Raw genomic sequence first — 72,089 nt, 5'->3', positions numbered from 1 at the left:
CATATTAACCAACACCTCGTTTCAAATTTTCACAACACTGACAACAGAATGTGAGGCATGAAGACCTCATAACTATTTACTTGACTTAACGAGTCACATTTAACGCCACCCGGGTACTCACCTCGTAGGCTAAAACTCAATAATTACAGCACAATTATAGCACAAAAACACATAAAAGAATTATCACATAAGCCTATCAGGCATAACTCCCTATTAGTACTATAGTACAAATTAAACTTCACAAAGGGAGAATTTAAAACTCATAAATATTTCACCACAAGGACTTCGTCCTTATATAACTTCCACTGTGGCTTATAGCTCGGTTTAAATATTTCACATCATATAAAAAATGCGAGAATCTCGTCCTCAACTTCGAATCACAAGTATTTTGCACAGTGCCACCTGAAATTTCAATTTCCTTTCTTTCTTCTTTTCAATAAATTTCGTAAATAGTTTTCATAACACACAATGAACCCTCGTACCGGTAGGGCATATAATTCATAAAATTGGAATCAATTATTTCGAAACACATCAAACCCAATGTAATGAATAATAAAAGTTACTTTTGGACTTATAGCCCTCAATGGTGCCCAAAAATTAAAATGACAGACACGGGCTCACATCTTCAAATCTCCCAACAGAGATAAACATATAAGTGGGTCACAAAATTACGAAGCTCACCCATAAGCGGAGCATAATAGGAGGACTCACCTCAATATTCAGATCCGAATCAAATTAAGCGAAAATATTATTTTTTAACAATTCGGGATCCTACCTGTAACGACACCATCTGGTGTATCGGCCTCAGCCAAATCATAGAGATTATATCAACGGGTCGGTCCTCCACCTCTTAGGTGCCCTCTACCCGCCTGTCCTCCACCCCTAACTGGCTGTGCACGTGGAGTATTAACTGGAATAAAGCTTGTAGCTTGAGTGCTCTGATGAAATCCACCCCTCCCAAGTTTGGGACAATCTCTCATGATGTGCCTAGTATCACCACACTCATAATAACCCCTCTGAGGTCGCGGTTACTCGTACTGAGTCTGTGCCGGATAACTAGAATAATCATTATAGGATTCTCGTGCCGGTGGTGCATTGTAAGAACTTACTGGAGCACTCCGAGTAATCTGATGTGCGGACTAAGCTGGCCGACTACTCGAGCCTCCGCTATAATGGGTCCTAGCTGAAGAATAAAATCCACTGAACTCTCCAGATCTTTGAGACTTTTTGGCATCCTTAGACTCCCTTTCCTCGCCTAAAACACCCTCAATCTTCCTTGCAATCTCCACTACTTGTTGAAATGGTGTATCAGTTTGCAACTCTCGAGCCATGTATATTTTAATATTATAATCGAGCCCCTCAATGAATCTGCGGACTCGTTCTCTGAGTGTAGGAACCAAGATAGGTGCATGACGGGCTAACTCATTGAACCTGCTAGCATATTCTGACACTGTCATAGTGCCCTGACGCAACCGTTCAAACTCTATGCGCCACGCATCTCGGAGAGTCTGGGGAACAAACTCTTTCAAGAATACTTCTGAAAATTGAGCCCAAGTTGGTGGTGTTGCATTGGCTGGTCTACCTTCTTCATAGATTTGCTACCACTGATATGCTATGCCTGACATTTGAAATGTAGTAAAGGTAACTCCGCTCACTTCCACAATACCCATGGTGCGGAGAATACGGTGACAATTTTCTAGAAATCCTTGGGCATCCTCTGTAGTTGTGCCACTGAAAGTAGGTGGACTATAACTCTTAAACCTCTCAAGTCTCTTTTGTTCTACTTCTGATTCCCCTGGCATGACCTCAGGCTGAACCGGAATAACAGGTTGTACCGGTACTACACCCGGAACGTAACCAACGTGAACCTGCTGCTCTGGAGTTGTGGTAGGAGTCTGAGCTACTCCCCCAATCTGTGAAATATTTGGTGCAACAAAGATCAATCCCGCCTGAGTTAATGTACCAAACATACTCAGGAACTGTGCTAAAGTCTCCTGAAGTCCGGGGGTAACAAAAGGTGCGTCTGGTACCTATCCCCCGGAGCTACTGGCGGCTCCTCAATTGCTGCTCTGACAGGTGCTCCAGTCACGGCACGTGCCCTTCCTCGACCTCTACCTCAGCCTCTACCTTGGCCCCGGCCTCTTGCGGCCCTAGCAGTATGTGCGGATGTCTGCTCAGCTAACCCGGTAGCACATGTCCTCACCATCTGTGAGAGAATAGAGATACAAAGGCTCAAATTCCTCAATCAACAAATCCGCACGACAGGAATGAAAGAAGTGGAAATTTCCTAATAGTTCTGTAGCCTCTCGAAGATAAGTACAGACGTCTCCGTACCGATCTGCAAGATTCTACTAGACTCGTTCGTGACTCGTAGAACCTATGAACCTAGAGCTTTGATACCAACTTGTCACGACTCAAAATCCCACCACAGGCGTCGTGATGGCACCTAGTCTCTAAGACTAGGTAAGCCGATTTCCATTACATTTTGAAGCCATTTTTTTAATGAATTAAATAGGTAATCAAAACCGACAGCGAAATAAATATGAATATAACAACCTCCCAAGACTGGTAGTACTGAGTCAGAACTCTAACTGAATACATGAAATGATCTCAAGGATCGAATACTCAATACTGTTTGAATAATAAATAATAGTGCAATAAAATGGAAAGACTCCAAGGAACACCAAGCAGCTCTACCTTGAATCCTTGCGATCCCACTCTAACTCTGTCCGAGTCCGATATCTCCAATACCTGGCTCTGCACAAAAATGTGCAGAAGTGTAGTATGAGTAAACCATGGTCGGAACCCAGTAAGTATCAAGACTAACCTCAGTGGAGTAGAGACGAGGTACAATAAAGACACTCACTAGTGTAATAACCTGTGCAATAAGATATATAAAAATAATAGGAAACAAATAACTATAAAGGCAACACAAATCGACAATTAATATTGCTCAACAAATGATAAATACAAGTACACCCAATTAAATCAAGTCCTTCAAATATAAATCTTTCGCCTATATGCTTCTCAAATAATACTCTTCAGGATATAATACTTTTCAATAAATATATTTTGAATATACTCCCTTCAAATAAATATCTTTCAAATATAGTTCTTTCAAATAAATCTTTTCCGAATATAATTCCTTCAATAAATATCTTTCAATTATAATTCTTCAAGTAAACCTTTTTCAAATATAATTCCTTCAAATAAGTATCTTTCGAATAAAAGTCACCATGTGACTCCTCATTTCAAAATCATAAAGTACGGGTCTCAACCCAATTTCATATTTTTACGGCACCTCGTGCCAATTTCTTTATCACAACCGCACGGACAACTCACGTGCCAATATCATCATCATTTAACCACGGCACCTCGTGCCCATATTTCATATCACAACTGCACGGACAATTTACATACCAATATCATCATTATTATTTTATTCCCGGCACCTCGTACCAATATTTTATTTCATAATCCGCATGGCAATAGCCACAGACTCTCAATTTCAACATAAATCAGATTCTTATCAATTTATCAAAATTGCACAAGATATAAAAATAAACACAAGGAATTCCCCAACATCACATGAAAATTACCAACACAATAACTCCACATCATCACATTTCATTCCTGACAATAGCCACCCTTATCTCTCCTATAGCCACCCTTATCACTCCTATAATAGCCTCTCTTATTCCTCCGCCCTGACAATATCAATAGCCGCTTTTATCGCTCCTATAGCCACCCTTATCTCTCCTATATCTACCCTTATCGCTCCGCCCAGACAATATCCCAACACACATAACAACAGTAAAATGCGTTCCTTGTGCCCACATAATATCCTCAAAATAACAACTCACACAACACAACAATTTACACGGAAAATTATCACGATAACATAACAAAATCAATTCATATCACAATTTGTCCAATGGCTACAACCAATTCCAAAGATACAACCAAATCAATTAATTTCACAATAAATAAGCAAATGCCCCACTCAATGTGTATCAAAAACAATCAACAGAGATAGAAATTACTCAACATAGAGCAACGCTTTCATTATTCCAAATTCTCAATAATTATATAAACACCTCTTCTTAAGCTCATTTAATTAATTATTTGCAGAGGAAAAATTCATAATGAAATTAAATTCCCAGAAATATCAAACCAACAAACTCACGGAATTACATAAATATTCAAGTAACAATCACATCAAATTGTTATATAAAACAAATTCAACAACAAGTATTTAGGCATGGCAAATAGATGATTTAATAAATACCAACAATTATCCAATTTACTACACAATAATTCCTTAAGACTTTAACCCAATAAAATTTGCACATATAAGCCCAAGTACGTTCTCGTCATCTCGCTTACACGGCTTTTCACATTTCATAAATGGCACATAAGACTCGATGCCTAAGGGGTAATTCCCCCACTCGAGGTTAGGCAACACACTTACCTTTTTGAAGTTATGCCGATATTCCAAATATCGCCTTCTTGCTTGAATTGACCTCCGGACAGCTCAAATCTATCCAAACTAATTGTACAACTTCATTAAAATTCATTAAAAATAATTCCGGATAATAAAATATCGACTTAAAAATTTATTTCAAAAAGTCAACAAAAGTCAACGCGGGGCTCGGCCCTAGGAAGCCGACGTAATTTTCATGAAATCCGAACACCCATTCCGATACGAGTTCAACCATACCAATTTTATCGAATTCCAATAAAAACTCGACCTCCAAATCTTAAATTTTCGTTTTTGGAAGATTTTACAAAAATCTTGATTTTCTCCATTTAAATCCGAATTAAACGATGAATATAATCATAGATTCATGAAATATAATCACTTTAGGATATAGAACATTTACCAAGTCAAAGTCTTGAGGAACTCCTCCAAAATCGCCCAAAAACCGAGCTCAAAAATCAATTTTTGTGTTATGAACTCAAACCCTCGATTTGGAATTTAACACACTCTGCGTAGATTTTCTTCTTCGCGAATGCGACCGTCCTCTCGTGTTCGCGTAGACCAACTTTGACTACCTCTCCACTTTACTCTTCGCGAACACGACACATGACTCACGAACGTGATGCTTTACTAGCTCAGACCTTCGCGAATGCGACCACAACCTCGCGAATGTGTAGAACAAGGACCTGGGGTCCCCAACTGCCTCACTCCTCTTCGCGAACGTGACACTGCTCCCACGTTCGCGATGCACACGTATACCACACCTTCACGTTCGCGTCCTCCTCTTCGCGAATGTGAAGAACAAAATCTTACCACTCAGAAAACACTCTTAGTGAACGCGAGGGCCCACTCGCGAACGCGAAAGAGGAAACCCGAAGAATGCAGCAGCAGATATCAGTAATCTCACCAAGGTCAAAAATGATTCGTTAACCACCCGAAACTCACCCGAGGCCCTCGGGACCTCAACCAAACATACCAACGCATCCCATAACATCATACGAACTTAGTTGAACCTTCAAATCACCTTCACCAACACCAAAAACATGAATTACACACGGATTCAAGCCAAATGAACTTAGAAATTTCCAAATTCCACAAATGATACCGAAACCTACCAAACCACGTCCGAATGACCTCATATTTTGCACACAAGCCAGAAATGACATAACAAAGCTATTCCAATTTCCAAAATCAGATTCTAACCCCGATATAAAAAAGTCAACCTCCCGGTCAAACTTCCCAAAAATTCATCTTTCGCCATTTCAAGCCTAATTCCATTACAGACCTCCAAATAATTTTCCGAACATGCTCCTAAGTCCATAATCACCATGCGGAGCTATTGACATCATCAAAATTCAATTCCGGAGTCATTTGCTCAAAAGTTAACTTTCCGGTCAACTCTTTCCATTTAAGCTTCTAAATAAGGATTGTTCTTTTAATTTAATTCTGAATTTTTAGTAATTCAAACTCGACCACACCCGCGAGTCATAATACATATTGCGAAGCTACTCGAGACCTTAAGTCACTGAACGGGGCATTAATTCTTAAAATGACAAGTCGGGTCGTTATATTTCTTGACTTGCGGGCGCAGTCCGTATAATTTTTCGGAAAGTTTTTTACGTGAAAAATGGATTAAAATGTCAAATAGAGTTTTAAAACTCAATTGAGTTGACTTTGGTCAACATTTTTAGCAAACAAACCCGGATCAGTGCTTTGACAGTTTTGATAGGTCCGTATCGTAATTTGAGACTTGGGCGTATGTCCGGAATCGAATTCTGAGGTCCCTAGCCCGAGATAGGAAATTTTGATGAAACATTAAAAGTTTGAAAGTTTAATGATTTTTAAGAATTTACTGATGTTGGATTTATTGACACCGGGGCCGTATTTTAGTTTCGGAGCCCGATACAGGCCAAGTATAATATTTATGACTTGTCTGTCGAATTTGGTGAGAAAAGGAGTTGATTTGACGTGATTCGGACGTTCGCTTGTGAAAATAGAAGTTTTAAAGTATTCTTGAAAATTGTATTTGATTTGGTGTCCGATTCATAGTTCTAGGTATTATTTTGGCGATTTGATCGCGCGAGCAAGTTCGTATGATATTCTAGGACTTGTGTGCATGTTTGGTTTGGAGCTTCGAGGGCTCGGGTGAGTTTCGGATAGGCTACGAGATGATTTGAACTTAGAAATCTGGTTTTTCTGCAGTTTCAGGTGCCTTCTGGTTTCCTTCTTCGCATTCGCGAAGGCACTCTCGCGAAAGTGAAGTGTGAGCTAGGCTGGGGGGATGATTTGTTCTACGCGAACGCGAGGCCATGGTCACGAACGCAGAGCATTGGGGGTCTGCTCTTCGCGAACGCAACATGCAACACGCGAATGCATAGAGTTATTGGAGGTGGGTTGGGGATCAGTGGGTTGTTCTACGCGAACGCGAGACAAGTCTCGCGAACACGATGGCCAAGGGGGATAGACCATCGCGAACGCGTGCAATCCTTCACGAACGCGAAATCCATTCACGCTGTTGCACTTTGCGAACGCGGCAGGCCCTTCACGAACGCGAAGAAGGCCTGACGCCTGTGACTTAAAAAAGAACCAAAATGAGATTTTTTCCATTTTTCACAAACCCTCAATTAGAACTCGGTTTAGGGGCAATTTCAAAGGAGTTTCTCACGATTTCGAACTGGGTAAGTGTTCTTTATCATATAGCGATTGTATTTCATAAATCTAAGTCTATATTCATCATTTATTTCGGATTGAGATGGGAGAAATTGGAAGTTTTGTAAAACTTTCCAAAAACGAAAATTTATGATTTGAAGGTCCATTTGACATCGGAATTTGATAATTTTTGAATGGTTGGACTCGTCTCGGAATGAGTGTTCAGATTTCGTAAATTTTTCCTAGATTTGAGATGTGGGCCCCACTGTCGATTTTTAAAATAAAACTTTGATTTTAATCCGAAAAATTTGTAAATTCATATGGAATTAATTCCTACGATTTGTATTGAATATATTGAATTGTTTATGACTAGATTTGAGGATTTCAAACACAAATTTGCGAGGCAAGGGTGTAATGGAAACTTGAAATTTGGTTGCGAAGCGAGGTAAGTGTCGTGGTTAACCTTGTCTTGAGGAAATAGAACCCTTGAATTATTTGCTATGTGAATTTCATGTGTAACAATGTATAGGCAAGGTGACGGGTTCCTATAATTTGTCAAATTAATTATTTAATCATCTTAAATTGTTTTAAGACACGAATTAATCGTTATTATAATTGTTTCACTCATATTCCTTGCATATTAAATATTAAACTGCCTATTTTCTTCCTGATTTTAACAATTAATTGCTACTTGTCATTGTTGTTTCATAAATGAATTATAATTATTGTATGCCTCGATGCTTAATAATTTCTCATTGAACGTGGTATTTATTGGAGTAATGTTTATTACATTTATGAGTTGTTAAAATATATTTGGGGATCGGGTTGCACGCCGCAACAGAAATGAAAGTAAGTATATTGGGGGATTGGGTTGCACGCCGCAACAGACTTATTTAAAAGTCTATATTGGGGGATCGGGTTGCACACCACAACAGAATTGATTGAAATGAATATATTGGAGGAGCGGGTTACACGCCGCAACAGAATTAAATATGAATATATTGTGGGATCGAGTTGCACGTCGCAACGGGAATTGATGGAAATAATAATTGGTTATGGCTGCTGAGTTGGCTTCAACTATTAAAATGAGTTACTTGATTTATTTCTATTATTGTTGTCATTACTATTATTGCATACATGTTAATGTAAGTGACATGCTTTAGTCTCGTCACTACTTCGTCGAGGTTAGGCTCAGCACTTACCAGTACATGAGGTCGGTTGTACTGATACTACACTCTGCACTTCTTGTGCAGATTTCGGAGTTGATCTCAGCGACGTACCATAGACTTGCTCGGATTTCAGCTACTCAGAGGAGACTTGAGGTATAACTGCATAGCGTCCGCAGTTCTGAAGTCCCCGTCTACTTTATTTTAGTTGTGTGTTTGCTTTCAGACAGCTTTATTTTATTCAGACCTTTATTTGTATTATTCTAGAAGCCCGAGCACTTGTGACTCTAGTTCTGGGATGGTATTTAGATATCGCGATTATTATGGATTAATCACTTTATTTCAGACATTATTTCTGCATTTGTTTTCTTGTTATTATTAAATTAAGAATTTTGTTATAAAGGCTAATTATATTCTAATTAAAGGCTCGGACTTTTTGGGTTGAACAATGCACTGGAAAGTAAAGGAAAATTTTTGCCGGAAAAGTGCATTTATGCGGTCCATTATGCGACCGCATAATCACTCTGCAGGCCACATAATGGCCGCAGAAGTGAGCGGGAGAGGGCTATTTTGGAAGCAGCTATGCGGTCGACTATGCGACCGCATAACTGTTATGTGATGCATTATGCGACCGCATAACAGTTATGCGGACCGCATAGTGACCGCATACATAGGCAGTTCTTTTGGCTATTTTGTAACCAATTATGCGACCGATATGCAGTCCGCATAACCATTATGCGGTCGCATATGCGACCGTAGAACCTGTTTCGGAGCTTCATTTTTGGGTTTTTAAAATCCGACCCTATTTCGTTAAATACACGCTTTGGGTCATTTTTGAGCTATTATCTGACATTTTAGAGTGAGAGAGGGTGCCCTAGAGTGAGAAGGTGTTCTCCAATAATTGTTCTTCAATTCTTGCCCAAGTTTTGGAAGATTGAGAAGGGAAACTTACTAGGTCATCATCCTAGAGGTAAGATTCTACACCCTAACCCTCAATTTTGAACTTTGTGTAGAAATGGATAATAAGCAAGATAATTTCTGGGCAAGAGGGTTGGTTATTTTACATGCATGTGTTATCAAGGGGTGTAGAATGATTGTTGAGCTAAAAATGGTAAATGTTGGGTTGTGGGATGATGGAATCCTCCATAAAAGGATCTTGAAACCTTAATGCACATCTAGTGTTTGATAAAATGTTCAAATGAGCTAGAACCATGATCATCTTCCTAATTTTGGTTTAATTTGTATATTTTTATAATAGATTGAAGTTGCTAAAAATTTCGGAATATTTAGAGTGTAAGGAAGTTCAAGTGAGGTATGTTGGCTAAACACTTCTTTGAGAATTGGAATTCCCATTATCCTTGTAAGTTCCGAGATGTTGATTATAAATCGAGTATCCCGATAAGTTCTGTGATGAAGATATATGTTCAATCTATGTTTAAAATGCTCTAATCATATTGCATTATAAATTGAGGATGTGTCCCAAACTATGGATTATGTATCCACATGTTATAATTTCTAGTCGTGATTTATGTGAAAGTTATTATGCCAAGTTGTGTAGAGATTGTGATTGTGATACACCTCCACCCATATATATTGGGGTGAGGCGGCATGACCGCTTTGTGTGGGGATTGTGGTATAGAGATTGTGATTGTGATACACCTCCACCTGCATATATATTGGGGTGAGGCGGCATGACCGCTTTATGTAGGAATTATGGTATTGTGGGACTGCACCTCCACCCGCATACATTGGGGTGAGGCGGTACGACCGCTTTGTGTATGGTTTTGGTATTGTTGTGGCACCACCACCCGCATACATTGGGGTGATGCGGCATAGTCGCTTTGTGTAGGTTCTTGGTACTGTGGTTATACATCCACCCGCATACATTGAGGTGAGGCGGCAGGGCCGCTTGATTTGAGTTATGGTACTGAACGTACACCCCTACCTGCATACATTGAGGTGAGGCAGCGGAGCCGCTTTGTGTGAAGATGGTTATAGAGGATCTCATCTTAAATCCTATAAATATTGTTGATAGCTTTTAATAAGCTTGCTATGGTTGAGATGGTTATCTATATTATACTATTGCCGCACTGGTCCATCATATTCATCTTGTATTTATGAATTCTTAAATTGGTGTTTAGTTTTCATACTAGTACTATTCGATGGTACTAACGTCCCTTTTGTCGGGGGCGCTGCATCTTTAAATGGATGCAGGTGGTTCCACAGCAGGAGACATTGATCAGTGATAGCAGTACACCTTTTTCCCAGCTGACTTGGTGAGCCCTACTTCATCCCGGGGTCATATATCTTTTGTTCTTTGTGTATTCTGTTTGAGGTATAGCCGGGGCCTTGTTGCCGGCATTATCATTGTACTCATCTTTATCTATAGAGGCTCCATAGACATAGTGTGGGTTGTGTATTGGTGTTGGGGAAAGACAAATTATGTTATGTTGTGGTTGTATTACTTGTCCATTTGAGACTTTAAAAATGATGAAACTATTGGTAAGAAATTGGTAATTGCAGACATGACCACTTTATTAGTTAATTAAGGAAAACATATATTCTCTTTAATCATGAATGGGTTTGTGTAGAAAGAATCTAACAGGCTTGCTCGGTCGGGTTCACTCGGTTGAGCACCGGTCGTGCTCCCCGGTTTTGGGGCGTGACAGAGGTCCCTAGTCCGAGATAGGGAATTTTGATGAAAAATTAAAAGTTTAAAAGTTAAATAATTTTTAAGAATTTACTGATGTTGGATTTATTGACACCGGGTTCGTATTTTGGTTTCGGAGTCCGGTACAGGTCCACTATAATATTTATGACTTGTCTGTCGAATTTGGTGAGAAACGGAGTTGAATTGACGTGATTCGGACATTCGGTTGTGAAATTAGAAGTTTTAAAGTTTTCTTGAAAATTTCATTTGATTTGGTGTCCGATTCATAGTTCTAGGTGTTATTTTGGCGATTTGATTATGCGAACAAGTTCGTATGATGTTCTAGGACTTGTGTGCATGTTTGGTTTGGAGCCCCGAGGGCTCGGGTGAGTTTCGGATAGGCTACGGAATGATTTGAACTTAGAAATCTGGTTTTTCTGCAGTTTCAAGTGCCTTCTGTTTCCTTCTATGCGTTCGCGAAGGCACTCTTGCGAACGCGAAGTGTGAGCTGGGATGGGGGGATGGTTTGTTCTACGCGAACGTGAGGCCATGGTCGCGAATGCGGAGCATTGAGGGTCTGCTCTTCGCGAACGCGACAGGCAACACGCAAACGTGTAGAGTTATTGGAGGTGGGTTGGGGATCAGTGGGTTGTTCTACGCGAATGCGAGACAAGTCTCGCGAACGCGATGGCCAGGGGGGATAGACTATCACGAACGCGTGCAATCCTTCATGAACACGAAAGCCATTCGGGCTGCTGCACTTCGCGAACGCGGCAGGACCTTTGCGAAGGCGAAGAAGGCCTAACGCCTGTGACTTAAAACATATCCAAAATGGGATTTTTCCCATTTTTCACAAACCCTCAATTAGAACTCGGTTTAGGGGCGATTTCAAAAGCGTTTTTCACGATTTCAAACTGGATAAGTGTTCTTTATCATATAGTGATTGTATTTCAAAAATCTAAGTCTATATTCATCATTTATTTCGGATTTAGATGGGAGAAATTGGACTTTTTGTAAAACTTTCGAAAAACAAAAATTTAAGATTTGAAGGTCCATTTGACATCGGAATTTGATAATTTTTATATGGTTGGACTAATCTCAGAATGGATGTTCGGATTTCGTACATTTTTCCAAGATTTGAGATGTGGGCCCCACTATCAATATTTAAAATGAATTTTAGATTTTAATCCGGAAAATTAGTAAATTCATATGTAATTAATTCCTACTATTTGTATTGAATATATTGAATTGTTTATGACTATATTTGAGGATTTTGGACATTAATTCGCGAGGCAAAGGTGTATTGAAATCTTGAAATTTGGTTGCGAAGCGAGGTAAGTGTCGTGGTTAACCTTGACTTGAGGGAATGGAACCCTTGAATTATTTGCTATGTGAATTTCATGTGTAACAATGTATAGGCAAGGTGACGGGTTCCTATAATTTGTCAAATTAATTATTTAAACATATTAAATTATTTTAAGACACGAATTAATCGTTATTATAATTGTTTCACTCATATTCCTTATCAAATATTAATTCTTGAATTTCTGCAATAATTGTTACATGCTTATTTGATTTATGTGTCTTAATTGCTACTTGACATTTAGCATATTAAATATTAAACTACCTATTTTCTCCCTGATTTTCACAATTAATTGCTACTTGTCATTGTTGTTTCATAAATGAATTATAATTATTGTATCCCTCGATGCTTAATAATTTCTCATTGAACGTGGTATTTGTTGGAGTAATCTTTGTTACATTTATGAGTTGTTAAAAGTCTATATTGGGGAATCGGGTTGCACGCCGCAACATACGTATTTAAAAGTCTATATTGGGGGATCGGGTTGCACGCCGGAACAGAATTGATTGAAATAAATATATTGGAGGAGCGGGTTGCACACCGCAACAGAATTGAATATGAATATATTGTAGGATCTGGTTGCACGACGCAACGGGAATTGATGGAAATAATAATTGGTTATGACTGTTGAGTTGGCTTCAACTATTAAAATGAGTTACCTGATTTATTTCTATTATTGTTGTTATTACTATTATTGCGTACAAGTTAATGTAAGTGACTTGCCTTAGTCTTGTCACTGCTTCGTCGAGGTTAGGCTCAGCACTTACCAGTACATGGGGTCGGTTGTACTGATATAATATTCTGCACTTCTTGTGCAGATTTCGGAGTTGGTCCCAGCGACTTACCATAGACTTGCTCAGATTTCAGCTACTCAGAGGAGACTTGAGGTATAGCTGCACAGCGTCCGCAGTTCTGAAGTCCCCATCTACTTTATTTTAGTTGTATGTTTGCTTTCAGATAACTTTATTTTATTCAGACCTTTATTTGTATTATTTTAGAAGCTCATGCACTTGTGACTCCAGTTCTGGGATGGTATTTAGATTTCGGGATTATTATGGATTAATTACTTTATTTCAGACTTTATTTCCGCATTTGTTTTCTTGTTATTATTAAATTAAAACTTTTGTTAAATAGGCTAATTATATTCTAACGTTGGCTTGCTTAGCAAGTGAAATGTTAGGCGCCATCACGGTCCGAAGGTGGGAATTTCGGGTCGTGACACGAGGCTTAGTGGTGAGCTGCCTTTCTGAGCCGTTCTGCAGCAACTAATGCCTCTTCATGTATTTTATTCTGTCTATTTCATTTCAGACAGTATTTAGAATTTTGTATAATCTACTAGATACTCATACACTTGTGTCACGACCCCAAATTCCCTCCGTAGGATGTCGTGATGGCACCTAGTCTCTATGACTAGGTAAGCCTATTAATACGGAATAAAAATAGAAATCTGAAATAAATCAATCTGAAAATTTACATAATTACAACTCCCAAAACCCAGTAGAAATAAGTCACAAGATTCTAAGAATTTATTCTCTATGTCTCTATAAATCAGAGTCTAAAGCAAATAAGGAAGACAACATAGTAAGATAGAAGGGGACTCCGGAGTCTGCGGACGCTGGCAGATATACCTCGAAATCTCCTCGTACAGCTAGTTTACTAATGCCTCGTCTGAAAAGATGTACCTGGATCTGCAAAAAAAATATGCAGAAGCGTAGTATGAGTACACCACAGCGGTACCCAATAAGTACCAAGCCTAACCTCGGTAGAGTAGTGACGAAGTCAGGTCAGGCCCTACTGGAAAATAATAAATGGCATGGTAAAATGTTTCATAATATAATAAAATAAAATGACAATTGAAATGAATCAAGTAGCATGTCACAATTTAATTACACCAAATAATATCTCGTGGGAACAAAATAAAATTTCCTTTCAACTTTAAGAAAATCACAACAATAAATCAAGGCAACTGCGGCCATAAATCAATATCAACAAGGGCACTCCTGGAAAATAGCATCCCGCGTTTTAGCCATCCTTATCACACCGCATGACTTCTAGTAGTTTCCCCTACTAGCCACGCGTATCAAACCACCCTTATCTCACTGCATGCATTTCAACACCCAAATCTTATACCACCGCATGCATATCAATATCACAATATATCCCAATTTGTACCTCAAGTGCCCAAATATTTTAATTTGCCAAAATAAATCAACAACAATATTTTTCCATAATAAAGAGCTCACGGCTCATGTCAAAATAATTCAACAATAATATTTTTCCACAATAAAGAGCTCACGGCTCCATCACAATGAGTACAAAAATCTCACAAAATATTCGGGAATAAATAACTCAACAAAATAATATTTCAAAATTTTAATACGTTTCTTAAATACCAAATTTAAAATGTCAAATAATTTATATTAATAATATATAATTTAAATAAAATCACCCTTCAAATAATGCACAGAATAAAAGAAACCAAGTTTCAACTAAACAAATAAAACAATTAGCAAGAAAAGGTCAAGCAAATTTAAAATATAACATTAAATCAATAATGAAGAATATAACAAAATAAAATAATTTAATTAATGCGCAACAGTGATCTACACAATTTAAAAATATATTCTTTCACATTTAGCCCGTGTACACACTCGTCACCTCGTGTACACGACTTTCCACACATTACACTTATCAAATTCTAGGGGGAATTTCCCCCACACAAAGTTAGACAAGTCACTTACCTCGACTTGCTCCAATTTAACCAAGTAGTATACTTTTTTCTCAATTTTCCGACTCCGATTGACTCGAATCTAGTCATAATTAATTCGATACAGTCAACAAAAATTATAGAATCAATTCCATAAGAAAATACTACATTTTCAATAAAAATCCGAAATTAACTCAAAAATTACCCGTGGGGCCCACGTATTGGAATCCAGCGAAACTCACAAAATCCGACAACCCATTCAATTACGAGCTCAACCATACCAGTTTTACTCAAATCCGACTCCGAATCGACACCGAAATCTCAAAAATTCGTTTCTATGAGATTTCTAAAATTTCTCAAATTTAAATCTCAAAACACTAATTAAATGATGAAAATAATGATATATTCGTGTATATTGACCAAATCCGAGTTAGAATCACTTACCCCAATGTCTTTTCCTTGAAAATCTATCAAAAATCGCCTCTGCTCAAGCTCCAATTTGTTAAAAATGACGAATTGCATGAATGCCCTCCTTTATAATTCTGCCCAGGCAACCCTCGATCATGACCCTCGATCATGGCCTCGATCATGACCCTCGATCCTCGACCTCGATCATTACCCTCGATCATGACCCTCGATCATGGCCCCCGAGCCTGGGCCTTCGATCATGACCCTCGATCGATCCTCGGCCTCGATCGTGGATTCGATCATGGCCCTCGAGCCTTTGCCTTCGATCATGGCCCTCGAGCATGAGTCTCGATCCTGGGCCTCAATCTTGGGCTCGATCACAGCCCAGAATTTTCAGCAGAAGAGAAAAATTGCAGCAGCAGTTTTAAGTCCAACTTTTGATCCGTTAACCATGCGAAACTCACTCGAGGCCCTCGGGACCTTAACCAAATACACCAACAAGTCCTAAAACATCATACGAACTTATTTGTAACCTCAAATCACATAAAACAACGCTAAAATCACAAATCACACCCCAATTCAAGCTTAATGAAACTTAAGAATTTCCAACTTCTACATTCGATGTCGAAACCTATCAAATCAAGTCCGATTGACCTCAAATTTTGCACACAAGTCATAAATGACATAACAGAGCTATGAAAACGTTTTGGAACTGGATTCCGACCCCTATATCAAAAAGTCAATTCCTCGGTCAAACTCCAAAACTTAAATTCCTATTTTAGGCATTTCAAGCCTAATTTCACTACAGACTTCCAAATAAAATTCCGATCACGCTCCTAAGTCCAAAATCACCATACGGAGCTGTTGGAATCATCAAAATTCTATCCTGGGGTCGTTTGCACATAATTCGACATCCGGTCACTATTTGAACTTAAGCTTTTAAATTTTTTAATTTTTCATCAAATTTCTATATCTCGGGCTAGGGACCTCTAAATTTAATTCCGGGCATACGCCCAAGTCCGAAATCACGATACGGACCTACCGGAACTGTCAAAACACTGATCCAAGTCCGTTTGATCAAAATGTTGACCAAAGTCAACTTAATTGAGTTTTAAAGCTCTAATTCATATTTTAATCCATTTTTCACATAAAAACTTTTCGAAAAATTTTACGGACTGTGCACGCAAGTCGAGAAATGATAAATAGTACTTTTCGAGATCTTAGAACACAGAATTAACTATTAAATTTAAAGATGACATTTTGGGTCATCACATTCTCCACTTCTAAAACAAACGTTCGTCCTCAAACAGAGTTAGAAAATGTACCCGAGCTGGTGAATAAGTATGGATAACAGCTGCGCATATCATGCTCGGTCTCCCAAGTCGCCTCCTCGACCTGATGACCCCTCCACTGAACCTTCATGGAAGTAATGTTCTTTGACCTCGGCTTTCGAACCTGCCTATCTAAAAGCCAGTGGTTCCTCAACATAAGATAGATCCTTGTCCAACTGAACCGAACTGAAGTCTAACACATGAGACGGATCGCCGTGATATTTCTGAAGCATAGAAACATGGAATACCGGTTGAACTGCAGAGAGACTAGGTGGTAGTGCAAGTCTATAAGCCACCACTCCAACTCTCTCAAGAATCTCAAAAGGCTCAATATACCTAGGGCTCAACTTGCCCTTGTTCCCGAACCTCATCACACCCTTCATAGGTGAAACCCGGAATAATACCCGCTCACCAACCATGAATGCAACATTACGAACCTTTCGATCCGCATAACTCTTCTGTCTAGATTGGGCTGTACGAAGTCGATCCTGAATCAACTTAACCTTTTCCAAGGCATCCTAAACTAAGTCTGTACCCAATAGTCTAGCCTCGCCCGATTCGAACCAACCCACTGGAGACCGGCACCGCCTACCATACAAGGCCTCATACGGAGCCATCTGAATGCTTGACTGGTAACTGTTATTGTAAGAAAACTCCGTAAGTGGTAAGAACTGATCCCAAGAACCCCCAAAATCTATCACACACGCACGAAGCATGTCTTCCAGTATTTGAATAGTGCGTTCGAACTGCCCGTCCGTCGGTGAAATGATGTACTCAACTCTACCCGAGTACCCAACTCACGCTGTACTGCCCTCCAGAACCGTGATGTAAATTGCGTACCCCGGTCAGAGATGATAGATACCGGTACACCATGAAGTCAGACAATCTTGCTAATATAGATTCGAGCCAACTGCTCGGAAGAGTAGGTAGTCATCACAGGAATGAAATAAGCTAACTTGGTCAGCCTATCTACAATCACCCAAACTGCATCAAACTTCCGCTGAGTCCGTGGAAGTCCAACAATGAAATCCATAGTGATTTGCTCCCATTTCCACTTCGGAATCTCTAACTTCTGAAGCAACCCACCTGGCCGCTGATGCTCATACTTCACCTACTGGCAATTTAGGCACCGGGTTACATATTCCACTATGTCTTTCTTCATCCTCCTCCATCTGTAATGTTGCCTCAAGTCCTGATACATCTTCGCAGCACCCGGATGAATGGAGTACCGCAAACTGTGAGCCTCTTGGAGAATCAACTCACGGAAACCATCTACATTAGGCACACATAGCCTGCCCTGCATTCGTAATACACCATCACTCCCAATAATGACTTCCTTGGCATCATCATGCTGAACTGTGTCCTTAAGGACAAACAGATGGGGGTCATCATACTGACGCTCCCTGATACGATCATAAAGAGAAGACTGAGAAACCACACAAGCTAAAACTCGACTCGGCTCGAAAACATCCAATCTGACAAACTGGTTGGCCAAGGCCTGAACATCCAAGGCTAAAGTCCTCTCTGCTACCGGTAAATATGCTAAGCTGCCCAAACTCTCAGCCCTACGACTCAAGGCATCGGCCACTACATTGGCCTTCCTAGGATGATAGAGAATAGTGATATCATAATCCTTAAGCAACTCCAACCATCTCCGCTGCAGCAAATTAAGATCCTTGTGTTTAAACAGATGTTGTAGACTCCGGTGATCGGTGTAGACCTCACAATGGACATCGTACAAATAATGCCACCAAATCTTCAAGGCATGGACAATAGCTGCTAAATCAAGGTCATGGACCGAATAATTCTTCTCATGTACCTTTAACTGTCTGGACGCGTAGGCAATCACCCTACCGTCTTGCATCAACACTGCGCCGAGACTAATACGCGACGCATCACAATACACAGTGTAAGACCATGAACCTGTAGGCAATACCAATACTAGGGCTGTAGTTAAAGTTGTTTTGAGCTTTTGGAAGCTCTCCTCACATTCCTCGGTCCACCTAAACGGAGCACCCTTCTGGGTCAATTTGGTCATAGATGCAGCAATAGAAGAGAAACCCTTTACAAATCGGCGATAATACCCTGCCAAACCAAGGAAACTCCGGATTTCCGTAACTGAGGACGGTCTGGACCAACTCTACACTGCTTCAATCTTCTTCGGATCTACCTTGATTCCCTCACACGAAACTATATGACCCAAAAGTCCCACTGAATCAAGCCAGAATTTACACTTTGAAAATTTTTAATTACACCAAATAATGGCAAATAATATCTCGTGGGAACAAAATAAAATTTTCTTTCAACTTTAAGAAAATCACAACAATAAATCAAAGCAACTGCAGCCATAAATTAATATCAACAAAAGCACTCCCGAGGTACCGTCTCGTAGTCCCAAATCATAAATAAATTCACAATATCTCATTTTATTATCTCACCATGGGAGCCTTCACAATTTATTTTAAAGAAAATATTTTTTCCGAAATAGCATCCCGCGTTTTAGCCATCCTTATCACATCGCATGACTTCTAGTAGTTTTTCCTACTAGCCACGGATATCAAACCACCCTTATCTCACCGCATGAGTTTCAACACCCAAACCTTATACCACCGTATGCGTATCAATATCACAATATATCATCATTTGCACCTCAAGTGCCCAAATATTTCAATTTGCCAAAAATAAATCAACAACAATATTTTTCCATAATAAAGAGCTCACGGCTCATGTCAAAATAATTCAACAATAATATTTTTTCACAATAAAGATCTCACGGCTCCATCACAATGAGTAAGAAAATCTCACAAAATATTCGGGAATAAATAACTCAACAAAATAATATTTCAAAATTTTAATACGTTGCTTAAATACCAAATTTAAAATGTCAAATAATTTATATTAATAATATTTAATTTAAATAAAATCACCCTTCATATAATGCATAGAATAAAAGAAATCAAGTTTCAACTAAACAAATAAAATAATTAGCAGGAAAAGGTCAAGCAAATTTAAAATATAACATTAAATCAATAATGAAGAATATAACAAAATAAAATAATTTAATTAATGCGCAACAGTGATCTACACAATTTAAAAATATAATCTTTCATATTTAGCCTGTGTACACACTCGTCACCTCGTGTACACGACTTTTCACACATTACAATTATCAAATCCTAAGGAAAATTTTTCCCACATAAAGTTAGACAAGTCACTTACCTCGACTTGCTCCAATTTAACCAAGTAGTATGCTTTTTCCTCGATTTTCCTACTCCGATTGACTCGAATCTAGTCATAATTAATTCGATACAGTCAACAAAAATTATAGAATCAATTCCATAAGAAAATACTACATTTTCAATAAAAATCCGAAATTAACTCAAAATTTGCCCGTGGGACCGGCATCTCGAAATCCGACGAAACTCACAAAATCCGAGAAACCATTCAATTATGAGTCCAACCATACCAGTTTCACTCAAATCCGACTCCGAATTGACACCAAAATCTCAAAAATTCATTTCTATGAGATTTCTAAAATTTCCTAAATTTCAATCTCAAAACACTAATTTAATGGTGAAAACAATGATATATTCGTGTATATTGACTAAATCCGAGTTAGAATCACTTACCCCAATGTCTTTTCCTTGAAAATCTATCAAAAATCGCCTCTGCTCAAGCTCCAATTTGTTAAAAATGGCGAATGGGACGAATGCCTTCCTTTATAATTCTGTCCAGGCAGCCCTCGATCATGACCCTCGATCCTCAGCCTCGATCATGGCCCTCAATCATGGCCCTCGATCATGGCCCTAGATCATGACCTTCGATCGATCCTCGGCCTCGATCGTGGCTTCGATCATGGCCCTCGAGCCTTTGCCTTCGATCATGGCCCTCGAGCATGGGTCTCGATCATGGGTCTCGATCTTGGGCCTCGATCTTGGGCTCTATCACAGCCCAGAATTTCCAGCATAAGAGAAAAATTACAGCAGCTATTTTAAGTCCAACTTTTGATCCGTTAACCATGATAAACTTACCCGAGGCTCTCGGGACATCAACCAAATACACCAACAAGTCCTAAAATATCATAAGAACTTATTTGAAACCTCAAATCACATCAAACAACACTAAAATCACAAATCACACCCCAATTCAAGCTTAATGAAACTTAAGAATTTTCAATTTCTACATTCGATGTCGAAACCTATCAAATCAAGTCCGATTGACCTCAAATTTTGCACACAAGTCACAAATGACATAACGTAGCTATGAAAAGTTTTTGGAACTGGATTTTGACCCCGATATCAAAAAGTCAACTCCCTGGTCAAATTTCCAAACTTAAAATTTCTATTTTAGCCATTTCAATCCTAATTTCACTACGGACTTTCAAATAAAATTTTGATCACGCTCCTAGGTCAAAATTCACCATACAGAGCTGTTGGAATAATCAAATTCTATTTCGGGGGTCGTTTGCACATAATTCGACATCCGATTACTATTTGAACTTAAGCTTTTAAAACTTTTAATGTTTCATCAAAATTCCATATCTCGGGCTAGGGACCTCATAATTTGATTCCGGGAATACGCCCAAGGTCCAAATTATGATACGGACCTACCGGAACTGTTAAAACACTGACTCTAGTCCGTTTGCTCAAAATGTTGACCAAAGTCAACTCAGTTGAGTTTTAAAGCTCTAATTCACATTTTAATCCATTTTTCACATAAAACATTTTCGGAAAATTTTACGGACTGCGCACGCAAGTCAAGGAATGATAAATAGTACTTTTCGAGGTCTTAGAGCACAGAATTAATTATTAAATTTAAAGATGATATTTTGGCTCATCACAACTTGTGACACCAGGTCTTGGCACACACTAGTAGAATTTCTTGATTTAATTATTTTTCTTGGTTATTTTAATTTACCAAATCTTTTCATATTGTCTTAATTCTTGCAAGTAAGAAGAGTTTAATTACTTGGTTAATTTTTAAAGAATTGAATATATGTTTAAACCCCTAGTTGGCTTGCCTAGCTGTGCTGTTGGGCGCCATCACAACCTATAGGTGAAATTGGGTCGTGACATCTATTCTCTTAAATTTTTGAGTTTTTCCTTATTTTGTTTATCCGTTTATGTGCCAAAAATAGAATACCAAAAGTCATGTCTTTTAACCTCCCTCTTTTCCTCTCCCAAAAGTCATGTCTATTAATCTTCTTAATTAACCTCTATCTCATCCTTTTTTTTATCTCTCACCTGCAGTTACCACATATAACCTCCTTTTACATCCATAAATCCTCCCACTATTTATAGCACCAGCACTTCAATATGTAGGAGATACTTTCTTCTTTTGTTTTTTGTTCTTTATTTTTTTGATTTGTTTTCCTAGACAATTATTACTTTGGTGTATTTCTATCTATCCGTTCTTTATCTTTTTATAGTATTTTTATTGTTTCGAATATTGTTACTTTAGATGCAATTCTATTTACCTTATATTTAAAAAAAGAATTCCCTGAAACTTTGTTACTTTGGACGTCATTCTATTAATTCATTGATTTGTTGTTTTTGCCTTCTAATAATTATTTTTGAATGTTGTTCTCTTACATTTCTCTAATTGTTACATGCAATTTCATTTATTTTATTTTTTTCTTTTGGAGATTTATTGATGTGTATTTTTTTTTCTTACTGATAATTGTCTTTTTCAATTTGTGTTATTCTCCCTTTTTTATGTTGTTTTGAGATCTGCGAGTGGAACTTCCTATTTTTATCATTAATGGATATGATTTTTCTTAAAGTGAAAGCAGGTTTGTCAAGGTATTATGTTGTCTTTATATTTTCTCTTTTATGTGTATGTGTGTATAAACAAGTAGATTATATTCTTCCTCTTTAGTAGATAATTAGTCTTTTATTTTAAAACTTTTCTTATACATATGGAAATAAAAGAAGGAAGGAGTTTAGGAGAAGGAGAAGAAGAAACAAACAAAAGAAGGAAAAGTAAAAAAAACATATTCGAACTCATATAGATTCTTGATCTACCTTTCTCCAAAGGAGCCAAATTGCTAAATACTTGTACAAGTCCTTCAAACTTAAATATTTGCTATCATTGAGTCAAAATTCATAAGGTTAACATGTTTGTAAGAACAAATTGTTAATTTTTATATTTTCTTTGACTATATATTGTTGTCACCGCAATAGATAAAGGCACTGTAAATTTGTTCATCTGCTTTTTTCTTTCCAAACTTTCATTGCTTGGTCTTTCATATCACGCGAAGATGTATACGGTCAAAATCGGTTTGTCCTTCGTACGAACTGGTCAAGATGGTAATATATTGGATCTAAGAGCGTCTTCATAATATCAGGTTGAGGTTCGAAGTCAGGTCACCAAGCTTCGAGTTCTAGGGACCGATCAATGTCGAGCTCGATATCATTATCGAGCTCGAATCCAAATCAAACTATGATGCGAAGCGAAGTTATCGAGCTTATGAGTCAGAGACCGACCAACACCGATCCCGAATCAATACCGAGCTCCGAGTCAGAACCGAGCTCGAGTCAAGATCGAGAGCTCGAGTCAATATCGAGCTCATAGACAAGAGCCATTGCAACCGCACTAGGGGAGAGAATCCTCGCGGGAATTAGGGAAAAACTGATTTATCATGGGTCCCCACTATATATTTTTAATTATATCTAAAGTAGAATCCCTCCACTATAAGAGGGATGATTATTGTTTCTGTAAAGACCCATCAAGACATTCATACATTGTAACAAAGATATTATTGACACATTCTCATATTGAAAGATTAACCTTTTGAGCTCCATTACTTCATCTTGTTTATTCATAAATTATCCTCCTTTCAACTGTGTTTATCTTCCATTCTTCACAGTCAAGATTGGATATTCCTACTTCTCTTTACGATTTGTATCAAATTATATCACATACCCTTAGAACTACATACAAATTCAATTCTATCCGTTTTTTCTGGTAAACAGTTTGGCGCCCACCGTGGGGCTAAGGATAACAATGGTTATTTGATACGAATCTGCAACACACACCATTTTACGCTTGTTTTTTGAAAGTTTCTTTGATTTCAGATTAGCAACGGCAAACTCTCAATTAATGGCCTTACCTATCGACAACGAAGCTGACCTTCAAGATGAAAACAATAACTTGACGCCCAGGGCCGAAAGGCCGCTTGTCGATGCCGTTGAAGCTCGAGTCGAAGTAGCACTAGACAAACCAACGTTCTGAACCTGAAAATAGCACTCATGGTGGTACTCGATCTGCTGCTCGAGACACCCATAACGTTAAGGAAAACGGAGTCAGCTTGCGTATGATTTTAGAGATGTTGCAAGCTTTTGCAGAGCCAAACCCAGGTACCGAGCAGGTCAGAGCCCAGTCCACCTCGAGAAATTACCCATAGAACGGAGCCAGCCATAGTAAGGTCAAATGAGCAAGAATCAAGGACTAATCCCGAAATTGCTAAGATACTCGAGGAACTCACAAAACGGATCGAAGAAAATGATAAAAAAAGTGGAAACATATAACTCCAGGGTCGATCAGATCTCGGGGGCACCACCAATGATAAAAGGGTTGGGTTCCAAAAAAATTCGTGCAAAAGCCTTTTCCCTCAAGTGCAGCTCCAAAACCGATCCCAAAGAAATTTCGTATGCCCGAGATTCCCAAATATAATGGAATGACCGACCCCAATGAACACGTCACCTCTTAAACATGTGCCATCAAGGGTAACGATTTAGAAGATGATGAAATCGAATCTGTGTTGTTGAAAATATTCATAGAGACCCTCTCAAAAGGAGTGATGATTTGGTATCACAACCTGCCACCAAATTCCATCGACTCATTTGCCATGTTAGCAGATTCTTTCATAAAGGCACACGTCGGGGCCATAAAAGTCGCGACGAGGAAATCAGACCTTTTCAAGGTAAGATAAAGGGATAATGAAATGTTGAGAGAGACCGTGTCCCGATTTCAAATGGAATGCATGGAGTTGCCACCAGTCACAGATGATTGGGTCATTCAAGAATTCACCCAAGGGTTGAACGAGCGGAGTTCGATAGCATCACGTCGGTTGAAACAAAATTTGATCAAGTATCCAGCTGTAACTTGGGCAGATGTGAACAATCGATATCAATCAAAGATCAGGGTCGAGGACGACCAATTAGGAGCCCCTTCCGGTTCAGTACGTCCAAACAGGTCGGCAGTTAAAAACCAGAGGGACATCGACAGAGAGCCAAGGTCGAACAGAGACCGATATCAACCATACACCGCAGATCGAAGGAACAATGGATCAGGACACAATTCTGCCCGGAACATTCGAGGAAGTGATCGAGGATAGAATTCTCGGGGACTTATGAGCAAGAGTAGTTTTGAAATATATGCCGATCCTATAGAGGCACCTCTGTTATCAAAATATAATTTTAGCGTCGATGCATCGGGCATTGTATCGGCAATCGGAAGGATCAAAGATACTAGGTGGCCTAGACCCATGAAAACTGATCCTTCCCAAAGAAACCCAAATTCGATGTGCAAATATTATGGCACGCATGGCCACAAGATCGAGGATTGCAGACAATTAAGGGAGGAGGTAGCCCATTTATTCAATGAGGGCCACCTTCGAGAGTTCCTCAGCGATCGAGCCAAGAATCATTTCAGAGAAAGGGACGCCAACAGAAAAAATAAACAGGAGGAACCCCAACATATCATTCATATGATCGTCGGTGGGGTCGACACTCCAAAGAGACCCATACTCCAACGCACTAAGATACCAACCACTAGGAAAAAATGAACCCGAGATTATGTGCCCAAAGGCACTTTATCATTCAACAACGAAGAAGTAGAAGGCATTTCTCAGCCCCACAATAAAGCTCTGGTAATTTATATCTTATTAAATAAAGTTCAAGTTAAGCGTGTTTTAGTGGATCCAGGTAGCTCTGTGAATATCATCTGATCGAGGGTCGTGGAGCAGCTCGGCCTGCAAAATCAAGTCGTGCCCGCAACTCGGGTCTTAAACGGCTTCAATATGGCCAGTGAAATGACTAAAGGGGAGATTATTCTACTAGTGATCATGGCTGGGACCATCCAAAATTCCAAGTTCCACATAATCGAGGGCGACATAAGGTACAATGCCCTACTTGGAAGGCCTTGGATCCACAATATGAGGCAGTACCTTCGACTCTCCACCAAGTAATGAAATTCCCGATGTTAGACGGTGTAAAAATAATATACGGTGAGCAGCATGCTGCGAAGGAAATGTTTGTGGTTGATGAGGTGACACCGACATCGACACTATCAACCTCGAAAAGGTCGAGCATCAAAGGTAAATGAGAAGTCAAATAGCAATCACAGCCACCAGCCTCGATCGAATCGGGGAAGCAGGAGATAGAAGAAGAGGAGGAGGATTTTTTGACCCCTCGAGCTTTTATCATCCCCGAAGATTCTGACGCCACCAAATCAACGATCGAAGAGCTGAAACAGGTTATATTGATCGAGTATCTGCCCGAGAGAAAGGTATACCTGGGAACGGGATTAACCCCCGAACTCAGGAAAAAGCTTATTCAATTTCTTATTGATAACATAGATTATTTTGCTTGGTCCCATTTAGACATGACAGGGATCCCACCATCGATAACAACGCATCGGCTAACCTTGGACCCTAGGTTCAAATCGGTGAAGCAAAAAAGAAGACCTCAGTCCGAGGTAAAGCACGCATTCGTGAAGGACAAGGTAACTAAACTTCTCAAAATAAGGTCGATTCAGGAGGTGAAATATCCCGAATGGTTAGCCTATGAAGTTGTAATCCCTAAAAAAGGGAACAAACATAGAATGTGTGTAGATTATAAGGATTTAAACAAGCCGTGCCCCCAAAGAGTCCTTTCCACTGCCTAACATCGATCGTATTATCGATGCCACGACCGGCCACGAGATCCTTACTTTTATCGATGCTTATTCCGGGTACAATCAAATCCAAATGAACCCGGAGGACCGAGAAAAGACTTCATGTATCACCAAGTATGGAACATATTGTTATAATGTAATGCCCTTCGGGCTAAAAAATGCAGAAGTTACTTACCAACACCTAGTAAATAAAATATTCGAAGAACAGATAGGTAAGTCAATAGAAGTTTATATTGATGACATGCTAGTTAAGTCCCTGCGCACAGAGGACCATTTGACTCATTTGCAGGAGACGTTCAAGATTTTAAGGAAATACAACATGAAGCTCAACCCCGAGAAATGTGATTTCGGGGTTGGTTCGGGCACGTTCCTTGGCTTCATGGTATTGAATCGGGGGATCGAGATCAACCCCGAGAAAATCAAGGCCATCAAAGACATCACCGTCGTGGACAGTGTAAAAGCCATGCAGAAGCTAACTGGACGGATAGCTGCCTTAGGCCGAATTCATTTCGAGGTCGTCGGATCGAAGCCACAAATTTTTCTCTCTACTCAAAAGGAAGAATGATTTCTCCTGGACCCTGGAATGCCAACATGCATTAGAAGAATTGAAGCGATACGTATCGATCCCACGACTGCTTCACACTCCGAAGGCAGATGAGAAACTATACTTGTACTTGGCAGTATCGGAAATCACGGTAAGTGGTGTACTAGTTCGAGAAGAGCAAGGTACGCAATTTCCCATTTGTTATGTAAGTCGAACCTTAGGAGAAGCAGAAACTAGATATCCACACTTAGAGAAATTGGCACTTGCACTGATAAGCGCCTCTAGAAAGTTAAGACCGTACTTTCAATGTCACCCCATATACGTATTAACCACTTACCCATTTCGTAATGTTTTGCACAAGCCCGAACTATCGGGCCGATTGGCCAAATGGGCCATCAAACTCAGTGGGTACGATATCGAATATCAACCTCGTACGGACATCAACTCTCAAATTTTAGCGGACTTCATGGCCGATTTCACGCCACCCCTCGTACCCGAAGTTGAAAAAGAACTCTTGTTAAAATCAGGTACATCATCGGGGGTTTGGACCCTCTTCATAGATGGTGCTTCGAATGTGAAGGGGTTCGGGCTAGGCATCATTTTGAAACCCCCCACGGGTAGCACTATTAGGCAATCTATCAAAACTTTTAGGTTGACTAACAATGAGGCCGAGTATGAGGCCATGATTACAGGTCTCGAGCTAGCTAAAACCTTGGGAGCAGAAGTCATTGAAGCCAAATGTGACTCTTTACTAGTGGTGAACCAAGTAAACAAATCCTTCGAAGTTCGAGATGATAGAATGCAAAGGTATTTGGACAAACTACAGGTAACTTTGCACCATTTCAAGGAATGGACTTTACAGCATGTGCCTCGAGAACAAAACAGTGAGGCTGATGCGCTCGGAAATTTGGGGTCATCGGTCGAGGAAGATGAGATCGACTCGGGGACTGTCGTTCAACTCTCGGGATCCGTAATCGAGGGGGGTCATGCCGAGATAAATTCTACAAGCTTAACCTAGGATTGGAGGAATAAGTATATTAAATACTTGAAGAACGGAAAACTCTCATCAAACCCTTAAGAATCGAGGGCCCTACAAACCAAAGCTGCTCGATTCACATTGACTGAAGATAGAATATTATATAGAAGGACATTCGATTGACCATTGGCAGTATGCTTAGGACCAGGAGACACCGATTATGTTTTACGAGAGGTCCATGAAGGCACTTGTGGGAACCACTCCGGCGCCAAATCACTGATTCACAAAATCATTGGACCAGGATACTACTGGGATAGCATGGAAAAGGACACTAAAGAGTTTGTTCAAAAATGTGATAAATGTCAAAGGTTTGCACCGATGATCCATCAGCCCGAAGAACGACTTCATTCAGTCCTATCCCCATGGCCATTCATGAAATGGGGGATGGATATCGTCGGCCCTCTGCCATCGGCCCCAGGTAAAGCTAAGTTCATTTTATTTATGACTGACTATTTCTTTAAATGGGTTGAAGCACAGGCGTTCGAGAAAGTGAGAGAGAAAGAGGTTATAGACTTCATTTGGGATCACATCGTATGTCGATTTAGGATACCCGCTGAAATAGTGTGTGACAATGAAAAATAATTTATCGGCAGTGAAGTGACGAAATTCCTCAAAAATCACAAAATAAAAAGGATATTTTCAACGATGTATCACCCTAGTCGGAACGGACAGGCTGAGTCGACAAACACGACTATCATTCAAAACCTAAATAAAAGGTTGAACGACGCTAAGGGAAAATGGAAAGAAATTCTACCCGAAGTCCTTTGGGCATATTGAACAACATCAAAGTCCAGTACAGGAGCAACCCCGTTCTCCTTAGTGTATGGCTCTGAAGCCTTAATCCTAGTCGAAGTCGGGGAACCCAGTGTCGGGCTTCGATATACAAAAGAAGAGTCAAATCACGAGGCTATGAATACTAGCCTTGAATTATTGGACGAAAAACGAGAAGCCGCTCTCGTCCGATTGGCCGCCCAAAAATAGCGGATCGAAAGATACTATAATCGAAGAACCAATCTTCGCTATTTCAAAATCGGGGACTTAGTGCTACGAAAAGTCACCATCAACATCCGAAATCCAAATGAAGGAAAACTGGGTCCGAACTGGGAAGGACTGTATCATGTACTCAAAATCATCGGTAAAGGATCCTACAGGCTCGGTGTCATAAACGGTGAACAACTACAAAGCAATTGGAACGTGTCGCACCTAAAATGATACTACTGCTAAGGTACGACCCTCCCGTGCTCGTTTATATTTCGAAACTAACCATTGCAGGAGTACGACCAGGAACAGAGATGGATTATTCGACACGAAGCCTTAGGTCTGAAAGTACGCATTGCACTCTTTTTCCCTTAGACCGGTTTTTGTCCCAAATGGGTTTTTCGGCAAAGTTTTTAATGAGGCAACCACTGATCGTGCTAACTTAGTACAATTCGACAGTATCTGATGCCTCTTTACAATCAACCTCGAATACTGGGGGCTTTACCATCGAATAAATCGAGTTCGATACAAGAAAGTTACTTCAAATCAAATTCATGTCAAACATGGTCTCGATAGGGAAAAGTGTAAGGGCCAAATGGTCAAAACAAACCATGCCCGCATAGTTTTGCTCGAACCCTAGCGTAAAATATGAATACATGTATAATGACTTATAAAGAGAAACTTCTTCTTTACCGATATCTCATATTTTGAAAAGTTCGTTCTACTTCATGATTCAAACAGGCTTAAGTGCTGACCATTACCGAAGGAGTTTTGAAATACTTACACCATAAAGCCTACGGGCTACATTACTTCGAGTTCGAGCAATCACTCACTCAACTATTAAGCCTACGGGCTACCTTATTTTGAGTTCGAGCAAATCACTCACTCGACCATAAAGCCTATGGGCTACATTACTTCGAGTTCGAGCAATCACTCATTCGACTATTGAGCCTAAGGGCTATCTTACTTCGAGTTCGAGCAAATCACTCACTCGACTATTAAGCCTAAGGGCTGTCTTACTTCGAGTTCGAATAAATCACTCACTCGACCATAAAGCCTACGGGCTACATTACTTCGAGTTCGAGCAATCACTCACTCGACTATTGAACCTAAGGGCTATCTTACTTCGAGTTCGAGCAAATCACTCACTCGACTATTACGCCTAAGGGCTATCTTACTTCGAGTTCGAACAAATCACTCACTCGACTATTAAGCCTAAGGGCTATCTTCGTACGAGTTCGAGCAATCACTCACTCGACTATTAAGTCTACGAGCTATATTACTTTGAGTTCGAGTGAATTTCTCACTCAACCATAAAGCCTACGGGCTACAATACTTCGAGTTTTGAGCAATCACTCACTCAACTATTAAGCATATAGGCTAATTTACTTCGAGTTCGAGCAATCACTCACTCAACTATAAAGCCTAAGGTCCACTCGTACTTCGAGTTCGAGCAAGCACTCGCTCAGTTATAAAGACTACAAAGTTCGAGTTAGATAAAAATTGCCTAAAGCCTCAAACTTATGAACATTTTCATAAGGCATGAGTAAAACAAAATCTTCACAAGGCAGAAAATAAAACAAAGACAAGTTGGGAAAGAAAAGGGCCTTTATATATATATGATAATATATACAAACGTCCGATCAGGACCTTACACAAAAAGATGAAAAATGAAAAAACCTAAGGTTCCTGATTTTCTCTGGGGGGCAGTCTCTTCTCCATCGGGCTCCTCCCCACTCTTATACTCGCTCTTGCTCCCATCATCATTATTGTCATCGTCATCATTGGAGGACAAGGCTCCAGCATCGGCATCAAGCTCTTTGGGCTTTGTTATCTCTTCAGTAAGATCGAAGCCTCGAGCATGGATCTCCTCCAGGGTTTCCCTCCGAGATTGGCATTTGGCGAGTTCATCAATCCAATGTGCTCGAGTTCGAGCGGTCTCGGATATCTCTCTCGCATGTACCTGAGCAGCTTCAGCATCGGCCCGATAAGCGGCCACAAATGCATCTGCATCGGCCTCTGCTTTTTCGGCCTTGGCAAGTTTAGAAGCCAACCGAGCCTCGAGCTCCTCTATTTTTCTTGCTTGAACCGATCTTTTCTTCTTCAGACCTTGAAGTTGACCTTCGGCCGATGGTAATTGGGCTCGAGCAGCCTCTTTCTCTACAGCAAAGCGGTCCATACTTTCTTTCAACTTCAAGGACTCCGCCTTTATCACATAGGCCTCCTCACGGAGTTTTCCGATCATATCAAGCTTTTGCTGTAGCTGTGAGACTGAACAATTAGCCATCATTCTAGTATCGAGCCCATAGGCTTTTAATAGTATCATTACCTGCTCGGTCAGATCGGTCTGATCTTGGTGAGCCTTGGCCAACTCAACTCGGAGGTCCTTGATTTCCTCTCCCCTTTGCCCTAAGAGGAGTTTAAGGGCGTTCCTCTCCTCTGTGACCCGTTGGAGGTCAGCCTCATACCGACGCAGCTCGGCTCGAGACCGAGAACATGCTTCTCGATGAACTGCTGCGGCCTACGAAGAAAGAAGAAATGAAGTTAGAAAAGAAAAACAAACAGAAGATAATACCAACGAAGTAAGTTAAGGCTTACCCTATTCAAAGCCTGCTGCACTCCGTGGAAAATATCTGATGCATCACTAGTGTCGGCAACATCCTCGACACCGGTAAACAGATCACGAAAAGGGTCCTCTACCTCAAGAGATCCATCTACCTCGAGGGCCCCCAAAGCTTGGGCTTCCCGAATCGCCCCTTCGAAAAAAGTAGGGAAAGTGGGTGAGTCTTCGATTACTACTTCCCCAAGTGAGTCACTTGAGGCGTTCTCTTCAGTTCGAAGAAATTCAGGGACGACCCCTTTAGACATATCCACCATCTGTTGACTTCGATGGGAGGCATCCTCGATCTCCAACGACTCGGGAACTTTGCCTGAATCTTTCTCCGATATACCCTCAGTTCGAGGCGGAGCCTTATAAACCGCATGTGGGGCATCAATGGTTTTCTTCACTCGGGCCACCAGTACGGACCCGTCGTCTTCTTCTTCTCCCTCATCTTCATCCCTTAGACGACGAACTGATTCTTCGGTCAAAGGGATGGTATTCTTCCTCGGCTTACGGGCCGACCTCGCCTTCGGTTTTGGATTTTCGAAAGTAGAGGCCCTTTTCCTCTTATTGTCCTTCGCCGATTTAGAAACCGAGGCCGAAGCTTCTTCTTCGCCGGGCAGGGGCCTCAAAATCGCATCTCTACCCAGGCCTACACACAAGAAAATTGGTTAAGTATATGGAAGACATTTCGTTCAAACTATCAAAAAACATAAGAAAGAATCTTACCATGATTTTTGTCCTCCAATCGGCCCTTTGCCAAATCACGCCACGAATGTTCGGCGTATGTAGAGGTCGAAGCTAGGTCCCGTACCCAGCTCTTAAGGTCAGGAACTGCACTGGGCATCCAAGGAACCGATGTATGACAAAAAGATATATCAGCAAGAAAGAAACGAAGAGGCAAGACCATAAGAGATAACAACAGAATTACACTTACGCTTCATGTTCCATTCTTCGGGGAATGGCATCTTTTCGGCAGGAATCAGGTCCGAAGTCTTCACTCGAACAAACCTGCCCATCCAGCCTCGATCCTTGTCCTCGTCTATGCTCGAGAACAGCACCTTGGTAGCCCGGCGTTGAAGTTTTATTAACCCACCTTGAAAGAGGCGGGGGCTGTACAATCTATAAAGATGGTTGAGGGTGAAATGCATCCCCTCAATTTTGTTCACAAAGAAACGGATCAGAATAACGACCCGCCAAAAGGAAGGATGGATCTGGCCTAGGGTTATTTTGTATTGACGGCAAAAATTGATGATAACAGGGTCGAAAGGTCCTAACGTGAAAGGGTAAGTATACACACTTAAGAACCCTTCCATGTGAGTGGTAATATCTTCGTTGGGAGCCGGAATTATCACTTCTTTTTTCTCCCAGTTGCAATCTTTCTTTATCTGTGCAAGGTGCCCTTTGGTTATCGAGCACATATACCTCGATACCGGCTCGCACCGACCGGGAACCAACGAGCCTTTTTCGACCTTAAAATTGGAGATAAGAAGACACGACCCAGGAACACACTCCTCAGGCCGTGGCTCTACCGGTGTTTTGTCGGCGACAGGCTGTGAAGAAGAACCTTTTTCTTTTTGAGGGACGATTTTTGATGTTTTCACCATTTTTGGATTTAAAAGAAGGAAATAACAAAGATTTTGCAATAAAAATCGCAGAAGGAAAAATTTGCACTTACAGATGAATTCAGAAGGTGCGAGAAAGAGCTTAGATAATTTGGAGATTGGAGATGTAAAAGTGATTAATGGTGAAAAAAGGGGCTATTTATAGGCTGAGCAATGTCGGTTCAATATCGATAATGGCCGACCATCGTCTGACATGCATTAAATACCTCGGTAAACTAAATCAACGGGACAACTATCACATACGTCATGATCGGGCTGGATGCAAACGTCAGTATATATCTAATCATACTGTTGGAAAATCATGTCGTCTCACATCCTTCCCGAGAAACGAGGGGACTATCTGTATACGGCCAAAACTGGTTAGTCCTTCGTACGAACTGGTCAAGATGGTAATACATTGGATCGAAGAGTGTCTTTATAATATCAGGTTGAGGTCCAAAGTCAGGTCACTAAGCTTCGAGTTCTAGGGACCGATCAATGTCGAACTCGAATCCAAATCGAACTATAATGGGAAGTGAAGTTATCGAGCTTATGAGTCAGAGACCGACCAATACCGACCCCGAATCAATACCGGGCTCCGAGTCAGAATCGAGCTCGAGTCAAGATCGAGAGCTCGAGTCGATATCGAGCTCGAGTCAATATCGAGCTCATAGACAAGAGCCGTTGCAACCGCACTAGGGGAGAGAATCCTGGCGGGAATTAGGGAAAAACTGATTTATCATGGGTTCTCCACTATGTATTTTTAATTATATCTAAAGTATGATCCATCCACTATAAGAGGGATGATTATTGTTTCTGTAAAGACCATCAAGACATTCATACATTGTAACAAAGATATTATTGACACATTCTTATATTGAAAGTTTAACCTTTTGAGCTCCATTACTTCATCTTGTTTATTCATAAATTATCCTCCTTTCAACTGTGTTTATCTTCCATTCTTCACAGTCAAGACTGGATATTCCTACTTCTCTTTACGATTTGTATCAAATTATATCACATACCTTTAGAACTACATATAAATTCAACTCTATCTGTTTTTTCGGGTAAACAGAAGACCTTATAATTTCTCAATACTTACTTGAATATGCCATACAGAATAAAAATATGAAGGCTTAAATTCTTGGTTGTTAATTAGCATTGCTCCCATGAAAGTAGCCCGAATCTATTGCTCTTGGAGAAGTACTCATAAGGTAATTCTTCGCCTCTATTTGGAACTAATTATGTAAAATGAAGAAATTTATCTTAAATGTGCGAAACATAAGTTTTTTTATTTACCTCTTCAGACTATTTGCTTCTTTGGAATTTGGATCTCTTTCTCTTCTAGAGAGTTATTTTTCTAGATAAGACAAAAATATTAAAATAGAAGTAAAATAGATTATCTAAGTTAGGAATAGAAAGGGAAAAAAGTAATAATGGGAGTAGCAGTACGAGGAGAGAAGGAAAGGAAAAAAATTTATAACCGAGGATAGAAGTATGTATTTGGATGATAAAAAAATGAGAGGGAGAGTAAGGAATAAGAAAAAAATCACAAAAATATAGTACAATTGTCAATATATGTTTAATTAATAAATATTAACTAGAAATGAAAATTATAATATTAATGTTCAATTCTTTTTGGTTCGCGCAGATAGATATACTAGTTTAAATATTAATTGTAAAATATGTGGATACTCGTCTTTTATGTAAAATATGTGGATACTAGTATATCACGCGGATAGTCATACTAGTTTATAGGGTAGTAGCAACTTTTTTCCTTTGGCTATTGCTGCTTGGAAAAGCCGGTCTGTTCCCCCCTTCGACTTTAGTACAGTTCCCTATAGAGATACACAGTAAATCATAAGAATACTTTCCCTTCCACATAATATTAATGGCGATTCAGGGTCAATTTTCTGTTCTCTTTTCCTCATTGCTAATATTGCTGCTTTGCTTTATAAGTTTCTGTTTACCCGAAAAATTGGATAGAGTTAAATTTGTATGTAATTCTAAGGGTATGTGGTATAATTTAACACAAATCGTAGAAAGAAATAGAAATATACAATTTTAACTATAAAGAATGACAAATAAAAATAGTTGGAAGGAGGAAAATGAATGAGTAAAATATGATAAAGTAATAAAGCTCAAAGGGTTAATCTTTCAATATGAGAAATAGAGTTCTTGTTACAATGTATGAATGTCTTGATGCCTTACAGAAACAACAATCATCCCTTTTATAGTGGAAGGATCCTACTTTAGATATAATAAAAAATACATAGTGGGGAACTCATGATGAATTAGTTTTTCCCTAATTCCCGCCAGGATTCTCTCCCCTAGTGCGGTTGCAACGGCTCTTGTCTGTGAGTTCGATATTGGCTCGAGCTCGGCATTGACTCGAGCTCTCGATCTTGACTCGAGCTCAATTCTGACTCAGAGTCCGGTATTGATTCGGGGTCGGTGCCGGTCAGTCTATGAATCTTAAGTTCGATAATTTCGCTTCGCCTCATAGTTCGATTTGGATTCGAGCTCGATAATGATATCGAGCTTGACATTGATCGGTCCTAGAACTCGAAGCTTGATGACCTGACTTCGGACCTCAACCTGATATTACGAAGACGCTCTTCGATCAAAGTATTACCATCTCGACTAGTTCGTACGATGGACTAATCGGTTTTATCCGTATACAAATAGTCCCCTCGTTTCTCAGGAATAATGTAACTAGAAACAACATGATTTTCCAACGGTACGATTAGATATATACTGACGTTTGCATCGAGTCCGATCGTGACGTACGTGATAGTTGTCTCGTCGGTTCAGTTTATCGAGGCATTTAATGCGTGTTAGACGATGGTCGGCCATTACCGATATTGAACCACCACTGCTAAGCCTATAAATATCCCCCTTTTTCACCATTAATTACTTTTACATCTTCTAATCTCAAAATTTCCTAAGCTCTTTCTCATACCTTCTGAATTCGTATGTAAGTGTGAAATTTTCCTTCTGTGTTTTTTACTGCAAAATCTTTCTTTGAAACACCATATCTTCGTTATTTCCTCCTTCTAAATTCAAAAATGGTGAAAACATCAAAAAACGTCCCTCAAAAAGAAGAGGCTTCTTCTTCACAGCCCGCCGCTGATAAAACACCGGTGGAGCCACGGCCTGAGGAGTGTGTTCCCGGAACGTGTCTTCTCACCTCCAATTTTAAGGTCGACAAAGGCTCGTTGGTTCCTCGTATGTGTGAGCCTGTATCGAGGTATTTATGCTCGATAACCAAAAAGCAACTTGCAGAGTTAAAGACAGATTGCAACTGGGATAAAAAGGAAGTGGTAATTCCGGCTCCCGACGAAGATATTACCACCCACGTGGAAGGTTTATTAAGTGTGTATACTTACCCTTTTACGTTAGGACCTTTCGACCCTGTTATCATCGATTTTTATCGTCAATACCAAATAACCCTAGGCCAGATTCATCCTTCTTTTTGGCGGATCGTTATTCTGATCCGTTTCTTTGCGAACAAGATCGAGGGGGTGCCTTTCACCCTCGACCATCTTATTAGATTGTATAGTCCCCGCGTCTTTCGAGGTGGATCAATAACACTTCAACGCCGGGCTACTAAGGTACTGTTCTCAAGCATAGACGAGGACAAGGATCGAGGCTGGATGAGCAGGTTCGTTCGAGTGGAGACTTCGGACCTGATCCCAGTCGAAAAGATGCCATTCCCCGAGGAGTGGAACATGAAGTGTAAGTGTAATACTGTTGTTATTCCCTATCATCTCGTCTTTTTGTTTCTTTCTAGCTGGTATTTCTTTTGTGATGCAGCAGTTCCTTGGATGCCCGGTGCAGTTTCTCACCTTAAGAGCTGGGTGCGGGACCTGGCTTCGACCTCTACATATGCCGAACGTTCGTGACGTGATTTGGCAAAGGGCCGATGAGAGGTTAAAAATCACAGTAAGTTTTTTTCCTATGTCTTTGATAGTTCGAACGAAATGTCTTCCATATACTTAACCAATTTTTCTTATATGTAGGCCTGGGCAGAAATGTGGTTTTGAGGCCTTTGTCCGGCGAGGAAGAAGCTTCGGCCCCGGTTTATAAATCGGCAAAGGATAATAAGAGAAAAAGGGACTCTACTTACGAAAATCCAAAATCGAAGGCAAGGTCAACTCGTAAGTCGAAGAAGAATATCATCCCTCTAACCTTAGAATCAGTTCGGCATCTAAGGGATGAAGACGAGGAAGAAGAAGACGACGGGTCCGTACTGGTGGACCGAATGAAGAAAACCATCGGCGCTCCACAGGAGGCTGGATCGATGGTAGTTTATAATGCTCCGCCTCGAACTGAGAGTATATCGGAGAAAGATTCGGGTAGAGTCCCCGAATCGTTAGAGATCGAGGGTGCCTCCCATCGAAGTCAACGGATGAGGGATATGTTTGAAGAGGCCGTCCCCGAATCTCTTCGAACCGAAGAGAACGCCCTGAGTGACTTACTTGGGGCAGTAGTAATTGATGACTCGCCCACTTTCCCTACCTTTTCCGAAGGGGTGATTTGTTACACCCCATGTTTTTGTACATGGAAGTACGCTATAAGTAAATTTATATAAGCTCAGAAATGAGATGTTACATCCCCCATTTTCGGACGTTAAAGTTTCGTCGTAAGTTAATCGACGTAAGTTCGGGAATGAGATTATTTTGGGATTATAAGTATTGTGCTACTTCAAACAAGTGATGAGTAAATTTGTAAAGGTGAGAGGGTAAGCAAATCGAAGGAAATGAATTTTGTCAAAGTTGTCATTTTGAGATAAAATACGATCCGAACTATAATATCCGATATTTATGGACTAGTGCCATACAAGGTACCACATGACCATGATAGTAAGGTATATAAGGTGTGTTAAAAGTGAGTAGTATTTTAAGTAATTTGTGATAATTCTTAATTATGTGGGTAATTGGTTAATTATTGGATTAGGAGGGAATTAATAAGTTGATTAAGGAGTTGGTGGATGATTAATTAGGGTCTTTGTATAAAGACTAAGGAACCTAACGTGGCAGCAAACCTTGTCCAAATTAATGACTCATAATTCTTATGATAAGGTGTCATATTTAGTAGCTTAGTCATTACGAAGTGTGGGACCCACACCCACTTATATAAAAGGCCTATCAAATTATAAATTGAGATGCTTATATCTAGATGCAAGTAACAGATGGAACTCTCAAATTTAAGAGATCTCTTATCTTATTAAAAGTAGGATGCGAAGGCTTGCTAAGTAAAGAATGGAGCTCGACATTTCGTATGAAACTGCAGCAGTGTGAAATCGCGACTCTAAGGGAGTACGGTATAATCTTTTCCAAGAATATCATACGGATTTTCCCTACTCGATTCGTCATTACGTGTTGTCGCAATTGACGTGTGTTAAAGGGATTGTCAAGAGAATCGGCTCAGGTATGTTAAGGCTAAGCCCTTCCTTCATTTCTGCATGATCTCATAATTTCATGTGTTTGATAACAAGGCATAAAGAGAAGTTCATACTCCCAAATTTATATACATTATCCTAGTCTCATAAATTACAGTATTCTCCTTATCGGGACTTCATATTTAATTGAGTATTGTCTTCTTCTAGTCAAGAGAGCAGAAAGCCTATATATACAGTATTACTATATTTTCATTACCATTGAACTATAATCGATGGTCAGGCCTCTATTGGGCAACCTTTGATTAGATAGTAAGTTTTATGCCGAGCCTACTGTGGACGAGCTCCTATGAGCGAGCCCAGTTGGCCGAGATACAGAGCCTAGTATGGTCGAGCGCCTATGAGCGAGCCTACTACGACATAGTAGTTATATATATACCAAGACTTATAAGGCCGGACAATTATTTTACTTACTATATTGAGAGAATTGAGTCAGTATCAGCAGGAAAGCATATCTTCAGATTATCTTTGACTCCCAGTTGCTTTCAGTTATAATATTATCAGTTTAGTGTCAGCTTTTAGTTATTCTGTTGCCTTGCATACTCGGTACATTATTTCGTACTGACATCCCTTTTTGCCAAGGACGTTGCATGTGCAGGTTCAGACAGACAGATGGGTAGACCTCCTCAGTAGGTGTTTCCCGAGTTCAGCTTTATCGGTAAGCTCTCTGTCCTTCGGAGTTGCCGGATCTAGAAGTTTTGTGTACATCTTGTGTATGTATGTAGATAGGTTATGGGTAGGTTGGGGCCCTATTCCGATCACAGTACATCCATCAGTAGAGGCTTGTAGACATATCCTGTCAGTTAGTGTAGTATGTTGGGCTTGTAGGCCCTGTACGTATATTTTGTTGGCTTGTTAGCTATAGTAGTTATGACGGCCTTATCGGCCCAGCTTTATATTGATGTTTAGTCAGTGTTAGTTTCCGTTCAGTTTTATATTTTGCTTCGCAAATTATCTTGCAATGTGGACCATGGCCAAAGTATGACATTATATGTTCAGAGTCCCTTAGTCGTAAGTTGGCACGCAAGGATAGATGAGGCACCGGGTGCCAGTCTCGCCCCCCAGGTTCGGGGCGTGAAAGAAGTGGTATCAGAGCAGTTCTATCCTAGGGAGTGTACAAGCTGTGTCTAGAAGAGTCTTGTTTATGGGTGTGTTGTGTACCACACTTATAAGCAGGAGGCTACAGGGCATTTAGGACTGTCACTCTTTCTTCTTACTCTAGATCGTGTGGTAGAGCTCAGTTGTAAGAACTCAATTTCCTAAACTCTATCCTATTCATAATATGATGATGCCTATATCCAGAATGACAGTTGGTAAGATATTGAATGTGGCTATGGAAGAGTTAAGTCAGAGGAACTCGATTTTTGATGATGCTTATGATGAGTAAATGTAAGGTATTCAGTAGATCATGTGTGTACTAAGATGTGTAAGCTTCTTGATAAGGATCCCTAAGGCAAGAATACCTATCCACTCTTACGGTAAAAAGGAATAAGAGAATCGGAAGGTAGACACAAGTTTCAGCAAGTAAAAGAAGCAAGGTGAAGAAGGGCATGAGGTACCCAGTTAATGAAGCATTATGAGTAAGATGTGATACATGGATGACAACGGAAGATTAAAAAATACAAATGAAATGAATGACAGTATTACATAGTCTATAGTTAAGTGAAGGAAAAGATGAGAGGTGACAGGCCTTGAGACAACAAAAGAGTATAGGCCATAAAGTCTCGAGAAATAAGCTCGTGACTCCAACGCGACTACCAGAAGGAAAAGTTAGACTCCAGAGTAATAGAAATTAGTATGGGCTGGTGAACAAGATAAACTAAACATGAATTAGGGAGTGAGTAATTTGATAATAGTCGGTATCGTGAGAATTTCAGATTTCGTTCCGGCGATAATAAAATGGAAAATAGAAGAAGGTTCATGAGAAATTCAGAGAATGGTCTTTGAGGAAGACGCTTCCCTGAAGCAAGCAATGTGAGCAAAGTTAACCTTAAGGGACTATGTGTGCCAGTTACACTAGGTGTCTCCCTCGTGACTAAGGAATTTCGTTATCCTTGGTACAGAAGGATTACTGCAAGGCGTGTAAGGGTTATCGATGATGTGAAAAGATGCCAAATATGAAAAGGTAAAACATCTATATGTAGATCATCGTGGCTCCAACTTTTAGTACTCCTCTAAAGGGAGGAATATGGAATAATATGGCATTAAGTCAAAATTAAGAGGTTCTAGTAATTATGGAATAGTAAAGGAAGAATGCGATAAAAATGAGAAAGGAATGAAATTGCACTTATCTAAATCCTACCAATATTCTACGATTCCAGAACACAATGCAAGCACGACGTCAAGGAAAGGAAGTAAGGGTTCCTTCTCAAGATGTTATCGATAAATAAGGAGCCAGTGCAAGACGTAAGTTAAGACAAAGGGAATAATCCAAGAGGGATTACGCGGAATACAAATATGAGAATGAACCAACAAGCAGTTAGTAGTTGATCCAGGAAGAGCCTAGTTATGGCTAAACAGGAGGTTACAGACGAGTCAGCAGATCGTGCAAGATAAACATAGTAAAACCCAATATAGTGAATTCAGCCTCGCAGTAATGTCATTGTAATACTTGAGAAATATTCAGATGGGAGTTGGGGTAGTTAAAGGTACCATATGAGTGTTACGGAAATAAAAGAGAGTGCCACTGGGAAGACTATCAGCATTTCAGTTTAGAAATGGCCCTACAAGCACGTGAGCCTGGAGGTAAGTAACTACGGAAATTTATAGGCAAGGAAGGACATCAAAAATTCTATCGGATATACGATGTAATAAGCTCGCAGCATTTTACAAGAGTCAGAGGGTCCCCCCTAAGTACTACAATGAAAGGCTAGCTGAGGAAATAAGGAAGAAGGCTTCAACCTAAGCATAGTAACTTGAAGAAGAAAGGGTCATGTAAAAACAGTCTTACTACAATGTTGTATGCACTCCATAAGAAAGTGGCACCTATCGTGGCTAATGGACGGGAAGAAGAAAAAGGTCAAAAGATGATATTCAAGATAATATGGGTTGTATGGAATTCCAATATGTGTGGGCACTAAGATAAGCCAAGTATTCATACAACAAGTGGCAGAACAACCAGGAAAAGTAATTACTTACATTTAAAGAATGTTGAGAAGGAACGGAAGGAATTATTTGATCGATGGTCCAGAGTTAGTTACGTTATGAACGCACTTAAGAGTTCGGAGTATTATCCATGCAGCATATATGTTGACAATCATACAGTCGTAGAAGACTCTGGTATGAGTTAAAAGAAATAATTGAGTCCAGGTCATAGACAAAGGATTGAATTGTTAAAAGATTGTATCATGGATATTCCATAACGTCCATGAAGGTCTAAAGTAATAACTAATGCCATGAGCCGCACATCGAAAGATAGCTTAAGCCTACATAAAGATTGATCAGAGGGAAGGGGAAACTAAAGAGTTACATCAACTAAGTAAATTAGGAGTCTGATTATTGGACCCAGAAAATTATAGAAATCGTGATTGAGAACAGAGCATGATCACTCTTAATATCAGGGGTGAAAGAAAGATAGTACAGTAGCCATATTATACAACGGCTCTACAATGAAGTCAGTTACAAGAGTATCAGCCGCATAAGAAGTCAGTATGAAGCTCCCACCGGATTGTGTATACGCCAGAGGTGCGAGTATTGTAATAGAGCTTCAAGTTGTGGATGTGAATCATACCTATGTGGAAGGGAGGTCATGAAATAGATAGAAGATGCGATGCGAGATTTTAAGGTAAGCAAGGTAAAGGTTAACAACATACGAGATATTCAGGTGTAGAAGGTTATGAATAGTCCATACTATGGATAGAAGGCTAGAAGCGCGAGGATTCAGTATCCAGGAATGATAACGGCGTCATCAATGGCATATCTTCCAGCCTATGGTTTCTAGGTACTGAGTGGTCTAGTTAAGAGAGAAAAGAAGAGTTAGAGACGATGTGATGTATCGCTTAATGTTCCAGAACAACATAAGGAAATCTATGGTGAAAGCAAGTTGAAGGGAGGTTACAAGTAATATAAATAGATATATGTAGGTCACAAGCTAAAGTATGGTAGAGCGACAAGGTTTTAGGAAGACAAGAGTAAGGATAAGAAAGGGCGAGTGAGAAGGTAACAAGAATGGATAAGTCCTCGGGATTAAGCACACGAAAACGAGAGAGCTGATGGTTTCTCAAAGTTATAGAAAGCTCAGTATAGCCTGAATGAACTCGAAGAAGTCTAAGACTAGTAACATTTAGAAGAAATGGAATGCTACCCTAGTAATAGAATGAGGGTGTAATTGTGACAAATAAAGGATAACGTTTGGGGCCTCCGATTGAGTAATGATTTGAAGAATAAAAGAAAGGGATTTCATGAATTGTACAGGATTAAAATACCCACGTAAGGTGAATCACATTGGGATGCTATAAAATACGGTTATGAAAACATGGTATCGCCTCATGTGGATCAGTCTAATTAGTTCAAATGTTCCTCGATGAGACGTGAGCCCTAGCGGCAGTGTTACATAAAAGGTCAAGTTGTCAGTGGTAGGTTATAGATCAATATTGAGGTGAATCAACAAGGGATGGATAAAAGTTACAAAGTATAAGATGAGATTAGGCCGTCATTCTTAAGATGAACAGTAATGAGGAAGCATTAAAGGACTTAGACTTATAAATATAGGATAAGAAATGAGAGTAACCTAGAGTTTGGTAGCAGACCTCAGTAACGGTAAATCGAAGTAAGAGTTATGGTATAGTATGGCCTACCTAAATGTAGTAAAGCCATAGACGCCCAGAGGGACAACTTGTCATAATTCTATATATGTTCACAAAGTAAAGCCTAGAGATCGTCTAAAAGCTGGAGGAAAAAGGAGAGTATTAAGGTATTCGCAAGAGTTATGGGTTATGAGAATGATAAGTATGTCAGTCAACATTCGAGGATGAATATTCCAAAAGGGGAAAATGATGTTACACCCCATATTTTTGTACATGAAATTACACCATAAGTAAATTGATATAAGCTCGGAAATGAGATGTTACATCCCCCATTTTCGGACATTAAAGTTTCATCGTAAGTTAATCGACGTAAGTTCGGGAATGAGATTATTTTGGGATTATAAGTATTGTGCTACTTCAAACAAGTGATGAGTAAATTTGTGAAGGTGAGAGGGTAAGCAAATCGAAGGAAATGAATTTCGTCAAAGTTGTCATTTTGAGATAAAATACGATCCGAGCTATAATATCCGATATTTATGGACTAGTGCCATACAAGGTACCACATGACCATGATAGTAAGGTGTTTAAGGTATGTTAAAAGTGAGTAGTATTTTAAGTAATTTGAGATAATTCATAACTATGTGGGTAATTGATTAATTATTAGATTAGTAGGGAATTAATAAGTTGATTAAGGAGTTGGTGGATGATTAATTAGGGTCTTTTGATAAAGACTAAGGAACCTAATGTGGCAGCAAACCTTGTCCAAATTAATGACTCATAATTCTTATGATAAGGTGTCACATTAGTGGCTTAGTCATTACAAAGTGTGGGGCCCACACCCACTTATATAAAAGGCCTATCAAATTTTAAATTGAGATGCTTATATCTAGATGCAAGTAACAGATGGAACTCTCAAATTTAAGAGATCTCTTACCTTATTAAAAGTAGGATGCTAAGGCTTGCTAAGTAAAGAATGGAGCTCGACATTTCGTATGAAAGTGCAGCAGCGTGAAATCGTGACTCTAAGGGAGTACGGTATAATCTTTTCCAAGAATATCATACGAATTTTTTCCTACTCGATCCGCCATTACGTGTTATCGCAATTGACGTGTGTTAAAGGGATTGTCAAGAGAATCGGCTCAGGTATGTTAAGGCTAAGCCCTTCCTTTATTTTGGCATGATCTCATAATTACATGTGTTTGATAACGAGGCATAAAGAGAAGTTCATACTCCCGAATTTATATACATTATCCTAGTCTCATAAATTACAGTATTCTCCTTATCGGGATTTCATATTTAATTGAGTATTGTCTTCTTCCAGTCAAGAGAGCAGAAAGCCCATATATACAGTATTATAGTATTTTCATTACCATTGAGCTATAATCGATGGGCAGGCCCCTATTGGGCAACCTCTAATTAGATGGTAAGTTATATACCGAGCCTACTGTGGCCGAGCGCCTATGAGCGAGCCCAGTTGGCCGAGATACATAGCCTAGTATGGCCGAGCGCCTATGAGCGAGCCTACTACGGCATAGCAGTTATATATATACCAAGCCTTATAAGGCCGGACATCTATTTTACTTACTATATTGAGAGAGTTAAGTTAGTATCAGCAGGAAAGCATATCTCCAGATTATCTTTGACTCCCAGTTGCTTTCAGTTATAATATTATCAGTTTAGTTTCAGCTTTCATTTATTCTGTTGCCTTACATACGCGGTACATTATTTCGTACTGACGTCCCTTTTTGCCGGGGACGCTGCATCTCATGCATGCAGGTTCGACAGACGGATGGGTAGACCTCCTCAGTAGGTGTTGCCCTAGTTCAGCTTGATCGGTAAGCTCCACGTCCTTCGGAGTTGCCGGGTCTAGAGTTTTATGTACATCTTGTGTATATATGTATATAGGTTATGGTTAAGTCAGGTGTACATATTCTGTATATATATGTATATATGTTATGGGTAGGTCGGGGCCCTGTTCCGATCACAGTACATCCATCAGTAGAGGCTTGTAGACATATCCTGTCAGTTAGTGTAGTATGTTGGGCTTGTAGGCCTTGTATGTATATTTGGTTGGTTTATCATTTATAGTAATTATGATGGCCTTGTTGGCCCAGCTTTATATTGCTGTTTAGTCAGCGTTAGTTTCCGTTCAGTTTGATTTTTGCTTTGCAAATTGTCTTGCAATGTGGCCCATGGCCAAAGTATGACATTATATGTTCATAGTCCCTTAGTCGCAAGTTGGAACGCAAGGATAGATGAGGCACCGGGTGCCGGTCTCGCCCCCCCCCCCCAGGTTCGGGGCATGACACAATTTGGGAAGCCCAAGCTTTGGGGGCCCTCGAGGTGGATGAATCTCATAAGGGAGAGGACCTTTTTCGTGATCTGTTTACTGGTGTCGACGATGTTGACGACACTAGTGATGCAACGGATATTTTCCACGGAGTGCAACAGGCTTTGAATTGGGTAAGATTTAACTTACTTTGTTGGCATTATCTTTATGTTTGTTTTTCTTTTCTAACTTCATTTCTTCTTTATTCATAAGTCGCAACAGTTCATCGAGAAGCATGTTCTCGGTCTCGTGTCGAGCTGCATCGATGCGAGGCCGACCTCCAACGGGTCACAGAGGAGAGGAACACCCTTAAACTCCTCTTAGAGCAAAGGGAGAGGAAATTAAGGACCTCCGAGCTGAGTTGGCCAAGGCTCACCAAGGTCAGATCGATCTGACCGAGAAGGTAATGATACTATTAAAAGCCTATGGGCTCGATATTGGAACGATGGCTAATTTTTCGGTCCCACATTTGCAGCAAAAGCTTGAGATGATCGGGAAACTCCGTGAGGAGGTCGATATGATAAAGGCGGAGTCCTTGAAATTGAAAAAAAATATGGACCTCTTTGCTGCAGAGTGAGTGATTGCTCAAACTCGAAGTATTGTAGCCCGTAGGATTTTATGGTCAAGTGAGTGATTGCTCGAACTTGATGTAAGATAGCCTTAGTCTTAATAGTCGAGTGAGTGATTGTTAAAACTCAAAGTATTGTAGCCCGTAGGATTTATGGTCGAGTGAGTGGTTGCTCGAACTCGAAGTAAGATATCCCTTAGGCTTAATAGTCGAGTGAGTGATTGCTCGAACTCGAACTCGAAGATTGTAGCCCATCTAGTGAGTGATTGCTCGAACTCGAAGTAAGATAGCCCTTAGGCTTAATAGTCGAGTGAGTGATTGCTCAAACTTGAAGTATTGTAGCCCATAGGCTTTATGGTCGAGTGAGTAATTGCTCGAACTCGAAGTAAGATAGCCTTTAGGCTAAATAGTCGAGTGAGTGATTGTTCGAACTCGAACTCGAACTCGAAGTATTGTAGCCCGTAGGCTTTTATGGTGTAAGTTTTTCAAAAACTCTTTCGGTAGTGGTCGACCCTTAAGCCTGTTTGAATCATGAAGCAGAATGAAATTTTCAAAATATCGGTAAAGAAGTCATTATACATATGTTCGTATTTTGCGCCAGTGCTCGAGCAAAACTATGCGAGCAATGTCGTGAGGCTGACTGAATCCAATCCATAAACCTGGAAATGACGGGTTGTTCGTTCCCTTTCATCAAGTAGGCATACGAACCACTTAGCAATCCTTTATTTTTGGAAAAGACCCGTATGCTGGTTCGTTTTGACCATTTGGCCCTTACACTTTTCCCTATCGAGACCCTATTTGACATGAATTTGATATGAAATAACTTTCTTGTATCAAACTCTATTTATTCGATGGTAAAGCGGGTATTCGAGGTTGATTGTAAAGAAGCCTTGGATACTATTGAATTGTCCTCAGGTAGCACATAGTTGTTGTCTCGTTAAAAAACCTCATCGGAAAAACCCCATTGGGATAAAAAACGATCTAAGAGAAAAAGAGTGCAATGCGTACTTTAAAACCTGAGGTCTCGATGTCTTTGGTCGAACTCCTGCAATGAGTTAGCATCGAATACATATGGATGAAAGAAGGGAGAAAATCATACCTTAACAATAATATCGTTTGAGAAGTGATATGTTCCAGTTATTTGATAATGGTTCGCCATCTATCGTTCCGAGTTTATAAGACCCTTTTCCGACTGTATCGAGGACTTGATAGGGTCCTTCCCATTTCGGGCCGAGCTTCCCTTCATTAGGATCTCGAGTGTTGGTGGTGACCTTCCTTAGGACTAAGTTCCCGATCCTGAAGTGGCGGAGGTTGGTTCATCTATTGTAGTACCTTTCGATTCGTTGCTTTTGCGCAGCCATTGGAACAAGTGTCGCTTCTCGTTTTTCATCTAATAATTCGAGGCTAATATTCATAGCCTTGTGGTTTGATTTCTCCAATGTATGTCGAAACCTTGCGCTGGGTTCTCCGACTAGAATTAATGCTTTAGAGTCATACACTAAAGAAAACGGAGTTGCCCCCGTACTGGACTTCGATGTTGTTCGATATGCCCAAAGGATTTCGGGCAGAATTTCTCTCCATTTCCCTTTAGCTTCGTTCAACCTTTTCTTCAGGTTTTGGATGACAGTCTTGTTTGTCGATTCGGCTTGTTCGTTCCCACTGGGGTGATACAGTGTTGACAATATCCTTTTTATTTTATGGTCTTCGGGAAATTTTGTCACTTTACTGCCGATAAATTACATACCATTGTCGCATACTATTTCTGCGGGTATCCCAAATCGACACACGATGTGATCCCAGATGAAGTCTATAACCTCTTTTTCTCTCACTTTCTCGAACGCCTGTGCTTCAACCCATTTAGAGAAATAGTCAGTCATAAACAAAATGAACTTAGCTTTATCTGGGGCCGATGGTAGAGGGCCGACGATATCCATCCCCCATTTCATGAATGGTCATGGGTACATGACTGAATGAAGTTGTTCTCCGGGTTGATGGATCATCGGTGCCAACCTTTGACATTTATCACATTTTCGAACAAACTCCTTAGTGTCCTTTTCCATGCTATCCCAGTAGTATCCTGCTCTGATGATTTTGTGAATCAGTGGTTCGGCGCCGGAGTGGTTTCCACAAGTGCCTTCATGGACCTCTCGTAAAACATAATCGGTGTCTCCTGGTCCTAAGCATACTGCCAATGGTATATCGAATATCCTTCTGTATAATGTTCCATCTTCAGCCAACGTGAATCAAGCAGCTTTGGTTCGTAGGCCCTTCGATTCTTTAGGGTTCGATGGGAGTTTTCCGTTCTTCAAGTATTCAATATAATTAGTCCTCTAATCCCAAGTTAAGCTTGTAGAATTTATCTCGGCATGACCTTCCTCGATTTCGGATCCCGAGAGTTGAACGACAGTCCCCGAGTCGATCTCATCTTCCTCGACTGATGACCCTAAATTTGCGAGTGCATCGGCTTCACTGTTTTGTTCTCGAGGCACATGTTGTAACGTCTATTCCTTGAAACAGTGCAAATTTACTTGTAATTTGTCCAAATACCTTTGCATTCTATCTTCTCGAACTTTGAAGGTTTTGTTTACTTGGTTCACCACTAGTAAAGAGTCACATTTGGCTTCAATGACTTATGCTCCCAAGCTTTTAGCTAGCTCGAGACCTGCAATCATGGCCTCGTACTCGGCCTCATTGTTAGTCAACCTAGAAGTTTTGATAGATTGCCTAATAGTGCCACCCGTGGGGGGGTTTCAAAACGATGCCAAGCCCGGACCCCTTCACATTCGAAGCACCATATGTGAAGAGGGTCCAAACCCCCGATGATGTGCCTGATTTTATCAAGAGTTCTTTTTCAACTTCGGGCTTGTGCAAAATATTACGAAGTGGGTAAGTGGTTAACACGCATATGGGGTGACATTGAAAGTATGGTCTTCACTTTCTAGAGGCGCTTATCAATGCAAGTGCCAATTTCACTAAGTGTGGATATCTAGTTTCTGCTTCTCCTAAGGTTCGATTTACATAATAAGTAGGAAATTGCGTACCTTCCTCTTCTCGAAATAGGACGCCACTTACCGTGATTTCTGATATCGCCAAGTATAAGTAAAGTTTCTCATCTGCCTTCGGTGTGTGAAGCAGTTGTGGGCTCGACAAGTATCGCTTCAATTCTTCTAATGCCTGTTGGCATTCCGGGGTCCAGGCGAAATCGTTCATCTTTTTGAGTAGAGAGAAGAATCTGTGGCTTCGATCCGACGACCTCGAAATGAATCGGCCTAAGGCGGCTATCCGTCCGGTTAGCTTCTGCTCGGCTTTTACACTATCCACAACAGTGATGTCTTCGATGGCCTTGATTTTATCAGGATTGAACTCGATTCCCCGATTTGATACCATGAAGCCAAGGAACTTGCCAGAACCAACCCCGAAAGCACATTTCTCGGGGTTGAGCTTCATGTTGTATTTCTTTAAAATCTCGAACGTCTCCTGTAAATGAGTCAAATGGTAGGCGCGCAGGGACTTAACTAGCATGCCATCAATATAAACTTCCATTGACTTACCTATTTGTTCTTCGAACATTTTATTTACTAGGCGTTGGTAAGTAGCTCATGCATTTTTTAGCCCGAAGGGCATTACATTATAACAATGTGTTCCATACTTGGTGATAAATGAAGTCTTTTCTCGGTCCTCCAGGTTCATTTGAATCTGATTGTACCCGGAATAGGCATCGGGAAAAGTAAGGATCTCATGGCCGGTCGTAGCATCGATCATGCGATCGATATTAGGCAGTGGAAAAGAATCTTTGGGGCACGCCTTGTTTAAATCCTTATAATCTACACACATTTTGAGTTTGTTCCCTTTTTTAGGGACTACGAATACATTGGCTAACCATTCGGGATATTTTACTTCCCGAATCGACCCTAATTTGAGAAGTTTAGTTACATTGCCCTTTACGAATGCGTGCTTTACCTCGGACTGAGTTCTTCTTTTTTGTTTCACCGGTTTGAACCTAGGGTCCAGGCTCAGCCAGTGCGTTGTTATTGACGGTGGGATCCATGTCATGTCTAAATGGGACCAAGCAAAACAATCTATGTTATCGATAAAAAATTGAATAAGTTTTTTCCTGTGTTCGGGGGTCAATCCCGTTCCCAGGTATACCTTTCTCTCGGGTAGATGCTCGATCAATATAACCTGTTCCAGCTCTTCGATCGTTGATTTGGTGGCATCGGAATCTTCGGAGATGATAAAAGTTTGAGGGGTCAGAAAATCCTTCTCCTCTTCTTCTATTTCTTGCTTCCCCGATTCGGTCGAGGCTGGCGGCTGTGATTGCTATTTAACTTCTCGTTTACCTTTGATGCTTGACCTTTTCGAGGTTGATAGTGTCGATATCAGCGTTATCTCGTCGACCCCGCACACTGTTTTTATATCGTCCGACATCGGAAATTTCATTACTTGGTGGAGAGTCGAAGGTACCGCCCTCATATTGTGGATCCAAGGCCTTCTGAGTAGGGCATTGTACCTCATGTCGCCCTCGATTACGTGGAACTTGGTATCTTGAATAGTTCCAGCCACGTTCACCGTTAGAATAATCTCCCCTTTAGTTGTTTCACTGGCCATATTGAAGCCGTTTAAGACCCGAGTTGCGGGCACGATTTGATTTTGTAGGCCGAGCTGCTCCACGACCCTCGATCGGATGATATTCGCAGAGCTACCTGAATCCACTAAAACACGCTTAACTTGAACTTTATTTAACAAGATAGAAATTACCAGAGCGTCATTATGGGGCTGAGAAATGCCTTCGGCTTCTTCGTTGTTGAATGATAAAGTGCCTTCGGGCACGTAATCTCGGGTTAGTTTTTCTCTAGTGATCGGTATCTTTGTGCGTTTGAGTATGGGTCTCTGTGGAGTGTCGACACCACCGACGATCATATGAATGATATGTTGGGGTTCCTCTTGTTTATTTTTTCTGTTGGCGTCTCTCTCTCTGAAATGATTCTTGGCTCGATCACTGAGGAACTCTCGAAGGTGGCCCTCATTGAATAGACGGGCTACCTCCTCCCTTAATTTCCTTCAATCCTCGGTCTTGTGGCCATGTGTGCCATGATATTTGCACATTGAATTTGGGTTTCTTTGGGAAGGATCGATTTGCATGGGTTTGGACCACCTAGTATCTTTGATCCTTCCGATTGCCAATACAATGCCCGATGCATCGATGCTAAAGTTATATTCCGATAACCGAGGTGCCTCTATTGGATCAACATATTTGTCAAAACCACATTTGCTCATAAGTCCCCGAGCATTCTGTCCTCGATCACTTCTTCGATTGTTTCGGGCGGAATTGCGTCCCGAACCATTGTTCCTTCGATCTGCGATGTATGGTTGATATCGGTCCCTGTTCGACCTTGGCTCTCTATCGATGTCCCCCTAGTTTTTAATAACCGGCCTGTTTGGATGTACTGATCCAGAAGGAGCTCCTAATTGGTCGTCAAATTCTGATATCAATTGTGCACATGTGCCCAAGTTGTGGTTGGATACTCGATCAAATTCTATTTTAGCCGACGTGATGCTATCGAACTTCGCTTGTTCAACCCTTGGGTGAAAGCTTGAACGGCCCAATCATCTGTGACCGGTGGCAATTCCATGCGTTCCATTTGAAATCGGGACACGAACTCCCTCAACATTTCATTATCCCTTTGTTTAAATTTGAAAAGGTCCGATTTCCTTGTTGTAACTTTTATGGTACTGGCGTGTGCCTTTACGAAAGAATCTGCTAACATGGCAAAGGAGTTGATGGAATTCGGTTGCAGGTTGTGATACCAAATCATTGCTCCCTTTGAAAGGGTCTCTCCGAATTTTTTCAACAACACAGATTCGATTTCATCATCTTCTAAATCGTTACCTTAGATGGTACATGTGTAAGAGGTGACGTGTTCATTGAGGTCGATCGTTCCGTTATATTTAGGAATCTCGGGCATACGGAATTTTTTGGGGATTACTTTTGGGGCTGCACTCGAGGGAAAAGGCTTTTGCATAATTTTTTTGGAATCCAACCCTTTTATCATTGGTTGTGCCCACGGGATATGATCGACCCTGGAGTTATATGTTTCTACTTTTTTATCGTTTGCTTCGATCCGCTTTGTGAGCTCCTCGGGTATCTTAGAAATTTCAGGAGTAGTCCCCGATTCTTGCTCATTTGATCTTACTATAGCTGGCTCCGTTCTGTGTGCAATTTCTCGAGGTGGACTGGGCTCCGGCCTGCTCGGTACCTGGGTTTGGCTCTGCAACTAAGCTATTGCTACCTGTTGGGCTTGCAGCATTTAAAAAATCATACGCAAGCTGACTACGTTTTCCTCAACTTTATGGGTGTCTCGAGCTGCAGATCAGTACCACCATGAACTCTATTTTCAGGTTTAGAATGTTGGTTTGCCTCAAGGGCCACATGCGAATTAATGTCTAGTGGTACTTGGACCCGAGCTTCAGGTACTTTGACTCGAGCTTCCACGACATCGATAAGCGGCCTTCCGGCCTTAGGCGTCAAGTTGTTGATTTTATCTTGAAGGTCGACTTCGTTGTCAATAGGTAAAGCCATTAATCGAGGGTTTGTCATTGCTAATCCGAAGTCAAAGACACTTTCAAAAGACAAGCGTAAACTGGTGTGTGTTGCAGATTTGTATCAAATAACCACTATTATCCTTAGCCCCACGGTGGGTGCCAAACTGTTTACCTGGAAAATCGGATAGAGTTGAATTTGTATGTAGTTCTAAGGGTATGTGGTATAATTTAACACAAATTGTCGAAAGGAATAGAAATATACAACCTTGACTATAAAGAATGACAGATAAAAACAGTTGGAAGGAGGAAAATGAATGAGCAAAATATGATGAAGTAATAGAGCTCAAAGGGTTAATCTTTCAATATGAGAAATAGAGTTCTTGTTACAATGTATAAATGTCTTGATGCTTTACAGAAACAACAATCATCCCTTTTATAGTGGAGGGATCTTGATTTAGATATAATAAAAAAAACATAGTGAGGAACTCATGATGAATTAACTTTTTCCTAATTCCCGCCAGGATTCTCTCCCCTAGTGCGGTTGCAACGGCTCTTGTCTGTGAGTTCGATATTGGCGCGAGCTCGGCATTGACTCGAGCTCTCGATCTTGACTCGAGCTCGATTCTGACTCGAAGTCCGGTATTGATTCGGGATCGGTGCCGGTCAGTCTATGAATCTTAAGCTCGATAATTTTGCTTCGCCTCATAGTTCGATTTGGATTCGAGCTCGATAATGATATCGAGCTTGACATTGATCGGTCCTAGAACTCGAATCTTGATGACCTGACTTCGGATTTCAACCTGATATTACGAAGACGCTCCTCAATCAAAGTATTATCATCTCGACCAGTTCGTACTACGGACTAATCGATTTTATCCGTATACAGTTTCAATAACACAAATGGAAATTGCGAGCAGGAGTACCATTTCAATATTGAAGAAGCTACAATCAAAGACATACAATTGGCCTTTGCCCAAAACAAGCTCACATCAAGAAAACTCGTTGACTTGTACTTGCATAAAATTGAGACCCTTAATCTTGTTCTTCGTGGAGTTATCGAAGTGAATCCGGACGTGCGAAAACAAGCCGATGAAGCTGATAAACAAAGGGAGATAATTAAGAAGAAAATGAGCAGTTTACACGGTATTCCTGTTCTGGTCAAAGATAGCATAGCAACAAAGGATAAACTTAATACTACTGCGGGGTCTTACGCGTTGCTAGGTTCAGAGGTGCGTAGAGATGCTACAGTTGTGGAGAGGCTAAGGAATGATGGTGCTTTGATTTTGGGAAAGGCTAGTATGAGTGAATGGTACCATTTTCGATCTTTCAGTATTCCTGATGGATGGTCTGCTACAGGTGGCCAAGGTGTGGTGAGTTCTCGGAGCATACTTGCTTTTCCTTCCACATATTGTCGTCTGCTCACTCCATTCCAATTTATGTGGCATACTATTCCTATCCTTTTCAGTCCGTCCTTAGAATAATATCATACTTTCTTATTCACAAATACACGTTACCCTTCCAGAACCACTTAGTGAGATTTTATGCAGCAAAATCGAGCAATGGATCTTAGAAGAATTCCACTTTGAAGCACGACTCTTTCTATTTCTGTGCTGGCATTTGAGTTGTCTCCCTTCCTCTTTCAATCGAAACACTCGACGCAGATAGCTCCGGTGGCCCCCGCTTCTGCCTCTATCAGGCGGCGACAGCCCCCGGATTCACTGATTCAAGGGTTTTAGATGGGATGGACAGAAGAGTTTGAACGGGCGAGAGTGGATATAGGAAGTTGTGTTGTTGCGATCTATCTGGCTGTAAATATCTTTGGATTTCTTCCATTTGAAATTCGATTTGAACCAAAGACGGAAGATTTTGAGGGTTATCAAATGATACATAGTGCGATACAGTTAAAACAAAGTATTTTAGTAAGAATAGATACCTTGGATACAGGTAACCCCTTTCATATAAATAAATGGAATTGCAATCTCCATTCTACAGCTGCTCTGATGTCTCGCCTGCCTGCTTGGTTATAGGGCTATAAGTGAGCAGGGCTTTTGAAAATAGAGAGGTAGAGCAGCTAGGAGCCTGCCTCCGCTCAACCTTTCTGCCCCACCTATACTAATATTGGAGGATTTTTTCTTATTTAGTAGATTTAGACGACTTTTCTAATGCTTTGTTATTGTATTTCCATATTTAAAAATAATTTAACTTTAAACTTTCTATTCCGTTAATGATATGACTGTTATAATTCTGTATTGCTGTAATAAAAAATTAAACTTTCTGAAAAAATAAAACAGAAAGTTAGTAATACTTGTTTAACGAAATAGATTCTGAAAAACAAAAAACAGTATAGGAATAAATCGAGCCCACTGAATACACAGTGTGTCCTTAAGAAAATTATTCCCCTCAAGTACCCGAGGTGCTGGAATATATCCTCCCAGGATAGAACAATTTAACTCATCGGAGTGTTGGTACCAAAACGCAGGTGAACAGCGAGCCACTCGAAGACTGTAAAACACACTGGAATTTATTGTGAAGAAGAAGAAGAAGAAACTCAAAAAATTTCGTAAGTAAAGATTCTGGGATTCAAACTCTATTTATAGAGTTGCTGGCATTGTTTCTGAAAAGGTTTGTAACCTTTCAGAAACAGCCATGGCTGTTGGAAAAGGGTTGTTTGAAATATTGCGGGAAAAATATATTTAAAATAATCCGGGAAAGAAAACGGGCCTGACCGAATCGGGTCGCGGGTCATGGGTTATTCCGGATTGAATTTTTCGTTAACCGAAGCCGAAGCCGAAGTCGAAGCCGAGCGACGACGGCGGCGCGAGGCTTGCCTTTTTCTTAACTCTTTAAGAGCTAGAAGAAAAGCAATTATATATATACTCATCAAAAACCTTTTCTTCCTCCGATATGGGACAATGTCCCTTTGTCAAGGGAAACTCAAATATTTCATTTTTTCCTCCATTTTAAGCTACACAAGCTTAAAATTCCAACAATGACTACAACACACAAATGTCTATGACTAACTTTTATACTCCCACCTAGTCAAACGCTGCCACATAATTGGGAGAATAGAAGTAGTATTACTTTCTTTCTCTCTTCCTTCGTAAGGACGACTACTTTTGAATTTTTCAGGTAGGTTCCAATCAAGGAAAATAAAGAGGTAATACTGGATAATTTGTTAATACTCATCAATTAGTTTGTAAAAGCCCCATTAAAATGTATGACTCAACATGTTGGGATCAGCTATATCTTACTCCCTCCGTTTCAATTTATGTGAACCTGTTTGACTGGACACGGAGTTTAAGAAAAAATAAATTTTTTTGGAATTTGTGGTACTAAACAATTCAAAAAGGGGCCCAAAATATTTGTGTGGTTATAAAAACTTCTCATTTAGGGTAGAATTGTACGTTTAAGCAAAATAGTTTTCAAATTTAGAAAGGGGTAATTCTTTTTGGAACGGACCAAAAAGTAAATATGTTCACATAAACTGGAACGGAGGTAGTACTAAATTATAGTATTGTTTGTTTGACGAAATACTGTCAGAAATTTTACTGTTGTGGTCCTTGTGGAAAATGCAGAACCCGTATGTGGAAGGAGGAAGTCCATGTGGTTCAAGCAGTGGATCTGCAATATCTATAGCAGCTAACATGGTGGCTGTGTCATTAGGAACTGAGACTGACGGCTCAATTATCTTCCCTGCTAAATACAATGCTGTTGTAGGCCTCAAACCCACCGTTGGACTCACTAGCCGTGTTGGTGTCATTCCCCTCTCTCCTCGACAGGACACAATTGGGTAATCTCTGTATGCTATTGTCAAATTAGAATTGCTTCATTCCATCAACGACCAACTAAGCGTCAATCCGAGACTAGTTGGAGCAGTTATATGAATTCTCATTTGTATCCATTTTCATTCGACTACTAAATATATTTACAACTTAGATGTTTTCAAAAACTAGATGTTTCCTAAATCTCACACTTGTGCTAGTAGACAAGTATTCTGAAGAAACTCTGGATCTAATGTGCAAGTGTAATAACAATAATAATGCCTTAATCCTATTGTATCATTGCTTCCATTTCGTTCACTGTTTAGCTATAATGTATGTTGATTTTGAGAGATTGTATAATCTCTATTAAGAAATCTTTTCTTTATGTGATTCAAGGCTTACCTCATCCACTTTTAGCACCTTCCGCTATTGTGTGGTGTTGCGCCTAAAGCTACTACATTTGAAAGTCTATGTATGATATGCCCAATTGCTTATTTAGTTTATCTAAACTTAGTGTAAGCAGCATAGGCAAAAGGATTATATTATGTTGCTGATGATCAAATTTGCAGGCCCATATGCAGAACGGTTTCAGATGCTGTATATGTTCTTGATTCCATTGTTGGCTTCGATATAAGAGACCTTGAAGCAACAAGGGCAGCAGCAAAGTTCATTCCAGCCGGTGGTTATAAACAATTTCTCAATGAAGATGGCCTTAAGGGAAAGAGATTGGGTGTGGTAAGACATCCTTTTCTGCCCCTTCCGATGTGTATCAAGCTGATGCGATATTGACTGGTCATTTGCAGACACTAAGGTAAAAGTATGAGCATTATAGTTTAGTAATTTAACATTTCATCATTTTTTGCCTTTCTATGCAAGATTTATACTCTTAGTAACACATTTAACTTTTTTTTTCTTTTCTAGATAAGTTCAGGCAAAGAGGTGCAGTTGTATTGGATAATCTTGAAATTCCAAATATTGATGTGGTTTTAGACCCCAATCAAAGTGGTGCGGAAGTGGCATTACTAGCAGAGTTCAAGCTCTCACTCAACAATTATCTAGCAGAGCTAGTCACACTCCCAGTTAGATCACTCGCTGAGATAATAGCCTTCAACCAGAATAACCCAAAATTGGTATGTCCTTTCTCCAATCATGTGCTTTTGACATGGTTAGTTATAGAAGTTTTCCTTTGCAAGCTATATCTCTTTCGCTAAAACTATGGATTTACATTGTATACACTGACTGTAAAATTTAACCGACTATAACAAATTATTATCCTATTTTTAAAGTTACCATATTAGATATATACTATAAAGAGTTGGCACAGAATTTGAACTCTTAAACTATTTGGTTGTTGCAAATATAAATACAGGAAGGAAGTAAAAGCTTTGGTCAAGAAATTTTCATAGCAGCAGAAGCAACAAAAGGGATTGGAGAGAAAGAGAGGAAGGCAATGGCGATGATGGAGAAACTTTCAGAAGATGGATTTGAGAAACTGATGATAGAGAATGAACTGGATGCCTTAGTGAACATAGGTTCAGGTGTTTCCACAGTTTTGGCTATTGGAGGATATCCAGCAATAATAGTTCCTGCTGGTTATAATAGTACTAATGGTATGCCTTTTGGTATATGCTTTGGAGGGGTGAAAGGAAGTGAACCAAAGCTGATTGAGATCGCTTATGCTTTTGAACAAGCGACCATGATCTGCAGACCTCCTTTCTCCAAGTCAATTAATACTCTTATTCCTTCATTTTAAAAGCTTCAAAGTTCTTGGTTTTGTGGGGAATTCAATCTTCAAAGTAGATGATGTGCTTTCCTTTTTCTCAGCATAGTCACTGAAGTTTGTTGTTTTCCAACCACTAGTTCGAAGATCTTTATCCTGTTTGGAAATTTTCAGAAGTGTAGGGAGTTGGAAACTTTGACCACATTGGCTCTATGATGGTCAATTGTAATTCTAAAGTATCAAGTATCTTCGAGTAACATTGCCCAAACACAACTGAAAATGAGGAATATTGTCTCAATTGGTTTAACTCGAAATCAAGGGTATCCTTTGATGAATGATCAAAATAACCATTTTAAGTAAAAGATATTATTCAAATTTGAGACAGAAAGAGCTCCTTTTTACTATTAACATATCCAATGTTTTGAAGAAAATGAATTCAATTTTGCCGTCTCTAAGTTATTATGCTAGACAGGTACTTAACAAACTAACAAAAATAAGCCAGAGAGATGGGCTCATTAGATGAACCATTGATCCCTCAGCCCGCTTATCACACATGACCTTGAAATAGGGAATTGGTTGATGGGAAAGTTTACGAGGAGTGTGGTATCACATGATTCAAGCTTATTCCTTTCACACTATGGTTTAGTCCATAAACATGTACGGTCTTTTTTCCAATTATGGATCTCATCCATACTTTCCATAATTGGATGTCAAGGTGAAATTATGTTCCATTTTCAGAGACTAAAATATAAAAATAAATCTAAAATAACCAATAAACCACCGAAATTGAGCATTCAAACGCTAATGTGATCTAACTCACGGACAAGTTACATAGAGGTCTTCAATGTTTGCTTAATCTAGGTTTTAAATAAGACTATAAACATATAAACCGGGGGTGGTGCAATAATGTAAGAACTTACCAAATACCAATATTATTTAATTAAGAAACACACTTTTTTATTGATAATTAGTTCAGAATAAAGTTATTGTGTTTCTAGCAAGAAATCATTGTCATTATAAGGCTAGTATAATCCAATCCTGAATTTAGCTTAACGTGTGCTCTCAAAACTTCTCTTCTTCTTGTGTACAGTATTTAGTTTCTTTACCCGCGTGGGGAGCCTACTGGAAAGTGGGAGTGTTTTTACTTTTGCTTTACTTAAAATTAAGATCAACTGCAAAACAGATCCTTGCATTGTGCCTCTTGCCTAAACTAGTGATCGTGCTGCTCAAGCACAGCAAACTACTTTAAATTGAATATATTAATAACATTGAATTGGTCATGGCGATGTAGACTGTAATAAATATCTGCATAGTTTGGCCAAGTAATTTGCCATAGAACTTTGACATTGTATACGGGCGAAATTGGGGATAATATAACGCACACCCCAATATCCCGGTGGATCAAACGAAGTAAGAGCATGAATATATGAGATTGAAATCGAAGTTGAAAACTCTTTGTATCGAGGCCCGCCATCGGACCTGATAAAATGACGCACCCCAGACTCGGGACAAGTTCTGAGACTTCAAAAAGTGCAGTGAACGGTTGAGGGCGACCGATAGAGGGCCGTGATATCCGCAACAAACCGAATATCATAGCGCGGATCTCGCTCGATGACGGTTACATATCAGTAATTAACAAGAGAGGAAGATTTTTACCTTACTTATACTAGGGGTAAAACTCTCCTACTATATAAAGGAAAAGTTTTTTCTTTGATAAGACACATTGTAACATGCATACCAAGGCAATACATATTCATTTTTCTGCTTTCCAGCTATAGCAAAGTTCTTACTTTACTGTTGTTCTTTATTCACGGTTGACATCGAACCAAGAGCCCGATCGAGGGCAAAACTTCAACCTAAATTTGAGTCGGGCCGTAACATTACAATTGGTTTGATCATTCATTTAATCTTTAACTCGTTTATCTAATATTCTTGATTATTTGTGTTGAATCAATCCACGTATCCTTAAAATCGCGTATAAATTCAATTGTTATCCATTTTAAGGGTAAACAGTTTGGCGCCCATCGTAGGGCTAAGGATAATAGTGGTGATTTGATACAAATCTCCATAACACACTCTATTTTATACTGGTTCTTTAAAGTCTCAATTTCAAGTCAATTTAATAATGTCAAACTCTCAATCTGCCCACTTGAACGTTGACGCTGAGTCTGGCCATCATGGCGAAAATAACAATCTGGTGCCTAGCAACGAGGTACCTCCTGCTGACCCCAACGGGGTCCCAGTTGCCGATCCGGTCGATGCTAACTCACATGTGTCCATCGATGTCAACCTCCCAACTGATCCCGAAATAATGAAAATGCTTGAAACATTAACGAAGTGGGTGGAATCAGGTGAAAAGAAAATTGAAGGTGGAAACATACAATTCCAGGGTGATCAAATCCTAGGAGCACCCCCGATATTGAAAGGGTCGAATTCCATGAAGTTTATCCAGAAGCCCTTCCCTCCAAGCGCGGTACCGAAGCCAATACCAAAATATAATGGGACCACGGATCCGAATGAGCATGTAACCTCTTATACATGCGCGATCCAAGGAAATGATTGGAAGATGATGAAATCGAGTCTGTATTACTAAAAGTGTTTGGGGAAACTTTGTCCAAAAGAGCAATGATATGGTATCACAACTTACCCCCAAATTCCATTGACTCGTTTGCTATGCTTGCAGATGCTTTCGTGAAGGCCCATGCCGGGGCCATCAAGGTCGAGACCAAAAAGTCGGACCTTTTCAAGGTTAAACAAAGAGACAATGAGATGCTCAGGGAATTTGTGTCGAGGTTCCAGATGGAATGGATGGACCTACCTCCAGTCGCAGATGATTGGGCTGTTCAGGCATCTACCCAAGGACTTAACCCCCGAAACTCCTTGGATTCACAACAGCTAAAACAAAACATGGTAGAGTACCCAGCGGTAACTTGGGCCGACATCCACAACAGGTACCAGTCGAAGATTATAGTCAAGGACGATCAACTCGGAGCCCCTTCTGGATCTGCTTACCTTATCAGGGCCGACAACAGGTCTAAGAGAGACGTCGATCATGAGCCAAGACCGGTCCGAGATCGGTACCAACCATACAACGCGGACTGAAGGGGAAATGAGTCCGGACTTCAACCTACAAGGAACGAAAAGAGAGGCAATCGAGGGCCCAACAACCGAGGTCTGATGAGCAAGAATGGTTTTGACAGGCTGCTCGGGGGTAGAGAAGCACCAAGATTCTCAGAATACTACTTAAACATTGATACAGCCAGTATCATATCATCCATCAGGCGCATCAAGGAAACCAAGTTGCCCCGACCATTGCAGTCCGACCCTACCCAAAGAGATCCTAACTTGATGTGTAAGTATCATGGCACTCATAGCCACAAGACCGATGATTGCCGACAATTGAGAGAAGAAGTTGCCCGGTTGTTTAATAACGGGCACCTTCAAGAATTCCTGAGTGATCGAGCCAAAAACTATTTCAGGAACAGGGACGCCAATGATGCGCTGGTGATATCCGTACTTATCAATAAATCTCGAGTTAAACGTGTGTTGATTGATCCAGGTAGCTCGTCCAACATCATCAGATTGAGGGTCGTAGAGCAGTTAGGGTTACAGGACAAAATAGTGCCGGCGGTCCAGGTGTTGAATGGCTTTAACAAAGCATGCGAAACCACTAAAGGGGAGATAACCCTACCAGTAAACACTGTCGGGACAATCCAAGAGACAAAGTTCTACATGATCAAAGGAGACATGAGGTACAACGCCTTATTCGGAAGGCCGTGGGTTCACAATATGAGGGCGGTACTGATAAGTAGTGATTTTAGCCTATTAATTGCTCTCTTTTACTTTTGTTTTGGGCCAAAAATGCGTGAAGGTATTACCGGAAACTAACTTAATATGCTTGTTTGCAGGGATTGTTCAAAATGAGCCAAAGGAGCCATAATCAACTCATCAAGGAGTCAAAACTTGAACAAAAACCAAAACTAGGCCAAGAGGTGTGGAACGCGGACCGCGACAAAAATGTGCGGTCGTGAAAGTATCAATGTGGACGCGATCATTATTTTGAGGCCCGCGATATGAAGAATCAGAGAGATGGTTTTTGGGCACAAACATGAAGGTGGACCGCGACAAGAAGATACGGTCACGAAAGTACCAGCACGACCGCGATGGGAATTTTGCGGACCGCGGTTGCTAAGGTTCAGAGAGTGCATAATTCAAGCAAAAATGAGAAGGGCGGTCCACGTCAAAGTTATGCGGCAGCGAAAGTATCAACGCAGACACGGTGAAAATTATGCGGTCCGCGAAACAAGGTTCAACCCTGGTCCAGATATGAATAAACGCGGACCACGATCAGAATTATGCGGCCGAGAAAGCATGTGCACGGCCGTGGTCAGAATTATGCAGCAACAAAACTTCTGCAGGGGTATTTTTGTTCAAAAATTTCAGCTTAGTATAAATAGATATTTTTGTTAATTTTAGGGCAGGTTATGTTTTTGCTGAGTACGGGAGACGGCTAGGTTTTTCCTTTTGGGAAATTTTGTACAAGATTTACCTTATAACATTAGATTTTCATCTTTTAATTTAGTATTATGGATTTTATCTTCTCTTTATCTTTGATTTATGCTATTATTATGAGTAGCTAGACCCATATCTAGGATTGTGACCAAGCCCTAGTGTGGGTTATTTAATGGGTCTTGAATTTTAGGGCTTGATTGTTTATGGGTTAGTGATATTTAGCCTAGTTCATGCTAGAATTGTAGAATTAGTGGTTGCAAACACTGGTTCATGCCTTTGTGACTTAGGCTCTTTTTGAGAAAGATGGATTAAGTCTAGAAAAACTAGGCTAACAAGGAACTCAAGAAATTGATAGCCCCAATTAAATGGTTAAATCTAGAGATAGTAATACCCGACTTGAGCTAATATCACTTGTATTGCATGAATACCCATTTGGACTTGAGAAAGCCAAATTGGACAAAATTACTCAAACTACCGAGAAGTATAGAGTGAGTACTTGGGTGTGATAGCTATATTACGATCCCAAATTAATCAAGCTTGCCCTAGATTCTTATTACCCGTTAGATGTCCACCTAGGCAGAAGTCACTACCCTAGTCCTTTTAAACACATGAAAACCAACATCAAAAATATTGTACTTAGCTTTAATCATTGCATACAAGAGAATAGAATCAGAAGTAGAATTAACTCCATCATGTTTGGAAGTGCAATTAGGAACAACACGCGCATCTAGATTTAGATAAATACCTAATTCCAAATCAATTAACTCCCTATGGAAATCGATCCCGACCTTGTTGGGTAAAACTGCATCGAACATCCTCGCTACTCTATAGTGGTGTAGGTTTGGCACCGATCAATTTTTGGCGCTGTTGCTGGGGAGTTAGACTGTCTTAGCTATATATCTAGCTATTTGTGTGTTTTGTTTTTCTTTCCTTCCTCGTCATTAATTTTGTTTGTGAATCACTTTTAGGTACGAAAATATCCCTTAACAACGAGCCCCTCAAAAATTTACCTTTATGGGAGGAGGTAGATGATGATCAAGTGGATGAGGTTCATCCTGAGCCTCAAGTAAACAAGCAAGGCCGACCGCCTCCACCAAGAGAAGCGCATCGAGTGTTGCCGAATGAGAGGTATGCAAGTGCAATAGTTCCGCTCCAGATTAGAGCGACCAACGTGATGCTTACACTGCTTGAGAAGCGGGGTTTCTTCATCGGAGCTCCACACCAAAATGCCTACAAGCATCTCAAGGGTTTCGTCGATACTTGTTGGGGTAGCAAGAAAACAAATGTCATCGAGGATGCATTGCGGTTAAGGCTGTTTCCCTTTTCTCTACAGAGAAAGGCTTTGGACTGGTTAGAGAGATTGCCCAATCATTCCATCCACAATTGGGATGAATTAGACGAGAAGTTCATTGACAAATATTTCTCTCCGAGGTACATGGCTACACTAAGGGATGACTTTTTAGCTTTCAAACAAGAGCCCAATGAGCCATTGCACGAGATTTGGGAATGATATCGCACCATGGTCAAAGAATGCCCGAACAATGATATGACCGAGGCTATGATCCAACAGACCTTCTATAGGGGTATCAACACAACTAACCAGTGTATAGTGAACCAACTCGCAGGGGGTAACTTCATGAATACGCCATAATTAGAAGCATGTGAAATATTAGATGAGATGGCGGACACCTCTTCAGCTTGGCAAAGTCAGGCCAACGTTCCTCAGGGTGACCCTAATGTTATCCACCTTCACAAGGAACTTCATGATCATGGACAAGCCATAGCAGAGTTGACAACTACCATGAATTAGTTAGACAAGGCACAGCTTCAGCATGTTCAGGGGACAAAGCAAGTACATGCCATGGAAGGGGTGAATGTAATGGTTAACAAGAGGAAACAAAGAGGTCAACAAGTTCGACACAATCAGGATCAATTTGAGCAGAGTAGTAGTGGGTACAACCAAGATGACTCTTATGACGATCAAAGTGAAGAGGTTCAATATGTGAACAATTACCAAGGTCAGCGTAGCAATGCTCCCAATCAACAACAGTGGAGATCACAGGGAAACAATCAAAATTAGGGAAACCAAGGCCAAGGAAATTGGAATAGTGGCAACAACAATAATCCGAACAATTGGGGGAACAACAATCAAAATTGGGGGGATTAAGGAAATAACCAAGGCAATTGGGGTGGCAACAATAATAGTAATTAGGGAGGCAATGGAAACCAAGGGGGTCGGAACAACAATAATCAAGGGAACCGGGGGTCGAGCTTTCAAAGGCCTCCGATGTATCAACAACCCAACAACCCGCCTCCATATCCGTCACAAGGGCAAAGTTCTTCCAACAATGAGATGGGACGGATAGAAATTATGTTCAAGCAAATGATGGAAAGAAATGCCGACTCCGATGCCCAAATAGTCTCCCACAACACTTCTATCCGCAACTTGGAAGTTCAAATAGGTCAAATTTCTCAAGCCTTGAATACTCACCCTAAGGGGGCACTACCAAGTGATACGGTAGTAAACCCGAAGGGTGAAAACAATACGGGTCATGCTATGGCGGTGACTATAAGAAGTGGTAGAGGTGGAGTTGCTAGTACCTCCAACCCAAGAAAGATTGTGAATGATGATGTGGTTGTGCAAGAAGAGGATGAGCCAAGAAATGATGAGAATGTGAATGATGAAGTGAGGAGAGACAATGATGAAAACGTGGAGGAGACACAAGATGATGTGAACCCGTCTAGGGAACACATGACAGATATACCAGATCCAGTAGTGGCTAAAGCCAAGGCTCCTTTGCCAAGGCCTCCTCAACCATATCCTCAAAGGCTCACAAAGCAAAACAACGAGAACCAATTCAAAAAATTCATTGATATGATGAAAGGTTTGTCCATAAATGTACCTTTAGTTGAAGCTCTAGAACAAATTCCGGGATATGCCAAATTCATGAAGGACTTGGTAACAAAAAAAAGGTCAATGAACTGTGAGACAATAAAAATGATACATCAAGTGAGTGCCATTGTGCATTCTATGGCTGCAAAGTTAGACGATCCCGGTGCCTTTATAATTCCATGCACTATTGGTAGTGCCGATCTCGCCAAAGCCTTGTGTGATTTAGGAGAAAGCATTAATTTGATGCCGTATTCTATGTTCAAGACATTGGGGATTGGGAAACCAAGACTTACTTCCTTGAGGTTGCAAATGGCGGATCGAACAATGAAGAGGCCATTGGGGAAAATTGATGATGTGCTAATTCGGGTCACAAGTTCATACTTCCCGCAGATTTTGTGATATTTGACTATGTGGTTGACTATGAGGTGCCAATCATATTGGGGAGACCTTTTCTAGCTACAGGGAAGGCCTTAGTTGATGTGGAAGCTGGGGAGCTCACCTTCCGGGTGGGCGATGAAAAAGTTGTGTTCCACGTGTACAGGTCAATGAGGCAGCCTAATAGCAACGAAGTATGTTCGTTTGTGGATCTTGTGACTTAGGTGATTGTTGATGACACAAGTGCTATGATGAATGTGGAAGATCCTCTGGAAGCTGTGATGTTGGATCATGAGGATGATGAGAAGGCAGGCTTGATAGAATGTGCAAATGCTTTGCAAGGAATGTGATCCTACACATATGGACCCCGTAAACTGTACTAGGACCTCGAGAACCAGAAGACTCCGCCAACAAATCCCTCAATCAAGGAGCCACCAATATTAGAGTTGAAGCCCTTGCCTTCACACCTCAGGTATGAGTTCTTAGGCCCTTGTTCCACATTACCTGTTATTCTTTCTTCGTGCTTAACTAACGTGCAGGTAGATTTTACCCTTGCGGTGCTTCAAAGAAGGAAGAAGGCAATAGGATGGACTTTGGCTGACATTCGGGGTATAAGTCCCGCCTTTTTGCATGCACAAAATCATACTCGAGGAAGATGCCAAACCATCCATGGAACATCAACGGAGGTTAAAAGAGGCCATGCAATACGTCGTCAAGAAAGAGATAATCAAATGGCTAGATGCAGAAGTTGTGTACCACATTTCGGATAGTTCATGGACTTCGCCGGTACAATGTGTCCCGAAGAAGGGGGTATGACTGTGATCACAAATAAGAAAAATGAGTTGATCCCCACCAGAACTATTACTGGTTGGAGGGTATGCATGGATTATAGAAAGCTGAACAAAGTGACCCGCAAATACCATTTTCCATTGCCATTTCTTGACCAAATATTAGATAGACTTGCCGGGCGTGCTTATTATTGCTTTTTGGATGGGTACTCCGGGTACAACCAGATTCTCATTGCACCTGAAGACCAAGAGAAAACCACCTTCACCTGTCTGTATGGCGCATTTGCATTTTCACGGATGCCGTTTGGTTTGTGTAATGCACCGGCTACCTTTTAGCGGTGTATGATGCCAATATTTACGGATATGGTGGAGGACTTCCTCGAAGTGTTCATGGATGATTTCAGTGTTGTGGGGGATTCATTTGAAGAACTCTTGGATAATCTTGACAAAGTGTTGTCCCGATGTGAAGAGACCAACTTAGTGCTTAATTGGGAAAAGTGCCACTTTATGGTTGAGGAAGGCATTGTCCTCGGCCATAAGATCTCAAAGAACGGTATTGAAGTGGACAAAGCAAAAATTGAAGTGATTTCAAAACTCTCTCCTCCTAGTTCCGTCAAGGGAGTGAGGAGCTTTCTTGGTCACGCAGGGTTTTACCGTAGGTTCATCAAGGATTTCTCAAAAGTTGTGAACCCCTTGTGCAAGTTGCTGGAAAAAGATGCCAAGTTTGTGTTCAATGATGATTGCATGAAAGCTTTTGAGCTACTCAAGTATAGGTTGACTACCACTCCCATCATTACCGCACCCAACTGGAGCTTACCATTTGAGCTCATGTGTGATGCTAGTGACGTTGCGGTAGGAGCAGTATTGGGGAAGAATCAGCAAGATATTTCATCCAGTCTATTATGCAAGCAAAACAATGAACGATGCCCAAGTCAACTATACGGTGATCGAGAAAGAGCTATTAGCCGTTATCTCTGCCATGGAAAAGTTCCACCCGTACCTCATGGGTACCAAAGTGATTGTGCACACTGATCATGCGGCACTTCATTATTTGATGAGTAAAAAGGACTCTAAGGCTAGGTTAATGAGATGGGTTCTTCTTCTATAAGAGTTTGACCTTGAAATCATAGACCGAAAAGGGAGTGAATATCAAGTGGCGGACTATTTTTCCTGCTTGGAAGAGGAAGGGAGGCCCCATGATGGCCTCAAGATTAATGATTCATTTCTGGATGAACAACTCCTCTTCATGTCTGTGACTGGGATACCTTGGTTTGCCGATGTGTTTAAATTTTTTGTGACCGGTATTGTCCCGAATGAGCTCTCGTCTAACCAAAGGAAGAAGCTAAAACGGGACAGCTTTGATTATTATTGGGGCGAACCATATCTTTTCAAGATTTGCAATGATGGTGTTATCTGGAGATGTGTTCCGGAAGAGGAGCAATTGAGTATTTTTGAAGCTTGCCATTCTTCGCCCTATGGTGGGCATCATGGTGGGGTGAGAACTGCTATAAAGGTCCTAAGCTGTGGATTTTATTGGCCTACCTTGTACAAAGACGCTAGCGAGCTTGTTAGGCGTTGTGATGAGTGCCAAAGAGCTAGTGGAATTTTCAAGAAGAATGAAATGCCTCTCACCACTATTCTTGAGATTGATATTTTCGATGTGTGGGGCATCGACTTTATGGGGCCATTTGTGAGTTCATGTGGGAATACTTATATTCTGGTTGATGTGGATTATGTTTCCAAATGGGTTGAAGCTGTAGCTTTGCCCAACAATGAGGCACGGAGTGTGGTGGCTTTCTTAAAGAAACATATCTTCACAAGGTTCGGCACCCCAAGGGCTATCATTAGTGATGGGGGTTCTCATTTTTGCAACAAAGCCTTCGATACTTTACTTTCTAAGTATGGTGTCAATCATAAGGTGTCAACACCTTATCACCCACAGGCTAGTGGACAAGTTGAGGTCTCCAGCAGGGAGATCAAGAGCATATTATCCAAGACTGTCAATGCAAACCGGACTGATTGGTCAAGGAAACTTGACGATGCTTTATGGGCCTATCGTACAGCTTACAAGACTCCAATTGGTATGTCACCGTACCGGTTGGTATTTGGGAAAGCATGCCATCTTCCGGTTGAATTAGAGCACAAGGCCATGTGGGCACTGAAGAAGTTGAACCTTGAATAGGATATAGCTACAAATCTCGGGGTAAAGCAACTGAATGAACTTGATGAGTTCCGGTTCCATGCTTATTCTAGCTCGTCCCTGTATAAGGACAAGATGAAGTACTTACATGACAAATATATCCGGAACAAAGAATTCAAGGAGGGTGACTGGGTTCTTTTATTCAACTCTCGGTTACGGATGTTTCCGGGAAAACTCAAGTCTAAGTGGAGTGGCCCTTTTGAAGTGGTGCATGTAACTCCGTTTGGTGCTCTCGATTTGAAAAACAAAAATGGTGAAACCTTTAGAGTCAATGGGCACCGAGTGAAATATTACCTTGACAAGATTGATGATAGCCATGTGGTGGCCTTGATCGATTTCAAATGATGATGGTAACATGCGTCATGCCGCGACGTTAAATCAAGCGCTTTTTGGGAGGCAACCCATGTATTTTTTTTCTTTCTTTTGATTTTCTTCTTAGATTAGGCATTGTTTTGGACTAACGGGTTGTGAAGTGTATGTAGGAACTGGTTGTGCAGTGCAGGATTTTGACAGGAATAATTTTGCCAAGTGTTGGAAGTTCGCGGTCCTCGTGAGCATTTCGCGGCCGCACTTTTTTGTCCGCGGACGCGTACTTGAAAAGAGCAAAATGCCAACTCTCTGAAGTTGGACTGTCAAAAATTCCTTCAGATATAGCGGCCGCGTTCATTTTTTCGCGGACCGCGTTGAATTTCGCGGCCGCGGCCAATATTCCGCGGATCGTGCCCATGTGCTTGAAGCTGGTTTACATAAGGTAACATAGCGCGGACCGTGATAGAATTTTGCAGCCGCGCTCAAGTAAGGCGGTGGGTTCCACAGTTGATTAGTATAAATAAGGGTTCCTTAAACATTTTACACTTTTCGAACCCTAACGTTTCACCGCACAAAAAGCACTGTTCATCTCATCCTGCTCTCAATTTTCATCTCATTCACATTACGATTTCAGTTCCTATTACAAGCTTACAACTGGCATGTTCAATTCCATGATGTGATTTTATCTTTTTCTTTTCTTTTCTCGTTGTTTTAATTTTTCTTTTTAGTTAGGGTTAGATGCATGCCATGATCTCAAATTAATGCTTAATTGATACTTAAATACATGTGGGTAGTGTTTATATGCCTAATGGGGGCTGGGGTTAGTAACTTTGCATGGTTAATTGAACTAATTTTTGCAAACTTAGTGAAAACCCTAGTTATTAGTGTTCTTAGGACCGATCTTATTTGAATTTCGCGATCGCGGTCACTTTTATGCGGTCTGCGGTTGGTCCTTCGCTACTGCGTTCAAATTTTTGCAGTCCGCGCTTGTGAACTTCAAAGAGTCTGTTAATTGCTTTCGCAGCCGTGTCTAATATTTCGCGGTCTGCGTGTGTCCAAGATCAGAGAGTCAGTAGTCTGAACCTAACCTCTTTGCGGCGGCGTTTATTTTTTTGCGGTCCGCGATGGGCATTCCGCAGCCGCTTCCACTTTTTTGCGGTCCGCGATGCCCTGTTTAGAGAAGCACTATTGTTCATTTCATCTGTACTGCTTTAAGGCATGATTGAACCCAATTCTAATTATCTTTCACTAATTGTGTGTCGCAAAAAAATGGTGCGATCTCATGGAGGAGCAGACAAATCAAAAGGGAGGGCAGAATCCTCCCGAGGCTGGGGCAAAGGAAAGCAGGCTTTTCCCTTAGCAGCTCAAAGAATCATAAGCAAAAAGAAACCCCTCACTAGAACTCCTGCCGAATCATCAGACACAAGTGAATATCTCCCATCCCGGGGGACTCTACACAACCTCAACAAGAGGCCCAATCACAACCCTTCCGCCTAATCAATGAAGCTACCTCCTCTTCTGGGTCGTGTGATGGCTCAGAGGGAGGTAGTGAGGCATCGGAGCCATCTCCCCCACCTACTGCAACTCCGACCTCAACAGCTGCTCCTATCAATGTAGATGAGGATGACGAGGTTCTGGATGACGGGAGAGGGGGTGATACCAATGTGGGTGGTCTAGCTAGATCAAGGAAGCCCGAGGTGTGGGCGGATAGATTCATGAGCGAGAAAGCATACCTCAAATTCCGGGAATGGTGGCCCCACAGGTCGCTCACCCTTGAGCGATAGTTTATAGAAAGAGATCTCCTTCCTTACAATCCAAATATCAAGAGACAGTTTGAGGAGAGAAAAGGGTGAAAGTACTTCACCAGCAAGGTTCCGGATGCCAATGAGTACCTTGTCAAGGAGTTCTACGCAAATGTTGCCCACATCAAAAAGGGCACCACTGTGACAAAGGTACGGAACTTGAAGATACGGATTGATGGCCACACCTTGAACCAATATGCCAGTTTTGAGGAGGTTGAAGTTGTACAGTATCTGGAGAAGATGGCCCTAAATGAAGCAGCCTGGCCTTGGCTAGCAGAAGTAATAGCTATTCCAGGGACAACACTGGCCTTAGCTCGCAGCTGGAGTCCCAATCGCCAGAAACACCCTCAGCTTTGAAGCAAAAGGGTGGTGCACATTTGTATGCAGCCAGCTTGATCCTATCTAGCATGATAGTATCATCCCACTCTCCCGGGCGATCCTAATAGCGTCCATCATGTCTGGGTATTAAATCAATGTAGGGAACCTCATGTACCACCACATCTCCAAAGCAACCGGAAAAGAAGAGAGGTCCTACCCCTACCCCAACTTCATCACCATGTATCTCGAAGACCAACGGGTAGAGAAGAGGCACTATGACACGAAGGTGAAACCGAAGAAACCTTTCTCTTGGTATAGCCTCCAGGGACTGGGCAACCCTAAAGCAAAGG

General features: G+C 40.6%; 1 protein-coding gene across 1 annotated transcript; it reads left to right on the top strand.

Annotated features, from left to right (window-relative positions):
* The first annotated feature begins 36,483 nt into the window (after positions 1 to 36,483).
* LOC107786448 (putative amidase At4g34880) lies at positions 36,484 to 58,718 on the top strand. Its single transcript, XM_075251016.1, has 9 exons — positions 36,484 to 36,781; positions 37,438 to 37,773; positions 53,089 to 53,162; positions 53,940 to 54,431; positions 56,637 to 56,851; positions 57,392 to 57,570; positions 57,603 to 57,633; positions 57,754 to 57,952; positions 58,192 to 58,718. Exons 1-9 carry the CDS (start codon positions 36,484 to 36,486, stop codon positions 58,573 to 58,575), a joined length of 2,208 nt encoding a protein of 735 aa, XP_075107117.1. The 3' UTR covers positions 58,576 to 58,718.
* The last annotated feature ends 13,371 nt before the right edge of the window (positions 58,719 to 72,089 follow it).

Source organism: Nicotiana tabacum, chromosome 4 (genome assembly GCF_000715075.1).
Source record: "Nicotiana tabacum cultivar K326 chromosome 4, ASM71507v2, whole genome shotgun sequence".
Lineage (NCBI taxonomy): Eukaryota > Viridiplantae > Streptophyta > Magnoliopsida > Solanales > Solanaceae > Nicotiana > Nicotiana tabacum.
This window is presented reverse-complemented; position numbering and strand designations above follow the sequence as displayed.

Bases quoted from the DNA above. Each gene is read 5' to 3' on its own strand.
- LOC107786448 (XM_075251016.1), top strand. From the start codon at position 36,484: ATGGTGAAAACATCAAAAAACGTCCCTCAAAAAGAAGAGGCTTCTTCT. The intron at 53,163-53,939 runs GTGTGTGTTGCA...TCGATTTTATCC, and splicing joins CAAAAGACAAGCGTAAACTG to GTATACAGTTTCAATAACAC. The intron at 57,571-57,602 runs TTCTGCCCCTTC...ATCAAGCTGATG, and splicing joins GGGTGTGGTAAGACATCCTT to CGATATTGACTGGTCATTTG.